This window comes from Arvicola amphibius, chromosome 6 (genome assembly GCF_903992535.2).
Source record: "Arvicola amphibius chromosome 6, mArvAmp1.2, whole genome shotgun sequence".
In the NCBI taxonomy this organism is placed as follows: domain Eukaryota; kingdom Metazoa; phylum Chordata; class Mammalia; order Rodentia; family Cricetidae; genus Arvicola; species Arvicola amphibius.
In genome coordinates this window covers 29,374,918-29,439,960 of record NC_052052.2, presented here as the reverse complement: position 1 = coordinate 29,439,960, position 65,043 = coordinate 29,374,918, and the positions used below count along the sequence as shown (strand labels likewise).

Here is a 65,043-nt window from a genome sequence, read left to right as displayed (position 1 = left end):
CTTTAAATTCAAGCCAAAGTCCAATGCACTGAACTTAAGTTCCCACCCTTGAAAACACCTCTGTAACACCTCCCAGGTCTATGAGAAGGACATCAGATTTACTAAATCCAGAGATGGGTGTGCCATCACATACCTGTAATCCCAACACTTGCCCCACAACTTGGAAAGAATAAGCAGGATCAGAAGTTCAAGGTTACCTCCAGGACCCCGGCCTTTCAACTGTAGGATTCCCAACTGTAATTCTAACACTCAAAAGGTTGAGGCTAGGGTATCACTGGGGATTTGAGGCTAACCTGGACTACATAGTGATCTCCAAGACAGCCTTGGAAACAAAGTAAGACCCTGTCTTTAAATAAAATATAAAACATAGGAAACAAAGAGAAAGAAAAGCATAAAGGCCAACTTTGGATACATATCAAGATCAAGGACATCCTGGGCTACATTAGACACTCTCGCCAAAAATCAAATTAGCCAGGCATAGTAGCACATGCATGTATCCCTGCACTTGAAAGGTAGAAAAAAGAGGAACAGGATATCAAGGCTATCCTTGGCTCCATCAAAAATTCTGTTACCATGGTCTATATGGGATTAAAGAAGCCAATAGGCAAGGCTGGCATGGGGCACGGTGCTACATTGGGCATAGACACCTGCTACCAAGCACAATGGCCTGAACTTGATCCCTGGGACCCACACAGGAGAAGATTCCCAAAAATTGTCCTCAGACCTCCAAGTGTGCTGACCTGGGCATTCATGCATAAGAGGTCATGTGCACACACACATGCACGTGCTCACGTGCACATAGACAAACACACACACACACACACACACACACACACACACACACACACATGAAGTACTCCTCAGATGTTCTCATCCTATAAGCTACTCCATCTTGGTAAACTTCACTTTCTGATTGTCCTAGTTCAATTCCGGGTCCTTACACTAGTCTTGAGAGCCCCAATGGATGTGCCCACCCTCTCTTCCCTTGCTCTTCTGCCCCTGTCCTCTGATCTGGACGCTTCCAGGCTCAGCTCTGGGCCTTTGTCTCTGCTGCTCCTCTGACCACACATCCATATGGCGTCTCCCCTCATCCACTTCCGATCTGCTCAGTTGTCACTCTCTGGATGTGTCCTCTCCTAACACTGTCCCCTGCAAGAGCACCCTCGCTCCTCCAGCTCTGTCTGAGCGCTCACCAAAGACACGTGGCTCCCTTTCCTCCAGTGCTCAGGGGTCCTCAAATCCCAAAACCTCAGACCAGGCAGGGGCTGTGTATCACCGTCCTCACCCATCCGGCTCTGACTTCGCAGGTGGGAACCCAGGTTGGGGAAGGCAGAGGGCACCTGCCCTGCGCCCATCTTCACTCACCTCTCTCATACCAGAGCACCAGGGGTAATGATGATTCTGCCTGTGGGTCCAGACGCCCCAACTCCCAGGTGTCGTAACACCAGGACAGAAGACAGACAGCCAGGAGCCACCAGGAACTACGCAACACCATCTTAGCTCAGTGACACCAACAGGTTCTTATGTCCCTGGGTGGCAATCAGGGTGCCTGCAGGGACCTAGGTGGCCACGCCCCTGCCAGGTGCCACAGCCTGAGCAGTCCCTGAACAAGACCATTGCTGACGTATATTTATTCAGAGCTTAGCACAGCCCAGAAGCTGCTCTTCTGCCCTTCAACTGATCTTACGCAGTGATCCCTTCTTATATGTAAGGGCATGGAGGTGACAGACAGTTTTAGTGCCATCCAGAAAGTGAACAGTGCCTCCTCTCTCATCTGTGTTTTTTAGAGAAGAGTTGACCATTCTTTTTTTTTTTTTTGAGACAGGGTTTCTCTGCAGCTTTAGAGCCTGTCCTGGAGCTAGCTCTTGTAGACCAGGCTGGTCTCGAACTCACAGAGATCCGCCTGCCTCTGCCTCCCGAGTGCTGGGATTAAAGGCATGCGCCACCACTGCCCAAGTTGACCATTCTTTGACAACTGTCTCACTTTCTTTGAAATGGTTTTGCTCCTGTTTACCTTGTACCCCCTCCAAATAGCAGAACTAAAATGTTGTCCTCTGGCCCCTGACCCCTTTCATCCAAAGTCATCCTTGCCATCAGGGCTGTGACATTGGCATCATTTGGAGCCTTCCTCCAGACAATCTGTCCTTCATTACCCTGTACACCGACACATCCTAGGTCTCACATATTCCAGAAACTTCAGTTGACCAAGAGGTGACTAAATGTTCCACAATGTGAAGCCTAATCTCAACATTCCCCCTGCCCTTCCTCTCTCCCTCTCCCTTATCCCCCCCCACCTCTCTCTCTGTGTGTGTAGCCCTGACTGACCTGAAACTGGCCGTGTAGACAGGCTGGGATCAAACTCACAGACATCCACTTGCCTCAGACTCCTGAGTGCTTGGACCACCACCACACCTGGTTTCTAAACTGACCCCTTAAAACTCCTTTTATTCTGGCCACTCCTCAGCACAAGACCTGGGCTTCTTATCTTTATCCTCACAGTGACTTGTGCATCTTTCCCACAGCTGGGAACCATGTGCCTTGCCCATCTACCTCTGATAAGCAACCCACACCTCCTCCTAGACTCCACCAGCTGGACTCCCCAGCACCCAGCTGTGTACTGCCTGTTTCTCATTGTCTCTCCAGGGGCTCAGATGCGCTCTTCTGACCTCAGCAGACATTGCACTCATATACACAACCCACCCCACACAGATACACGTAATAAAAAAATTCTTTCTCTCTTTAATATTTTTATATTTTGAGACAATGGCTCACTATATAGTTTTGGTTGTCCTGGAACTCACTCTACACTGCCACACCCAGCAACATGAAATCTTAAAAAAAAATGAGAGTGTTAGTATAAACCTTTAATCCAAGTATTTGGGAGGCAAAGGAAGAAGGATCTTTGTGAGTTCAAGGCCAGTCTGGCCTACAGAGAGAGTTCTAGGCTAACCAAGGCTGCACAGGGAGACCTTACCTCAAAAATAAACAAGCAAATAAAATGAGTTCAAGAGAAAACTGAATGGAGGGGCAGTAGAAACACCAAGAGCACACCATGGTTTAAGAATTTCTTTTCTCTAATGAGGTGCTGTTAAATAGAATCATTAGCAAAGGAAAGTCGACATTCTAGAATTCAGTATGTTTTCCCCACTGTGCCAAATATATATAATATATAATTAATTATCTTGCTACATTAAAAAAAATTTTCAGGCAGGGCAATGGTAGTACATACCTTTAATCCCAGTACTAGGGAGGCAGAGGCTGGGGGGTCTCTATGAGTTTGAGAACCGCCTGGTCTACAAATTGAATTCCAGGACAACCAGGACTGTTATACAGAGAAACCAATCTCAGAAAACCAAAAAAGAAAATCCTTTTTTTTAATGTTTCTGGTTATATTGCTTGCAAGTATGTCTGCACACTGATGTGGGATTGCCCTCTGTGTACTGTGAATACCATTGGTTAATAAGGGATTGCTTTGAGCCTATAGCAGAGCAGGGCAGAAAGAGCTAGGTGGGGGGAAGACTAAAGTGAATGATGGGAGAAAGAAGGGTGGAGTCAGGGAGAAACCATGGAGCCACCAGAGACAGATGCTGGGAGCTTTACCCGGTAAGCCACTACCACATGGCGATACACAGATTAATGGAAATGTGTTAAATTAAGATGTAAGAGTTAGCCAATAAAAAGTTAAAGCTAATGGGTTAAGCAGTGATTTAAATAATATGATTTCTGTGTAATTATTTTGGGGCTTAGTGGCCACGAACCAACAAGCAGCCTCCTACAACAGCACACCTCATGTGTCCCTCTGCCAGGAGGAGACCAGATGAAGAAGATGGATCTCTGGAACTGAAGTTGCATTCATGTGGGTGTTGAGAATTTGAGAATTTAACCTGTGTTGTCTGGAAGAGTGGTCAGTGCTCTTAACTACTAAGGCCCTGAACTTTTCTTTTTAGACTGGTCTGGTATAAATTGGCCTGAAACTTACAAAAATCATCTTGTTTCTGCCTCCTCCCGAGTGCTGGGATTACAAACCAAAGATGTGTGTGTGTGTGTGTGTGTGTGTGTGTGTGTGTGAGAGAGAGAGAGAGAGAGAGAGAGAGACTTTTGTGTGTGACTGTGTATAGTGTATGTGCACATGTGTGTAGGTGTGCATGCATGTGTGCATGCAGAGGCCAGAGGACAATGCCAGGTGTCCCATGCTACCACACTCCACCTGATTCCCCTGAATCTGGAGCAGGGCTGAGGGCCAGCAAGCCCCAGCAACCCTCCAAAACTGTGATTATAGGTGTGTGTAGACTCCATCCAGTTTTTTATCTGGGGTCTTCAGGTCCTTGTGCTAGCGTAGTAATCACTCTTAACTGATGAGCCATCTTCCGAGATCCTATCTTATTTTTTTTTTTCGAGACAGGGTTTCTCTGTGTAGCCCTGACTGTCCTGGAACTCACTTGTAGATCAGGCTGGCCTCAGAGATCTGCCTGCCTCTGCCTCCCAAGTGCTGGGATTAAAGGTGTCCACTACCACCCAGCCCCAGCCCCTATCTTAATATTTGTTAGTGTATTATTTAAAGACATTGAGTCCATGTCATTGTTGTAAGATTTATTTTTATTATTTTTTTTGTACTATGTAGTTCTGTGTGGCTTGTGTGGTGTGCAAACATGTGTCTAGATGTCCACAGAGACCAGAGTGTCTGATCTCCTAGAGCAGGAGTTACAGAAGGCTGTGAGCCACCTAACGTGAGTTCTGGGAACTGAACTCAGGGCCTCTGGATGAGCAACAGGTGCTCTTAACTACCGAGCCATCTCCTCAGCTCTTGAGTCCATATTGTACAGCTGTCACCACCATCCATCTCCAGAGGCTTTTTCATTTTCAAAACTCAAACTCAGCGCCCACTTGTGATGGTTAGTTTTATGTCAGCTTGACACAGTCAGAGACATCTATCTGAGAGGCAACCTCAACTGAAAGAAAAAAATCTCCATCAGATCAGGCTGTAAGCAAGAGTGTAGGGCATTTTCTTAATTAGGGATTGATATTGGAGGCCCTGCCCATTATGAGTGGTGCCTACCCTGGGCTGGTCATTCTGTGCTCTATGTGAAAACAGATTGAGCTAGCCATGGAGAGCAAGTCAGTAAGCAGCTCCCCTCCATAGCCTCTCCATCAGGTCCTGCCTCCCGGTTCCTGCCCTGTTTGAGTTCCTGCCTTCACTTTCTTTAGTTATAGACTCTGATGGGGAAGTGTAAGCAAGATATACCCTTTCTTCCCTGAGTTGCTTTTGGTCATCACAGCACTAAGCAATGACTCTTTATTCCCTGTGGTGGCTAATATTGATTGTTAACTTGTCGGAATCCACAATTGGCTAGGAGGCAAACCTCTTGGCATGCCTGTGAGACAGTTTTTAGATTGAGAATACTGAGGTTGGAAGATTTGCCTTAAATGTTGGTGGCACCATTTCATAGGCTTGGATTTCACGCACCTCTGAGCTATTGTGAAGAAAAAGGAGAAAGGAATCTGCGCAGCAGCCTTCATCCCTCTTTGCCTCCTGGCTGTGGGTGCAATGTAACCAACTAACTCAATCTCCTACCACCGTGCCTTCCCTGCTATAATAGACTGTGTGCCTTCAAACTGTGAGCAAGGGGCCAAGTGTGGTGGTGCACATCTCAAATCCCAACACCCAGAAGGCAGAGGCAGGCAGATCTCTGTGAGTTCAAGTCAGCTTGATCTACATAGTGAGTTCTAGGTCAATCCGAGCTTTGTAGTGAGACTGTCTCAATGATAGATAGATAGATAGATAGATAGATAGATAGATAGATAGATAGATAGATAGATAGATAGATAGATAGATAGATAGATGATACATGGATGGATGGATGGATGGATGGACGGACACACAGATGTTGGGGAAAGGATCACTTGTTCTGACCGGTTGCTCAGCCATGAAATAACCACTCAAAAAAAAAACCATATCATTTAAAATACTGTTTGGCCAATAGCTTAAGCATATTTCTTGCCAAACTCATATCCTAAACTAACCCATCTCTATTATTCTGTATATTGCCATGTGGCTGTGGTTTACCAGCTAAAGTTCCCAGCGTCTATCTCCGGCGGCTCCATGGCTTCTCCTTGACTCCACCTTCCTCCTCCCATGCTCTAGGCCAAGTCAGTTTCTTTATTCATTAACCAATAAAAGTAACACATAGATAGAAGGACCTCCCACACCACACAGATAGACAGATAGAAGCTATGAGTCAAAATAAACCCTTCTTCCTTAAGTTGGTTTTCTCAGACTTTTTTCTTTCTCCTTTGAAGGGTGAGGGAAGATTCAAGGCAGATTTTCTCTGTGCAGCCCTGGCTGTCCTGGAGTTCATTCTGTAGACCAGGCTGGCCTCAAACTCAGAAATCCTCCTGCCTTCTGAGTGCTGGGATTAAAGGCCCATGCCACCACTTCCCGACTTTCTCAGGTGTTTTTTCAAACAATGAGAAAAGTAACTAATGCACACCTCTTTCCCTGCTCCCTGGCAACCATCATTCTACTCCTGGTCTCTATGATTTTGATTTCTGCAAATGCCTCATATAAATGAAATATTAAATTATCTGTGACTGGCTTATTTCATTTCGCATATCCTCAAGATCTGTCCATGTTGTAGTGTGAGTCAGAATTCCTTCCTGCCTGGGAATGAGAGATCTTCCTCTATGTGTCTACACCACATCATGTTCGTTCACTCATATATTCTTTAGGAGACCTTGGATTGCACACACCTCTGAACTATTGTGAATAAAGCTGCTACAAGTCTGTGTTTCTGGGTACTTCCTCAATCTCTGCTTCCCACGCCTTTGAACCCACACCCAGAAGTCGAAGTGCTGAGTCATATAGTAATTCTATTTTTACATTCTTTTACATTTAACTTTTACTTTATATGTATGGGTGCTTTGCCTGCTTTGTCTATGTCTACCATGCAGGTGTCTGGTGCTCATAGAGGCCAGAATAGGAAGACGGATCCCCTGGACCTTGATCTGTCATTATGTCACAAGTCCAACTGCACACTCCTGCTGCCACGGTCAGGAGCTGCTCTTGGCTCCACCACCACCATACCTTCCATCATGACGGGCTGAAGGACTCCCTCTCTCTCCCTTACCTCCTCCTCTTCCTCACCTCCTATTCTTCTTTTCTTCCTTTTCTATAAGCCATTGAGTCCAATTAGTGCTGCCTGGGTAAACATGGGTAACTAGCAACAACCACACCCCCAAAGAAGAGAAGGGACTCCTTCTCAGCTCCGCAGCTATCAGCTGCCAATAGCTCCTCAGCTAATGGGTTCCTATACTAGCAAGAGAGTTCATTAGAATGTTTAAACTCTAAAATGCTTTCGTTTCTTTGGATGCTTCTCAGTTCCCATAGTTTCTTGCATGATACAAATTATTTGGGGAACTGGCAGAGAGCTTAGTCTCTTTCAGTACTCTTTGAAGTTAACATGGAAATTCGGGCTTTGCGATTTACAGAGGCTCCTTATTAAAATCACAACTAAAATTGAGAGAACTGCACTTATCTCTCACTAAATGTTTCCTCCTAAAACCAAATTCAGAGGAAGTAAGAACTCCATCGCTTCTCCTCTAGACAAGTTTAACTGTTTGTCTAAAATATTTGGACATGGGACAATCAGTAGACGAGATGGCCAAAGAGAACAAGACCCGCTGTGACCGTTATGAGGAGATTTTAGCATGTTTTCCCCAAACTCAAAAATGAAGAATACAAATGATACATGGAAAATCTGAGAAACAGAAGCAACTGACCTCATGGGCATGTGTGGAAACCTCAATCCACCATACACATACACAAAAATTACCTTCTTCCCCTCCCTCCCTTTCTCCAACCCAGGCTGCAGATCCAAGCACTCTACTATTGAGCTGCACCACCATTCCAAGAATATACTTCTCAAACAGAGAACACAGACAAACCTAAGTACTTGGTCCAGCAAGATGGCTCAGCAGGGAAAGGCACCTGCCACCATTTGGCAACCTGAGACCCATCTCTGGGACTCACATGGAGGAAGGAGAAAACTGACTCCCAAAAGTTGTCCTCTGACTTCCACGTGTGCACTATAGTGTATGTGTGTTCATACACACAGACAAATACATAGATACACACACATATAAAAATAGACATACAGACAGATACACACACATGCAAATAAACCAGTTTTATTTAGAAAAGTAAGTACCTGATTTTAAACATGGTTCTTAAATTATTTCATTTTCTTAACTAATAATTGTTTTTCCTCCTGTTACATAGGATTCTGCCTTTGGATTATTGATGTGGGATTCCCCTCCATATGTTATGAATTATGTTTTATTAGCAATGACTATTAAAGAAGCTGTTTCAGCCAGTGGCTTAGTAGAGTAAAGCCAGATGGGAAATATAAACAGAGATTATAGAGAGAAAGTAGGCAGAGTAGAAAAAACACCATGTAGCTGCCAAAGGAGATACACACAGGAAAACCTTACAGGTAAACCATGAGCCTCATAGAGATACATAGATTAATAGAAATGGGTTAATTCAAGATGTAAGAGTTAGCTAATTGGCATGCAGAGGCACAATTCCTTTAAGAGAAGGCTTCCTGACTCAGTGGTAGCAGCAAACTCCATGGCTCCTTTAAGATGGCTTCCTGGTTTGTGCTAGTTGCATAAACAGCTCTGGCTCTTTCAGGAGGCTGATCACTTGAATGGACTTTGTGGGCAGTGTGCTGCAAGTTACTTGGTGGAAGCATGGACCAACTGCTTCCCAGAGTTGAGGTACAAAAATGCATAAAGTAAAAAAAAAAAATGAGCAGGGTATGGTGGCCCAGGCCTGTAATCCCAGGTCTTTCAAGGCAGAGGCAGGAGGACTAAGGTCACCTTAGTCCTTGTGTAGCAAGGTCACCCCCAGCTACACAGCCTAGGCTACATGAGAGAGATGGATCAGGTTTCTTCCTCAGTCCCTCTCACCTTACTTTTGAGAGACAGTTTCCCACCAACCCTGAAAGATGGTGACATAGTCAGACTGTCTGGCCAGCACACCCCAGAGATCCCCTTGTCCTTACTCCTCAGTACAGGGATCACAGGTGCACATGCCTACACCTGTGGATGTGGGCTCTGACTTGGGTTCTCAGGCTTCTACAGCAAGCTCTTCACTGCCTGTTGGGGAATATTATTTTAAGGTGTGTGACTTTTGTTTTTGCTGCACTTGTTTAACTCTGTGAAGCTGTGATTCTTTGCCTGTCTAAAACACCTGATGGTCTAATAAAGAGCTGAACGGGAGAGGGTTGAAGGGGAGGGGAGAGGCAGGGAGGGGAGCAAAGAAAAATGTAGAGCTCAATAAAAAATCAATAAAAAAAAATCATCACACACACACACAAAAGAACTGAACAGCCAAGAGTGAGGTGGGATCAAAAAAAGAAGAAGAGAGGACACTAGGGGCCAGCCGCCCAGCCACCCGGCCACCAAGCCACACAGCCACACAGCCACCAAGCCACACAGCTACCCAGCCACCCAGCCACCCAGCCACCCAGCCACCAAGCCACCCAGCCTCCCAGCTACACAGCCACACAGCCACCAAGCCACACAGCCACCAAGCCACCCAGCTTCCCAGCTACACAGCCACACAGCCACCCGGCCACCAAGCCACACAGCCACCAAGCCACCCAGCCACCCAGCCACCCGGCCACCAAGCCACACAGCCACACAGCCACCAAGCCACCCGGCCACCAAGCCACACAGCCACACAGCCACCAAGCCACACAACCCCCAACCACACAGCCACCCGGTCACTCAGCTACACAGCCACATAGCTGCCCAGCCACACAGTAAGAACGAAAGTAAGCTATACAGAAGTAAGAAAAGGAAAAATCCCAGAGGCAAAAGGTAGATGGAATAATTTAAGTTAATAAAAGCTAGCTAGAAATAAGTCAAACTCAGGCTGGGCATTTATAAGTAAGAATAAGCCTCTGCATGAGTGTCTTATTTGAGAACTGGGTGGCAGCCCCCCCCCAAAAAAAAAAACCTAAGAAGCAGAGAGTAATTAATGAGAGTAAGAGACAAACACATCTCCCTAGCCCCAAGGCTATTTTCCTTTCCTTTGTATTATGGTTTGTTTACTGTGTGTGTTTATGTGGGGAGGAACACAGTCACTGTGGGTCTGCAGAGGTCAGAGGTCAACTTGCACAACTTGCTTCTCCCCTCAAGCTATCATAGCCCCATGAGGAATGGGTCAGGTCACCAAGCTTAGTGGCCAGTGTTTCATCCAGCTGAATCACCTTGCTGGACCGAAGCCTATCAAACTGTGCACTGTATAATGCTTCCTAATCCTGTATTTAATTGGCTCCTCAACTACCTAGTAACTACTAGTTTCAACGGTGTGGAACAGAAGGGTTTCATGTGGGTGTGCGACCGGTTTTTCTTCCAGATTTTTCATGTCACTCTCTGTAAGAGGACTTCATCCTCTATAAAGCCAGTGCCAAAGAGCCCACTGTACCCTGGGTACATCCTACTTGACAGGTTCATTTAAACGTTTTCATTGTTTTTCTAGGGGGGAAATGTTTGACCCCATAATTGAAATGCTGGGGCTGGACTGAGAGAAGCTAGAAAAGAGGTGGGGGCAGAGAGGGCAAGAGCCTCTGGCTATAAACCAGGGTGCAGCACAGAGAGGAAGTGGCCATGTTTCCCCATCTTCCTGCTTCACCCCTCACCTGACAGTCCACGCCAATCTGGAAGCCCTGACTGGATCCCTGGGATCTTCCTTCCTCCCCGCAGGAGCTAAAACTTCTTCCTCCCTAATTACATCTTTGCCCGTTGAAATCCTGTATTTCCTTCAAGACCCAGAACAAAACCCACCATGATCTAACTAGCCATGGACAAAAATCAAGTCTCCCTTCTCCAGTTCCAAGACACAGCTTTTCTCCCAAGGGCAGTGGGTACAACACAGTGCTGAATAGTTTGCTGCCTCTGTGGGCCTCCTTTCTTACACGGATGCACACGTGCTAAAATAAAATAATCTCAGGGAAAAGCTCCTGCAGCCAAGCCTGGATCTGAGTTCTGAGTTCAAATCCCAGGACTGACAGAGTGAAAGGAGAGAACCCACTCCTGCAAGCTGCCCTCTGACCTCCACACGCACGCTGTGGCACGCGTGCCACACACCTATAAACACCCACACACAGAATAAAAATAAATTAAAGCAAAAATGAGACCGTTGTTAGAGAATAGACATGTTTTCAAATCCGTGGGGAGAAATAGTCACCTGGATATCCTTGGGTGCAAAATGAGAGCAGTGCACAGACCAATCAAAAGATGGAAAGCCGTTGGACAATAGCTTCTGGTCCGTGGTAGACACTGCCCGGCGGGGGCGTGGTCACCTGGGACCCTGAAAGCCTTGGTCCCGGGCGCGCGCGCGGTCATGTGACTGGGCTAAGATGGCGTCCCCCGGTTCATGGTGGCTCCTGGCTGCGGCTCTTCTGCCCTGGTGCTGCGCCGCCTGGTCGCTGGGGTATCTGAATCCGCCTTCGCCGCCACCGCTGGTGATCTGGCATGGGATGGGTGAGTGAGTGTGGAGAAGGGCATCCTTTCCCCTCCTGGGTTCACATCGCAGAGGTGGAAGGGCGAGGACCGTGATTCCACGGCACCCGCCTGATCTAGGTTTTGGGATTTGGGGGCTCTCTGCACTGGAAGGAAGGGAACCAGGTGTCTTTGGTGAGCGCTCAGGGAGAGCTGTCCACTGCTAGGGTTTTATGATGTCCTTATTAAAATCCTAGCAGCAATGGCATTAGCTATCAGCAACTGACATCGGACCATCGGTCCCTGCAGAGCTGGGCGGCACACTCATGCCTTCACTCTTTGAATGGAGATCTACTAGGCACCTGCGTCACCTTTTCACAGTTACCATACAGCACGACTACATCTGAGCGTGAAACAAACTGAACTCTTCATCCTTCTGGAACTTACTTTCCAGTGGGGGAAACATACTATAAAGAAATAAGGGCCGGGCGGTTGTGGCGCACGCCTTTAATCCCAGCACTCGGGAGGCGGAGGCAGGCGGATCTCTGTGAGTTCGAGGCCAGCCTGGTCTACAAGAGCTAGTTCCAGGACAGGCTCCAAAGCTACAGAGAAACCCTGTCTTGAAAAACCAAAAAAAAAAAGAAAGAAGGGAGACATGGCGATTGGTCGTGAGTGCAGTGTAGACAGACAGCCTAGAAGACAGAGCTGGAGGTGTGAGCATGCGCTTGTAGAGAGCACTGTTAGGAAAGGAGTCATCCAGAGAGTGGCAACCCAACTGGTCTAAAGTGGATAAAGGAAGATGCCTATATGGGTGTGTGGGCAAAGGCCCTGAGCTGAACATGGGAGTGTCCAAATCAGGGTAGCAGGAGCAGAGGGAGCAAGAGAAGAGGAATGTGAACCACCATTCTTGCACTGGGACATACCCTGCAAGCCCTCTCTCCAGCCCCCGACTTACAGTTTTAAAAGATTGTTCAAACACAGTGCGGTGGGAGCCTGTAATTCCAGCACTCGGGAGGCAGGCAGGAGGATTTCTGCAAGTTTGAGGCCTGTCCTATATGGCAAGTTCCAGGTCAGTCAGAGTTACATGGGGAGACCCATAAATAATAATATATATATTTAGCTAAAGTTAAAAATGAAAACAAAAGCTTGTTCTATTGGTGACATTAGATGGTCATGCGGACCCTTCTAGTGGTCACTGACACAAGCAATGTGGCTCAGAGTCCTGGGGAAAAGCTGGCATTAGAAAGAAAGGGGCAGAAGAAAAGGGTTAGCTGTGACCACAGGGAATCCAGGCTGCTTGTCCACAGAGGTGACAACAGGCGATTCCCAGGGTCTTTGGGGATGTGGATTTATTAGCTGTGAAGATGACTTTCTTGAAGACTCCTCTTAAGGAGAGTCCCCGTGTAAGATTCAGCTCAGTGGCCTTTTGTCCTGGAGGCTCCCCTGACTCTGTCCTGTAGCTAGTCAGCTGTTCTTTTCCTCCTGTGACAAGGTGAACAGGGATCAGGGTCAGGACAATTCCACGGACTGTAGAAAAGGAGAAGAGAGACTCCGTGGGTCAAACCTTATGGATTCAAGACATGACAACCTGTCTGCCTTGTCCCACTGTGTCCTTATTTCTGGTTTAGTTTCTGTGCTGAGAAGAGATTGTAGGTGTCACAGAGCTCTGCAAGGGGACACTGCAGTCCCTTAAACCCTGGAGATGGCTGTGGCTCAGAGCCGTGTCGCGACAGATGTTTGGTAACAAGAAGTATAGGGAAGGCTGGAACTTTGACACACTTGAGGGAGGCATCATGGGATTTAGATACGGTGTGAAAGACCAAGGGGACAAAGATGACGCCATCGTTTCTGGCTTGAACAACTTGAAAGTGAAGTTGTTTTACCAAGAAGGGGTAGCTTGGAGGGGAGCACACTTGGGGTGTATATACGTAGACAGAATTCTTTTTTTTTTTTTTTTTTTTTTGGTTTTTCGAGACAGGGTTTCTCTGTAGCTTTAGAGCCTGTCCTGGAACTAGCTCTTGTAGACCAGGCTGGTCTCGAACTCACAGAGATTCACCTGCCTCTGCCTCCCGAGTGCTGGGATTAAAGGCGTGCGCCACCGCCGCCCGGCTGACAGAATTCTTTTAAACCTAATAAAGTAACGCACACTGGTACTTGGAGCCCCCAGGAAGCTGAAAGAGTAGAGTCTTAGCTCCAGGCCAGCTGAGGTACATAGCCAGACCCTGTCTCGAAAGAAAACAAAAGAAAAAGATTTTTCTTCTTTAATGTAGGAATTTGAAGGGTGTGTTGTTATTGTTTTGGTGTATTGTAGTTTCATAGTTTCATATGGGGCCTTTTTGTTAAAGTGGTTTTTTTTTTATTGTGAGGAGTACCACCTATACACCATTGCACACACGTGGAGGTCAGAGAACAGCTTGCAGCAGTCAGCTCTCTCTCCCACCGAGTGGGTCCCAGAAATCAAACTCCAGTTGCTCGGCAGTGGGCATCTCTACCCAAAAGACAGACATCCAGACCTAGTTTTTGACTGAGACAAGGTTTCCTGTAGCACAGGCTAGCTCAGAATTTGCATTTGTTGTCTAGACAAGAATGACTTTGAACTTCTGATCTTACCCTACCCCTCCCAAGCGCTAGGATTACAGGCATTTGCAAACAGGCTGGGCTTGTTTGGTATTTTGAGACAGTATCTTTTGTAGGCCAAGCTGTCATTGAACTAGACATGTACCCAAGACCCCTTTTTGTCCCTACTCATTACAACGTGGTGGATGTTGTTAGGAAAGAAAGAAGTTTCTCTGGGGTGGGTGTGTTCTCCTTACACTTCCCGTCCAGCTGAGATGCTTTAAGTGTAAAGCGGACATGTCTCTACTCGGTGGTCAGTTGGCTTCCTGTTCTTAGGTCTGATTCTTTGAGGGAAAGGAAACAATTCCTGGGCTAGGTTGAGGCGCTGAGGTTCTCGCTCTTGATTTGTACAGTGGGAGGTCAACCTTTTCTCAAAGCTTGTAGATGGATCTTCTTTGGGCTTCCAGTGCGTGCACACACACAAATGACCTGGATACTTAATTAGGAAAGCTCAGCCTACAGCTTAGGCTTGTCCCGCTAACTCTTGTAACTTAAATGAGCCCATTTATATTAATCCTATGTTTTGCCTCATGGCTTTTTGCCTCTCTTCCATCTGTACCTCCTGTTCCCTCTCCACGTCCTCTGGCATCTCCCCTGCACCTCCTCTTCACCTCCTCTTCTTCTCTCTGCCTGGAAGTCCCACCTAACCTCTTCCTGCCTAGCTACTGGCACTTCAGATGTTTATTAAAACCAATCCGAAGGTGCCTTGTCAAAGACACATCTTCACAGTGTACGAAAAGATTCTTCCACCACAGAAGCTCACAGGGCGTATTTCATTGAATTTTGTGCCTCAAGTATTTCATTGACCTCCATCATGGTCCCTGGGGTTACAAATGTGTGGCACCATACCTGGCTTTTGATTTTTTTTCTATTTCTTTCTTTCGCTTTAAGACAGGGATTCATGCTGCTCAGACTAGTTTCAAATGTCTCTAAGAAGCCAAAGAATAACCTTGAAGTTCTAATCCTCCTCCCTCTGCCTTCCAAGTGCTGGGACCATGTGTGCTCCCCTTGTCCGGTTTCCACAGTCATTTATCCTGTCTGGGGCCTGGTGCATGCTGGGCAAGCACTCTACCAGAGGGGTGACTTCTCCAGCCCCATGTGATCTAGGCAGCTTGTCAGCACCTGACAGACAGAGCCATGTAGGAAGTGTTCTTTTATCTGTCCCCGCTTAGGGGACATTCCTGTGATATCAGCTTCACCGTTTTCAGTGCACAATTCTGCGGAGTGGAGCCTGGTCACAGCTGAGGCAACCACAGCTTCCCTGTAGTTTCAGGACTGTCAGCCCAGGCAAACCTCCGCATGGTTAAGTCCTTGTTTCCTCCCCCTCCTCTCTCTCCTGATAACCTTCTGCCTGTTCTCTCCGCTGTTGTTCCTTATTCTGACAGAACAGGTGTCTACTCTGTAGGGTTAGTGCACGGAACATGCTCTGAGGGTCATCCAGGTTGTAGCATGCTTCAGCGCTTCATGCCTGTTCATGGGTGAACATTATCCCATTGTGTGATCACACCACAGGTGGTTCCTCCAGTAATGGACATTTGCCCAGTTTCTACCCTTGCTATGACCACAATGCTGCTGTAAGCATTTGTGTAAGGTTTATCTGGATGTATGTTTTCACTTTTCTTGGGTATAAAGGTATAAAGGTATAAAGCAGGGGAATTGGGGGGTCATTTTATAGTTACATGCTTATTTTTTTTAAGTCATTGCCATACTTTTCAACAGGGATTGCATCAGTACAGCTCCACCAACAGGGTACAAGCGTACCTATTTCCCAGGTCCTTGCCAACGCTTACTTTCTAATTTTAAAAATGTTACTTTTTGCCAGGTGTGATAGTACACACCTTTAATCCCAGCACTAGGGAGGCAGAGGTAGACAGATATCTCTGAGTTCGAGGCGAGCTTGATCTGTGTAGGGAGCTCTAGGCCGTTCAGGGTCTGCCTCAAGAACAATAACAATAAATAAAAGTTACTGTTAAGCCGTCCAGGTGGGTATGAGGTGACACTGTTTAAACCACATCTAAACTGCAGTGATGCTGCTGGACTCTTCCTGTCTTTGCATCCTTTCCCAATTTATGTTTAAGATTTAAAAAAAAATTCAGCCGGGCGGTGGTGGCGCACGCATTTAATCCCAGCACTTGGGAGGCAGAGGCAGGCAGATCTCTGTGAGTTCGAAGCCAGCCTGGTCTACAAGAGCTAGTTCCAGGACAGGCTCCAAAGCTACAGAGAAACTCTGTCTGGGGGTGGAGGGAGAAAAGAAAGAAAGAAGGAAAAAAATATTTTTTAAAAAATCATGTGTGGGGCTGGAGAGATGGCTCAGTGGTTAAGAGCATTGCCTGCTCTTTCAAAGGTCCTGAGTTCAATTCCCGGCAACCACATGGTGGCTCACAACCATCTGTAATGAGATGCCCTCTTCTGGCCTGCAGACATACACACAGCAGAATATTGTATATATAATAAATAAATAAATATTAAAAAGAAATCATGTGATTGTGTTTGACAACATATGTGTATGTGTGCCCATGGAGACCCAAAGAGGCCTTCACTGGCTCCCTGGAGTTAGAGTTGGCTGTGAGGTCCCAACATGGGTTCTAAGAACTGAGTTCAGAAACTCTGGAAGTGCTCTCAACTACAGATCCTTCTCTCTAGCCTCTTCTTTCATTTTAAAAATATTTATTTTTACTTTTATGTATATGTGCGTGCCTGTGTAAGTGTATGTCAAGTATGTGTAGATGCCCAAGGAGGCTAGATGATGGATTTCCTGGATCTGGAGTTACATGTGGTTGTGAGCCATCCAACATGAGTGCTTGGAACCGAACCTGGGTCCTCTGATGGAGCAATATCTTGGTCAGTGTTCTGTTGCTGTGAAGAGACACCATGACCAAGGCAACTCTTATAAAAGAAAACATTTAACTGGGGCTGGCTTACAGTTTCAGAGGTTCAGTCCATTATCATCATGGCGGGGAACATGGTGCATGCATGGTACTGGAGTAGTAGCTGAGAGCTGCTACATCCGGATCCACAACCAGAGACAGACAGACAGATAGGAGAGAGAGAGAGAAAGAGAGAGAGAGAGAGAGAGAGAGAGAGAGAGAGAGAGAGAGAGAGAGACTGCACCTGGTATAGACTTTTGAAACCCTCAGAGTCCACCTCCAATGACACACTTCCTCCAACAAGGCCACGCCCCGTAATCCTAATCCTATCAAAGAGTTTCACAGCTTGACTAAGCATTCAAATATATGAGCCTGTGGGGCCTTTCTTATGCAACCCACCACAAGCAGCGAGCATTCTCAACAGTTGAACCCTCTCTCCAGACCGTCCCCATTTCATAATTATATTATTCGCCTTGTTGAATTGTAAGAATGACTTGTGTATCTGGACATTGAACTCAGATATATGTTCACAAGTATTTTCTCTCCTTCTGGAGTCTGACGTCTCAACTTTTGCTTCTAACTTCTTACATGGTGGGCCAGAGACCCACATGGGATTATGCCACTAGATGTGGGATCTCAAAAATTGTGGCAACAGTATTCTGAACCCTCAATGAGCAAAAATTCATTCAACATCAAGGATGAAATTAATCAAGTTATTTCTGGCCGTGTTTGCATCTCCCTCTCCACTGGGGCCTGGTTCTGAGCACAGAACACTTGCACTTGGCATTGTGCATGCCGTCCTGCCATGAACACCAACAAAATACGGCCTCAGACACTCTGCTCAGACCCCAGGCTGCTGGTGTCATGAACCCCAGTGCTCTACCGTGCACACGTCCTATGCTCTTATAGTGTGGTTCTATTGCCAGAAATGAAGACCTAATATTTCCTTCAGCGTGTAAGTACCAAATCAGCTTATCTTTCTGTTATATTGTGTTCCAATAATTCCTTTTAAAATTGCCATTGGAGAGGTCTGGAGAGATGACTTAGTGGTTAAGAGAACTTCTGATCTTCAACGGACTCCAGTTTGGTTCCCAGCACTCGCATGGTAGCTTACAGTTGCCTGCAACTCTGCTTTCAAGGCCTCTGATGCCCTCCTCTGGTCTCCACAAGCACCAGGCACACATGTGATGCACTAACATACATGCAAGCAAACCTCATTAACATGAGTTAAAATAACTAAAAATTTAAAAGTTGCTGTTTGAGTTGCTGACTTGAGTTTCATCTAAAAGCAAAAAAATCAGTAAGTGAATTTTGTTTGGGGATTGGGACACACTTCCAACAGTTTCTGAAACAAGCATGCTTCTGATATTTGTGCTATATATTTGTGTCAGCAGTGTTTCAGTATTAATGGTTATAAAATCAATATATTGGTTAACTATGAAAAACACCAAGGATGCTCTGTGTCTTTCATTTTTTTTTTTTTTTTTTTTTTTTTTTTTTGGTTTTTTCGAGACAGGGTTTCTCTGTAGCTTTGGAGCCTGTCCTGGAACTAGCTCTTGTAGACCAGGCTGGTCTCGAACTCACAGAGATCCGCCTGCCTCTGCCTCCCGAGTGCTGGGATTAAAGGCGTGCGCCACCACCGCCCGGCTTGTGTCTTTCATTATTAACTATTCAGCCAGAGCTCAATTCCTGTTTGTTTAAGATAGAGTCTCTCTGAGTAGCTCTAGCTGTCCTGGAACTCACTCTTTAGACCAAGCTGGTCTCCACTTCTGAGATCCACCTGCCTCTGTCTCTGAAGTGCTGGGGTTAAAGGCATGTACAACTACAGATAGGGTCTTACTATGTAGCTCTGGCTAGACTGAAACTCAGCATGTAGACCAGCCTGGCCTCAAACTTACGGAGATCTGACTGTTTTTGCCTCCTGAGTGCTGGGTTTAGAGGGTGATCCACTATGCCCAGATTAAAATGTAATTCTCTATGGAAAAATAAGCAAGTACATCTATTTTATCATTTTGTAAAATTAATTTCTCCCTTAATAAATAGTCAAATTTGTGCCAAAGAATTGCCTTATAATAAACTTCTTTATGATTTATTATCAGTAAATATTTGATTCGTATACATACTTCATGCACCCACATAGCCGAGGTCTCGTAAGCGTTTCTCGGCTGAGAAGGGCGCCCGCCGCATGGGCACAGCTGGAGAAGCCGCAGCAACCGTCGTGCCCAGGCCTCTCCACTCCTGTACGCCGCCCTTTCACATCCTTGACTTCGCCCTTTGATGTATAAAATGTTTTTGTTCCTTGAACCATGTTTTGATTCACGAATTTCCGCCATCATTTTCCTTGGCCAGGAGACAGCTGTTGCAACCCCATTAGCATGGGTGCCATTAAAAAGATGGTTGAAAAGGAGCTGCCTGGAATTTATGTCCTGTCTCTAGAGATCGGGGAGAACATGATGGAGGTAAGGTGGCAGCTCCTTCCCTGGGAGGTTTGCTGCCGGGCTTCATAAAATGTGCTGTTTGAATGTTTCATCTTGCAGTTTTAGCAGCAAGCCATAGCCCCACTGGTTCAGTTTCATTTTGTTTGGGCATGGAGGGTTTGGCCATGTAGCCTAGGCTGGCCTGGAACGTGATCTTCCTGCCTCATCCTCCCAGGTGCTTCCCTGCAGGACTGTTCCCGCGTGCTCAGCTAACACTTGAACTCCAGAGGCCAGATGAGGGCATGGATCTGGGTCAGCCCCTGCCTTAGAGAAGACGCTGTCTGCATTCCGTTCCTTCCTTTTACCTCCCTGCTCCTTTTTTAGGATGTGGAAAACAGTTTCTTCTTAAATGTCAATTCCCAAGTGAAGATAGTGTGCCAGATTCTGGAGAAGGATCCAAAGTTGCAGCAGGGGTACAATGCTATGGGCTTCTCCCAGGGAGGCCAGTTTCTGTAAGTACCCTTCTGTGCCGTGCTACTCCTCACAGGGAACTGATTTTTCTCCTGTTTGGATTAATTGGCTGCACTTATTTGGGGTCCCCCGTCTCACAGAAAGGAAGTCAGTCTTAAATTGTCACTGTGTAAGCAGCTGTGTGGAACTTAGTTTCTCTTCTTTCTCTGCGTGTGCACATGTGTGAGCATGTGTGTGGAGGCCAAAGGTCAATGTGAAGTGTGTTCCTCAATTACTCTCAACCTTACGTTTTTAGAAAAAAAATGTTAAGGATTTTATTTTGGTATTAATTATGTGTGTGCTGGGGTATGTGAACATGTGACTGCAGTGCCCTTAGTGGCCACAAGGGGCATCCGATCACCTCCCACCTAGAGTTAGACATTATTGTGAGCCACCCCGTGTAGGTGGTGGGAGCTAAGCCTGGATCCTTTGCAAGAGCAGCAAGAGCTCCGCCACTGAGCCATCTCTCCAGTCCTCTATTTTAACTCAAAAATGTCAAAACTACATTTACTCTGTGCAGGTGTGCCTGTGTTTGTGTATGTGTATGTGCACACGTGCCCACACATGTATGCATGCCTTGGTGCTGTGTGTGTAGGTCAACAGACAACTTTGAGGAATTAGTTCTCCCCTTCCAACACATGGGGCCCAGGGACCAAGTCTGGTCATCAAGCGTGGTAGTGAGTGTTTAGCCCCTCTCACTGGACAGCACTGCTGCTGCTGCTGAGGTCTCTCTGTGAACCTGGAGTTCAGGATTGAGCTAGCCTGGCTGATTGACAAGCCTCAAGGACCCTTTGTCTCTACCTCCCCCATGCTGATATTCCCGGAACTGCTGTACCAGGCTTTTTCTTTGCTCTCCTTTTTTTTGTAAGGGGGAGCATGCAGTCCAGACTCAGGTCCTTATGGCTTCACTGAGCCATCTTCTCAGCCCCTCTTGCTGTGTTTTCTGTGAAGTAAGATTTATATACAGCCAGGAGGAAAACCCGGGAACTCTATGGTTTGGGGACCCATGGTGTAGTAAATAACTTAATCTGTGAAGTGACTGTTGATAATTCCAACCTGACCATCAGAGCTGACAGCCACCTTTGACTTCTGCAGGAGGGCAGTGGCCCAGAGATGCCCGTCACCTCCCATGATCAACCTGATCTCAGTTGGGGGACAACATCAAGGTAATGTTCACCCCCTTGTCCCCAAGGTTCTCTTCCCCTTTTCAAACCTATATTTGGCTGATGTTTTCTATTTCTTTTTTTCTTGCTTTTTCTTTCATTTTTTTTCTTTCCTTCTTGTCTGTCTATCTCTCTTCTTTTCACCTCCTCTTCCTCTTCCTTTTTAGATAAGGTCTTGTTTGGTAGCCTAGGCTACCCTTGAACTCTTAGCAGTTCTTCAGCCACCTGGGTGATGAGATCATAGGCACCACCACATCGTGTGTGTGTGTGTTTGTGTGTGTGTGTGTGTGTGTGTGTGCGCGCGCGCGCGTGTGTGTGAACTAGTGAGTTCATTTAGTGCTGCTTATATGTATATGATCACTTGGGACTGGGTGACCCACCAGGGACTCATTCCTGAAGACTTTTTCTCCTTCCCTCTGCCATCATTAACTGCTTCTGGTTCTTCATCTAGGGGTGGGGCCCTGTGTGGCTTCTCCCACCTGCGCTGGCACGTCAACCAGTGTTGTCATTACGCAAGTCTTGTGTAGGTGACCATATTGCTGAGATTCCATGTACAGATAACACTCTAAACAGCAGCCGTACTGGTCCTCTGGCCCTTACACTCTCTCTGCCCCCTTCTTCCCTGTGTCCTGGTTGTGTAGGGCTGGAGATGTGTCCATTGCAGTTGGGCACCTCACAATCAATTGTGCTCTGCATTTTGACCAATAGAAATGGAGATTGCTACAGAAAGAAGTCCCTGTGATGAAGGGTGAGAGCTGCCCTTACCAAGAGAAGCAGGCGCTAAAGTCTCATCTCCAGAATAGGGCCTGGGCACGCAGAGATCTAGGCGCAAATGCGTGTGCAGGCATGTGTGTGTGTGTGTGTGTGTGTGTGTGTGTGTGTGTGTGTGTGTGTGTGTTTGTGTGCGTGCATGTGTGTGTGTCTCCACATGTAAGGCAAGAACTCTACCTCGGGGTTGTACCCCAGCATACATTTGGCTTTCTGAATCCATGCATGAGTTCCCTGTCTGTTGATGCAAAGATCCACAGATGAGAACTCTTCAGGGAAAGGCTTTGGTGGTTGTGTGTGCCTAGAATCCCAGCATTTAGGGAGTGGAGGCAGTAGGATCATCCTCAGAGAGCTTGAGTTCAACCTGGGCTCTATTAGACCCTGCCTGTCTTCATAGAGAGGGACGGAGTGGGGAGGGAGGATATGGGAACTATTGCATCTGCACTGAACATGTAAAGACTTTGCTCACTCCCCAGACAACACGGTGTAATGACAATCCACGAAGCGCTTACGTTGTTTTAGGTGTCAAAGTAATCTACACAGGATTTAAAGGAAGGGAGGTGCATGGATGAAAGTATGACCTGGGAGGGGGATGGGAACAGGGAGTCAGAAGATTCCCAAGAAAGAGGATGAGGCAGTCACGCGCTGTGTGTAGCAGCCACATGTGGGTGGGGCTGAGGCAGAGGTCCCTGGGGGAGTGCCAAGAGGAAGTTGGTGGTGGTGTTAGTTCTCAGTACTTGGACTTTTTTTTTTTTTTTTTTTTTTGTAAATGAATGAATTCAGATTCAAGCTCTTTGTCCTTTTGTTTCTGTTTTCATGGTGCCTGGTACAGTGGGCATTCAGTACACAATTATTGGAGTAATGCATGGTTATCTTTTACCTACACAGGTGTCTTTGGCCTCCCTCGATGCCCAGGAGAGAGTTCGCACATCTGTGACTTCATCAGGAAAACGATTAATGCTGGTGCTTATTCCAAAGTTGTCCAAGAACGGTGAGTGCGGCTAGCTGTCCAGTCCAGACTGGGGGAGTGCCTTGCTGACATTCACACTCGGTGACCCTAGGAGTAATGCTAATGATGTCACAACTGTGTATAACTCTAGTCTCAGGGGATCTCATGCCCTCTTACGGCCCCTGGGGGCACTGCCTACGTGTGGTGCACAGACATGCATGCCGGTAAAACATCCATATGCATAAAAATATAAATATAAAAAAAAATTGACCTTAAAACATGAGACCTAATGTGATGACACATGCCTTTAACCAGAACTCAGGAGGCAGAGGCAGGTGGATCCCTCTAAGTTTGAGACTGCGTGGTCTACAAAGCCAGTTCCAGGCCAGTAAGATTGACAGACACAGTGAGACTTTGTCTTAAAAAAAAAAAAGTAAAAATAATAGAAAAATAAAATAAAATAAATAAAATAAAAAATAATAAAGGACTTTTAAGTCTTGGTCACAGGGCCAAGAGAACAAGAGAGGAAATAAGAACCAGTCCAGGTTTTTGAGAGAGCGAACAGGAGGGTGTAAGGACCGTGGGAGTGCAGGAGAAAGACTGAAGGCTTTACCTCTGCAGAAGGCACACTGCTGTGGCCCGTGCTCGAGCCCCAGGAAGGCTTGGGAACTGGGGGTGTATAGTACGTGTGTGGGGCCCAAACCAGGGCATTTTCATTGAAAGCCTAAGGCAGGAGCCGTCTGACTCCCCAGTTCCCTGTCGTGCACATCCAGGGAACTACTTTTCCTCCATCATAGCAAGAGAAGCAAAATCTACTCCCTGCAATGTAACTGGGAGACCTGGACTCAGAGCTAACCTTGTTACGTGCGAGGCAGGCTTTGCAGGGTCTCTCCCTGGAGGAAATGACTAACAAGGCTCCTCCTAACTGGCTTCTATTCCATGTGTTTATGGAGCCTGTGACCTTGGTCTCTTGCTTAGTTGGGGAGAGGAAACAGGCACATCAGATAGGATCTGCAGGCAAGAAGGTGGTTCCTACACTGTACCTCTAATCTGGGTGTGAAGGAGGAGATGAAAGGAACCTGGGATAAGCCAAGCAAAGAATGGTCCGCACAAAGGCAGGGACAAGTCGGGCTTGTTCTGGGCCAGGATGACTAGAGATCTGTGGGAAGGTTGAGTAAACAAGCCGGGGCTGCACCACGCAAGAACGCGGCCTGGAGGGAACTGGGACTCTGGGTCGGCGTGCGGAGCTGTCGGAGTTTGAAGTTGAAGACCTTACTGCTGTGTGGAAAGAGGATTCTGAGAGGGCTAGAAAAACAAGAGACGAGCTCATTAGGGCCTGTCGCAGTAGTCTAGCTGAGAGACAGTGGTGACCGAGACTCTAAGGTGGTGACAACTAGACGGAAAGGTGGCTTGAGGAGTGTTTTGTGACACTAGCTGAGCAACACAGGCCAGCACTTCCGGCACAGCCTGCCCAGGCTGTGCGCTCTGAGCGCTCAAGAGCTCGGGTTGTTTGCTTTTTCTTTTAAAACTGTGTTTATATAAGCAAAGCCTCATTTGCACAGATGGCCTAGTGGGAGACATACAACATGCAAGCAGAACATACAACATGGTGGGGGGCGGAGGGAAGAGCGCGAAAGGAACGTTTCTTCCTGTCACCTCGTCAGGTTTCCTCGCATGTGAGAGAGGATTCTGATGACCAGAAAGAAACCAACTCAAGCCGCAATAAACTTAAAAGGACTTTCCTCGGGGCTGGGAGATGGCTGAGTGGATAGCATGCCTGCTGTGCAAACGTGAGGGCCTGGGTGCACATAGCCAGCAGCTACACACAAAGCTGGGCGCGATGGCATGCGTCTGCAACCCCCATACTGTGGGCAGACAGGCCGACCCTGGGGACTTGCCTATCAGAGCGGTAAACTTCAGGTTTAGTGAGGGCCCTGGCTCAAAGAATATGGTGCAGAGAGAGAGGAGGACACCCACTGTCAACCCCACAAGAACAGGGGTCATCCTCATACCTACCCATATGAACATATATGTATACTCACACATACGAACTAGAATAGATTAATAGAATTTTGATTCCCAGCACCTCAGAGAGCATGGTGCCTCACACCTGGAATGCAGTTTGAGGCTGGTATTGGCTCCATATTGAAGGACCAAGCCAGTCAGGGTTACATACATAGCAAGGCCTTCCATGATAAAAACAAACTGAAACAGTCCGATTGTGGTGGCGCATATCTGTAATCCTAGCACTGGGAAGGTGGAGGCAGGAGGATGGTTCAGTTGGGTCTATCCTGGGCTACATAGTGAAACCCTGTCTCTGAACACCAACCGAAGTGCGCAGACTTTCTCTACTGCTGTGGTACAGCTTAGCCTTTTCCATTCTACCCCCCAGTGTCACAAGTTGACAGTGAGAGGCACAGTTTCTCTTCCATCTGTTCATGAGCCTCCTCCTTCCAGGCCCTCCACTTCATCCTCGGGCCTCCTCTGCCGATATCTCGGTGGAGACCTCCAATTGCCGCGCTCCGCGCCCCGTGTCTGCATTCAGTACACTTGAACCCTGTTACCGAGCTTCGGGTAAGGGGCTGGAGGTTAAAAAACACAGACACACACAGACAGAGAGACAGCGACACGGGTCATCCTTGAATTCCCCAAGAATGCCTCCTTTATTGTGTTCAGGGGCAGATTATATAGAGATAGCCACGCCCCAGCCAAACCCACCAGAAACCACTCTCCTGCCATCAGGAACTCCTGAAGGTCTCCTGCTCAGAGCAGCTGTAGGCACTCAGATCAGGGGATTACAAGAAATTCAGGATCTGGGGTCTCACTGCTCCCAACACTCCTCTGGGCTGTGCCGCTGGCATTGAGCCCCTCACAGTGGAATGTCCCTGGAGTCTTGCGCCATCTCCTTTAGCTGTCTCCTCTTGACGGCAAACGCGTCATGGCGATGGTTGCCCTCACTCCACCCTTAGCCACTGGTCTCCTGGAAGTCAGGCCACCAGGAAACTGGCTTGACTGGGTCCAAAGACCTTCCTCATCATCCCTGTGTTGGTGAGCCAGGATCGGTCACCTCTGAAAGATGTCCCCCCACATTTGAAGCTGTGCCCCACCTGTAGTATTCTCACTACTACGGCCTCCCTTCTCCTTACACCCCAAATCCAGGGGAAGCTTGCCTCACGCCCTGTGTGACCCATCATTTAGCAGACACTTAGGACAGAACGTCTACTGTCTGTCAAGGGCCTTCTGGCCCTGTAGGGAACAACAGTGAGCAGTGATACTCAAGCATGACGAGTCAGTCAGTACTGATGGCACTACTTAATAAATTGTCTGTTGAACTTTTCTTTATCTAATTATTTTTGCACTGCTGGGGATCAAACCCAAAGCCATTGCAGGTCAGACAGATACTATTATCTCTTAACAATACCTTTAGCCATGAAGTTTTTATTTATTTATATATTATTTTTATTTTATGTGTCTGGGTATTTTGCTTGTGTATATGTCATGTACCATGTATGTGCCTGGTGCCCAGAGAGGCCAAAAGAAGGCATTGGATCCTGGGGACTGGAGTTATAGACAGCTATGAACCACCATGTGGGTAGGGGGAGTCAAGCCCAGGTCCTCTGGAAAAGCAGTCAGTGCTCTTAACCACTGAGCCATTTCTTTAGCTCATAACTCTGAATTTTGAAGTATCAGTGAAATTAAACTTTTTAGAACTTCCAGGTACATTTTTTTGAGACAGGGTCTCATGTTAGCCTAGGCTGGCCTCAAATTTACTACATAGCTGAAGATAACCTTGAACTTCCAATCCCTACCTCCCAGGTGTTGGTATTTCAGGTGGGTACCACCACCTCTGACTCCAAATACATTTATGAACAGATTAGAGAGTGTCGTTCTGATTCCTGATAGTCGCACTGGGATGGCTAAATCTCCTTGCCTGGCTGAGGAAGGATTGGGGTAATAATGGGGAGGAAGGGGCGTCTTTACAGGATGACTAGGAAGCAAAGGAGAGTAGGGAGGTGGGGCTGTGGGAGGGACAGCCTGGGCCACTGTGATTAGAAGGAAGCCAAGTGTTGATGAATCTCTATCAAAAGCCAAAATCTTTGGAATTTGGTCCTTGATAGACGGAGAATCCCAAATATTTGGACTTTATCTTCCACATGGCCTGTCCCCCTCTCAGTAAGATAGATGTCTTGTTGACATGTCTCCAAAGTCATCCCTATGAGAAGGCAAGGTTTGGGACATAGGGGCTTTGATACTTTATCTTTTGAAGTCTCTTGGTTGCCTAGGCACTGGAGCATGCCCTGGGCATGCTGACAGAGAAGCACCTTCGTTCCTTCTCTTCCTCAGCCTGGTGCAAGCACAATACTGGCATGACCCCATCAAGGAGGATGTGTACCGCAACCACAGCATCTTCCTGGCAGACATAAATCAAGAAAGGGTAAGCACCTAAACTGCTCCCATTTTTAGGCGTTTCTTTATGGCCACCAGAAAGAAATCAACCAGTGCCCATTTATGAAAAATACCCCCAAGCAGAAGCCAAAAACCAAGGGTTTTGAATGTGAGAGGCAGTACTCATGAGTTCCATCTGGCCCTCTTTCTCCCTGAAGCTCTCCGCTTTCTTCATGTTGAAGCAGCAGGATGAGGTGACAGTAGGTGGCCTGCTGGGCAAAGTGGGAATTCACAGCTGCTGTCTGCTCAAAGGACTTTTTTGTTTTGGGTTTGGTTTGGTTTTTCAAGACAGGGATTCTCTGTGTAACAGCCCTGGCTGTCCTGGAACTCGCTCTATAGACCAGGCTGGCCTTGAACGCACAAAGATCCACCTGCCTCTGCCTCCAAGTGCTGGGATTAAAGGTGTGCCACCACCGCCCGGCTTAGATGAGACTTAAAGAGACTCTAGAAAAGGCAGAGACTGGACCCAAGCTCTAGCACGGTTTGGGACATTCTGGCCCATTGAATGGTTCATTTCATATGATGGCTAAGTAGAGGGCATTGTTGTTTGAAAGCAAAAAGTTGAAGAGGACAATAAACGAAAACAAAGTCAGGAAACAATGCTGAATCAGGTAACAGGACAACCCAGAATTCTGTTTGTTTGCCTCGGTTTGAAGCCTGTGACCTAAGTGACTGATGTATATAGAGTACGTGGGCAGAACTCATGGGAGAATCCAGCCTGGCTGATAACACGCCAGTCAGACAGCTTTTAAGGGAAGGCTGAACTCTGAATCGCTGCCTGAACTTGACAGCAGTAGCCCTGCAATACTGCTCTTCTTCCAGAGTGTCAACGAGTCCTACAAGAAGAACCTGATGGCCCTCAAGAAGTTCGTGATGGTGAAATTCCTCAACGATTCCATTGTGGACCCGGTAGACTCTGAGGTGAGCCGCGCGGCCACAGTGTGCCGAGAGACTGTAGGGAGTCAAACACTGGCGGCAGCTGCTTCCTGGGCAAACCTGTCCTCCCACCAAATTTGCACCCAGGAAATCAGCTGCAATCTCCAAGTTGCACCCAGAATTTTAAGTAAATGTGGTACACTTTAGTTTTAATCAGGTTCTCCAAAATATGTCCCTAAAGGGATTCAGAATGACTAGCCCCATATTTATGAACCCCTAAGCTTGATGTCCAGGTCTGCCTTGATTTAGAGGTAACAATCTTTACAGCTTCGTCTCCCATATTTTTGTTTTCGAAATGTCCCGAACCTGTTCGGAGGCTTCTTTCATGAGCCTTTGTCTTTTGAATGCTTTCCCCTGGCTTCTCCACCTGACAAACTCCTGTTCTTTTGCTAAGGCTCAATACAATGTCACTTCCTCTAGAGCACCGTCCCTACTCCCAGAATTCGGCTCTCATTTTAGTGGAGCCCTTACTCTGTAGCCCGGGCTGACCTCGTACTGATCCTTCTCCCTCTCCTTTTGAGTCCGGGAAAGACGGAGGGAGGAACCACCAGCTGCCTCAACTGAAGCTCTGCTCACAGTCAGATCACAGCTGGGAGGGGAAGGCAGCTTGAGAGCCAAATCTCACCGTATTTTTGAGTGGCCTATGAGCTCAGAATTTTTACATATATAAATGGAGAAAAAAAATCAAGATATTTTATGCTATGAAAACTAGATGAATGCAGATTTTCAAATGCATCCCTTTAGAAATCCTTGCTTATTCTCATACTGTTGCTCCCTTTGCATCACAGTGGCAAGTAAGAAGCCACAACCACATGATTCTCTATCTGACCCAGTGCTGAGCAACGAATTGATTCTGTGCCTGCTAGACTGGGAGTTTGGGGAAAGGGCTTATGTATTTATCCTCAAATGACTGGGGCAGCACGGGGCTTTCATCTGCCGTCAGTGAAGGAAGAAGTGGCAGGGAAATAGAAAACCGGAGAAAGTCATCCCTCAGGATTGGCCGTTAAAATAAGATGACAAGATATACCCGTATGTTACGTATGCTGGCGCATGCCTCCTGGGCAAACCTGTTCTCCCACCAACTTTGCACCCAGAAAATCAGCTGCAATCCCCTAGTTGCACCCAGAATTTTAGCTGGTTCTAACATTCAGAAGGCTCAGATGGATAGCTTGCCATGTTAAGATCAACCTAGGCTACACAAGGGAGTTCCAGGTCACCAAAACCAAGGCCCCACTCCCATTCTTCCTTCTTGCTTGCTATGTTGAATATATTAACAATGTTCATTTTGCTGGTCGTTTCAGGTACTAGCTAGCATCAAATCTGACCTTTTCTTTTTCCTTCTCTCCTAAGTGGTTTGGATTTTACAGAAGTGGCCAAGCTAAGGAAACCATTCCTCTCCAGGAGAGCACTATATACAAAGAGGTAAGAGAGGGAGCGATCGGCCTTGGGAGGTTGACACTGTTTCTGTCATCAGCCCTGGCTCCTGGAGCTGCTGGGCCCTCTTTGAGGGCAGGCCCTTGCCTTGTTTGTCCTAGAACACGCATGAGCTGTCTGACTTGGGCCTTACTGAGCTGTTGCTTGTCACACTAACTTCCTAGGTGCTGGTTTATAGATATTTATTGTATCTCATGGTTTTTAGACACAAAAAGAGAAGCTGCATCTCTGTTTTACTTTTGAAGATAAGGTTTGGAGCTGGCTTCCTGTGCAGAGTTTACTACAAATTCCAGAAGCCTCTAAGTAAATGCAGACAAGGGTGAGGTGTCAGGCTACTTTAAGATCTGGACCGGGGCTGTTTCTCAAGCAGATGTTAGTGTTTCACCTCATCCGGTGTGGCTTGCCACACACTGAAGAGTTCATACTTCATACTGGAGATGGACTCACAAGCGCCCAAGAACCACACCTGACTCGCTTCAGTGTGTCCCCGCAATTTCAGAGGCATGGTTTCCTCTGCTTTTCTCATATACGTGGTGTGCCCATGGGTGAGGTAGAAAGAAAGGGAAGCTAGTTTCTGGCAGCCTTGAAAATTACAGCCAAGGTCTTCCTTATCATGAAACTCAAACCTGGGGTAGGCAGACAAGCAGCAGCTTGTTCTACGACTAGTCTCTTCCCAGCAAGAGACTGACAGCCTGGCTATCAGGGGATGGTACTGTAACTGCAAGCCACTAACAGGTCCCAAGTTCATGATCCTAAGAATTGGATATGCTGTGTCTTAGAACATCTGATCGGTTTTCTCCTTGGCTCAGCCCCACTTCACAATAGATGTTCTGTGCGCCGGGTTTGCCTGTGCCTTGTCCAGCTGCTTTTCAGAAAGCTGACTACAGGCACGGGGGTGCAGCTCAGGTCCAGGGGTTATTTCTGGCACCTTACAGGGGTTAGGAGTGCAGCAGAATCAGAACAATCTCAGCTGCATATTTATTTAAAAAAAAAAAAAAAAGACAGCATCTGTCTCTATGTAGTCTTGGCTATCCTAGAACTCTTTATATAAACCCAGCGACCCACCTGTCTCTGGCTCCTGAATGGTAAAATTCAGGGAATGGGTCACTTTGCTGGCTTACCCCACCCCTTTTTTCCCCAATGCATATGGTGCTTTATCTGCAAGTACACCTGCATGCCAGAAGAGGGCATCAAATCACATTATAGAAGCTGTGTGAGCCATTATGCAGTTGATGGGAACTGAATTCAGGACCTCTGGAAAAGCTGCCCATGCTCTTAACCACTGAGCCATCTCTCCAGCTGCCATATTTTTAATGCTTAGAGGCAGCTGAAGGAACCAGGCATAATAGCAAAACAGTAAAATCCCCCTTGCCACTCAGGAGGCTGAGACAGGATTGCTGCAAGTTCGAGGCCAGCCTGGGCTAGAAATATAAAGCAAGACCTTATCTCAAAAAAACCAAAACAAAATCCTGAAAGGAAGCATCCTTCCCCCTCCCCACAACAATACAGCTCTATTTTAATACTGAAGGGAAAATGTACTTTGAGACGAATGCTGTATACATTATTGTTAGTCTAAAACTTTCCTTTAAGCCCGAGTTCATTATGGCCTTTCTCTCTACAGGACCGCCTGGGACTAAAGCAAATGGACAAAGCAGGAAAGCTAGTGTTTCTGGCTAAGGAGGGGGACCATCTTCAACTGTCTAAAGAGTGGTTTCATGCCCACATCATACCTTTTCTTAAGTGAAGCCCTTGCGCTTTGCAGCAGAGCTCAGGAAAGCCCAGCTCTCCATGGCTGACCCTGATCTCTAACCTAGCTTGCAATCAGCCCTCCTCTCCTGTTATCTAACATGCCCTACTTGGAAAGATCTAAGATCTGAATCTTATCCTTTGTCGCCTCCTAGAACCATATGGTGTTGAATTCAAATTTAATTAGCTAATAACCATGGCGATTGTTTTACGACCTTGTGATATGGTCAAGCTTCCTCTTAAGAAGGGAGTCTGCTGTTGCAGACCAATGATTGTGCCCAAAGGAGACAAAAAAATGAAGCTGGGAGGCAGGCTGAGGGCATAAACCCACACAAATTTGGAACAAATAAGAGCCTGGTAGTACCCGTCCTGAGGTGCTCACACAGCACTTTCTCGGCACTGCTGCTGGTGTGGGCGGTGCTCGGGCAGCATCGCCTGCACGTTTCTGCATCGTTTCCTGAGGCTGTCTTCCTATCTAAGGGTTGCCTTCTAGTGGATCCTAGCAGTCGCTCCACAGGCCTGCCTTGTGTCCCCACAGAACTCACCTTGAACCTTCAGTGACAGAATTAGTCACAAAAGGAGGGAACAGCTAGCAGGATGGATTAAGAGAAGAAATGCACTTTTTTTTGAGACAGAGTCTCACTCACTTTGTAGCCCTAGCTGGCTGGAACTCACACTGGAGCGGACTGACCTTGAACTCACAGAGCTCCTCTGCCTGAGTGCTGGGATCAAAGGCCTGCACCCACAATGTGTGTCTTATTTACCATGACACAGTGGGGAAGTAGAAGTGGACGCCAAGTGGTGACTGTTCTTGTCACTCTGTTCTTACAAAGGGCCCTCCATAGCTCTAGCGGCATAAGTGTCCAAACAGGAGGAAGTCTGAAAAGGTGGGACTTTGACACTTCTACCCCAAATCCTATTTACCAGCATACTCCAAGCTGCTGCTAACTGGGTTCAAGAAAACGACTGAAGAGTATTATAGGCTTCCTTTTCCCTCTGGAGACCAACCCACACTAGTATCAGGCGATGACTCTGCTGGTTAAAGAGAGACACTGCCCCCACCTCACGTGCCATCTGAGCTTGGACCCTTTAGCACTCAGGCTGAGGCCGTAGCACTTTCTGGATGATTCCTATCTAGATTGGAGAAATGATTCTTTTCATGAAGGTACCCTATTAGCACTGCAGAATCCACCCCTTGCCAGTTTTTCCTTTTCTCAAATCTACTCTTCAATAACAAGATACGGGGTAAGGGCAGGCAGTGGGAGGGTGTGACGCTCACTTTACAGGCTGTCTGAAATAAAGAGTAGTTTCTTACCGTTGTGTCGTTTCCAGTGTTTTCACATCTCAGTACAGATGAGGTGAATAACTGAACAAGTTTGGTATTAACTTTATTCTATTTTCTGTATAACTTTAAGTACATAAAGGTTTATTTCCACAGGCCTCAGGAAACGGGCAGAAGTCACAGGACAATCTCTCTTCCCACCAAAAACAAAACAAAACAAAAAACGTTGCATATTTTGGTCAGTGTGTCCTAGAGGGAGAGCTGGAATTTACAATAGCAATGCTATGAAAGATTCGTAGGGAAATCAAGACCCGGACAACCTGCAATGGAAGTCTCAGTCCTGCTCAGGGCCCGCAATGCGGCGCTAAGCTGCCGAGCATGACAGGCATGGGCAGGGAAGAGGACCGCCAGACTCCTTGGAATGGTGTGCTGCTTTGCTTTGCTTTGCTTTTTAAGCTGGCCCCATGAGAACCAAGGTGGTCATCCCAGAGGAAGGAAAAGGGTTGAGGCTTTTTTTTTCCCCTCAAAAATGGTACTGCTACTGCAGCTGAGAGCAGAAAGCCTGCTACTTTGTGGTTGAGGCTGACCCAGAATGGAATGCAAAATGAAGGAATGCTTTTAGGAAACAAGTCTGCTTGGAATGCTGAGTGGCAAGCCTTAGCCTTTGGTCCAGTGCAACCCTGGCCTCACTTTTCAACGATGAACAATTAGATTGGTTAGAACCTTACGGAGTCACACTGGCTCCTGCTACCGCCATGCTTGCTGTTTGATTAGAACATATTCTGATCTGTTTGTTTCCAGGATGTTTCCCCCCAAGGACTGTTTGTTGGTAGAATGACCCCCAAAGCTGAAAGCTCCAGCCTGGGTCTGCAGCTCTTAAGCACGGACTGTGGTGCAGCTGCGCTGGTGCGGAGCCATGCACCTTCCCGCCAGAGATCCACTGACCTGCTGTCCCGCCCATTCTCAGCCTGAGGTATATTCAGTGAAGGCAGGTAGCTGGGCTTCTCAGAGCAGAGAAGCAGTTTAAGAGCAGAAAGGTAGAGGAAATCTAGAAAAGAACCGTCTCCATACAGATGTATCCCATGGTGTGAAAGGGGAGGGCGCAGGACCCACAGGCATTTGCTTATCCAGCGATCTCTGTCACTGTGGTGACCAACTTCTGCCCATTCCACAAGGTCTTGAACTGCTCAGGGACTGGAAACTCGCTCTGTAAAAAAGAGGTAACAAGTCGATGGAGGTAGAGATGGCTCAGCAGTTAGGAGCCCTGGCTGCTCTTGGAGAAGACCTGGGTTTGATTCCTGGCACCCACAGAGTGGCTCCCAACAATCTGTAATTCTGGTTCCAGGTGATCCGACGCCCTCTTCTGACCTTAGGCACCAATCACACATATGGTGCAAATACATAATGCAGACAAAACACTCAGACACAAAATAAATCCGAAAATCAACCAATTTAGGAGGTAACATGTTGGAATCCTGCCTATAGAATGAGCTGGGTGGTTTCTGGTTCACACTTCTGCAATGCCCGGCTTCTACTTAACCTTGAGAGCAGTGTGGGGTGGTGTGCGACAAACCTCACCAGGAGCCATGCTGCACTGTGCTGCTAGCTCTCTGGTGATCTATGACCCTGACAGGCTTAGCCCTAGACACCAGCTTGATGGGGGAGGGGACTCTGACTCTCAGTGAGCTAAGAAAGGCAGGAATGACCCTCCCCTTGGAGTCCCCTTCACAGAACTACCTGGCTTCTGTGTGCATTGTTTTGGATTTACCTACAGAATGCCAAATGTCCATCAAATAGTTTACTCTAATTCAAGTCTTTGGTTTCAAGAGACAGTCCTACTACATAACCCAGGCTGGCCTCAAACTCAAACTCCTCCAAGCTCAGCCTCCTGAATGTAGGGAATACATGGGTACACGGAGAGGCTCAGCTCGTTTCTTCCGGTTTTAATGTCATGTTCCTCCGGGATTAACTTAATTGGTAGAGTGCTTGCCTAGCATGCAACAAAGCCCTAGGTTCAATCTTCAGCAGCAAATAGTCGGCCCTGTGCTACATTGCTATATCCCAGCACGTGGGAGGCAGAGGAGGGAGGATCACCAAAGAGCTCCAGGCCAGCCTGGAGTACAAGAGGCTGAAGAAGAGGCACTGCTAGAAAGAAAGAGGACTTACAAAATCTCCGCCTTCTGTAGGAATGAGGACGTTCATCTCAGAAGACTTGGCACTGACTATCTCGCAGTCCAGGGAGCTCTTGCTCAGGTAAGCATGGCAGCCATCTGTTTTGTTAATGGAAATGGTTGGCACTTTTCCCATCACCTGTAGAGAAAACAAAGACAACTGAGTTCCAGCAGAGAAGGGTAGACGAAGCTGTGGAGACAATGTTCACTGTTTCAAGTGACTGCACTACTTGACAAAAGCCCCCCAGTGCACAACAGCTATTAGAAACGGATGGGCCGGGCTAAGTCCTGGAAAGAGCTCCCTTAAAGAGCCAACTTCTGCCACATGCAAACCAGCTCAGCTTACAGACTTTGGAGAATCGGATTCCTGCCCAAGGAGCATCTGTGAGTCTGCTGTATCTATCAATTAATTCCTCAGGGACCAAAAGGAGGAGCCAAGATATCATTTACCTGAACTTTGACATCTCTACTATTGATTATCTCCACAATGCCCACCACGTCATCAAACACCAGGCCAAGCTTCTTACAGTTATCTAGGAGAAGAAAGGAAGCAGATCAACAGTGTAACTGCAAAGGACAGAGTGTAAGGATTTCCAAAGAGGTGGAAATGACTCTAGCCCTCTCAGGCTCTAGGTCAGAACCTGCCTAGGGCAGCAAGGACTCACCTACTGTAATGGAGTTAATTTTGCCCTTGATTTGCAATGTCGTGTTGACACACTTGTATATGTAAGCCACCTGTTTCAGCTCAGTGTCCTCAATCAACAGGTTAGAAACATTCTCCTGGTTTTCCTATGAAGACACACCCCAGGATTCTTAGCACAAAGCACACATCCACAAAACCAACACCTCATCCCAAACCTTTGTTCCTCACTATAAGCCATCCCCTGCACACTTCAGCTGAATTCTGGGTAAAGCACCACCGCTCTGCCCCTCCCGAGAGTCCAGCCCCTTTAACTCACCACTCGCCACTTCTTGCCTTCCAGTTCCAGCAGAGCTGGCTCCTTCTTTGGGGCTGGTTTGGGGGAGGGGCTGGTTTGAGGTTTAGGTGCAGAGAAGGGTTTGGGGCCACTCCGAACTGGCCCACTCTGAGCTTTCAGGGCAGGGTTCTTGTGAGTCTTCATGTCATCAGATACATGTTTCAGGGCTGTAAGAACACACAACAGATACCTTGTTCCTAGTCTTCATACTAGAGCTTGGGCCGAGGCAATGAACAAGGCCTGCTATCACTAGTCCTTAGCAGAAACTTAAAGAACCCAAACTCGCGAGAGGCCATCTTGCAAACAGTTTTGGAGAAGTGCTTTTATGGTTTCCCTTGTCCTCTCGGTTATATGGTTTTATTAAAAAGCAAAACAAAGACAGCTGTGTGTGTCAAAGGTGAAGGAACAAGAATATGCAAATGCATAAAAACAAATCTAGAAAGGTATGTGTCAAATACATACACATAGAATATATATGTATGTCATAATAAATAGAGGAAATTATGTCACAGTGAAGAAAATCTAGGAAAAGAAAAGGCCTCCTATATAGAAACCCCTCCTAATCAAGTGTGGGCATTTGTTCTTCTTCTCTCTCTCTCTCTTTTTTTTTTTTTTTGGTTTTTTGAGATAGGTTTTCTCTGTGGCTTTGGAGCCTGTCCTGGAACTAGCTCTTGTAGACCATGTTGGCCTCGAACTCACAGAGATCCGCCTGCCTCTGCCTCCTGAGTGCTGGGATTAAAGGTGCCACCCACCACCCATTGGGCATTTTGTTACTATGTATTAGTTACACATAATAACCAGTTTCACTGAGATTTTCATACATGTATAAATGTTTGATCCTATTCACCCCATTACCTTCTGCTGTCCCCCTCCACTCCTGCTGCTTCCCCTTCTACCTTCACGTCCCTATGTGTGACACATGAGCTTCAAGCTTCATCAGGCTTGCTTATAGGAGCATGGGTAAGAGTTTATCAGCTCTTTTCTGTGATCTAGTCTTTTTCTACTCATACTCTTGTATTTGGTTACAGCCAAACAAATTGGTAATATTCAATTAAAAAAACTCATGTTTTTAACTTTTTTTTTTTTTTTTTTTTTTTTTTTTTTTTTTTTTTTTTTTTTTTTTAGTAAGCAGGCTGGCAAAAGTATGCTGACTACATAAACCGAAAGTGAGTGCCAGTTTTAGCTCTACCACCGCTTGTGGTTGTAATATATTCATTTTTGGAGGTAGAAGCCGTTTTATGAGGGCCTTACAGCTGGTGGGAGGACCGTGCAATCTACCTTCCTCAGCGGGGCTGGATCTATGCATTCCCCATAGCTGCTCCAAGGGGTAGTAGTTACATACTAGATTGTTTGCTCCTTAAACATTACACAGTTCCTTTGGTGGAAAAGTGTAGCATGGCTGCACAGTATGCAATCAAGAGGCTACACCTCAGTTAACAGCCATTTCCCCTAATGCTGTGTTTCCCTAACTACATCACTAGTGGCTTCTATAAATAACAGTCTAAGATTGTTTCATATATTGTTACGAGTACATTCTTAGTCAAGGGTTGTACAATTTAGAATTTCCACCAGCTAGGTAGAGAAGTGTTCACTTTCTCTGTAACAGTAGTCCTTTGTATGCGAATTTCCTATGTGGCAAGTATAGATTCTCTGAGATGTTAGCATCCCGACACAATGACTTCAGAGACCATGTGGTACTTACTATGTGGCATAGGCTTCAGGAAACCTGCTAGCACTGAGCTGGCTAAGAAGGTGCCCTGAACATGCTGCTCAGTGACTCACTGTCATTACCCATGTTGAATTTCTACTCTTTAAAATTAAGTATTCACTTTTGCATTTATTATAGGAAGGGAGAGGGAGTCAGAGGACAACTTTCAGGAGTCAGATCTCTTCTTCCACCAAGTGGGTCTTGGGGGTCACACACAAACCATTAATCAGGCTTGGGGGTGAGCTCCTTTACCCCTGAGCCAGCTGGTCTGTCATTAAGAATTATTTTTGTAGGAGGGACTCATGCATTGTGTGCCTGTGAGGGTGAGCAGACGACCTGACACTTCTCTTCACTCTGTGAGCTCCAGAGATTGATTACCACACTGTGCTGCAAGCACCTCTACCTCCTGAGCCATCTCACTGGCCCTTCAATCACAACTCAATTCAAGTCTGATGTCCCTTTGGGTAACTTGAAGGCAAGTGACACCCCAAATGAATGTTCCCACATACAAGCCAGAGTTCTGGTTTAGAACAGCTGTTGTGTCTGGTTGGTGGAGTCTAATCCAAACAATTTGCTTTAACAACTGCTCCTGCCAAAGTACTCACCATGTGTGATGCTCTCCCCCTGATTAATCTGTGCAAACAGTGCTGAGCGGGAAGCAGAGTCATCGGAACTGGAACTGGTAGGGACTGGAGGAGGAGGTGGGCCTGGTGGGGGTGGAGGGGGACCTGATCCAACAGAGGGTCCGGATGGCAATCCACTCAGTTCTTTTGCCACAGGCCCCTGAATAGGAAATGCAGGGAATACAGTCATCCTTCTTTATTTGTTGTGCTCTGGGTATTTATTATAGCATTCAGCTTAGTAATTTATAATAGGGGTCTGTCTTTGTACTTTTGAAATTTATTTTTAACTTACTTTTTGGTTTTATTATTTTATGTACATGGGTATCTTGCCTCATGCATGTCTGTGTACCACATGTGTGCCTGGTGCCCAGGGAGGACAGAGAAGGTGATGGAATTACAGACAAAGTTGCCCTATGGGCCTAGAGAATCAAAACCAAGTCCTCCAACACATCAGCCAATGATCTTTACTGCTGGGCCATCATCTATCCAGCCCCATCTCTCCATTTTTTTTTTTTAAATAGATTCTGACTATGATATGGGCTGATACACTTATTTACTCATTTTTTCTTTTCTGAGACAAGGTCTCATGTATCCCAGGCTGTTCTGGAAGTTACTATGGAGCAGAGGCATAGCCTTGAAATCCTGATCCTCAGATCGCTATCCCCTGGGATAACATATGTGTGACGTCATGACTTGGGAATTAAGCCCAGAGCTCCTTGCATGCTAGGCTATCACTCTACCAACTCCCAGAGCCTTGTATTTGTAGTGTGTGTGTCTTGCGAGTGCATGCGCACGCAAGGGAGCAGATGTACCTTTATTATCTGTATTTTTTAATTCCTTGAAAGCTAGGATAGCATGACTCATTCATCTGTATCTGTCCTCCAGCACCAGCCATTGTCCCTGATCAGTATTTAGCATCCAGGCCTGGGGATGGACTTCAGCTGGATGCTTGCCTAGTGTACATAAAACACTGGGTTCAACCCCCAGCACTCTTTAAAAGCTGTTGTGGTGGGATGTACCTGTCATCTTAGCACTTGGCAAAGGGAAACATGAGGATCAGAAGTTCAAAGGTTATCCTGGAGAGAAAGAGAAAGGAAGAGAACTAACTAACCGTCTTGCTCCAGGCCAGGCTAGTGGTGTGGAACTCCTTAATATAAGCCTGCAGTTCTGTCCATATACTCAAGTAAGCTTTGACCCAGTCGACATGCTTCTTATCCCTGGGGAAATTGAAAAAGAATTTCAGAGAATGATAGTAACTCCAGACCCCTCCCGTCCATGAGTTCACATCTTCCTGCTGGGGCATCTCTTAGGCTCTGCTCAATGGCAGCTTCCCATTCATCAATAATAGTTTTGTTTTTAATTATTTTATGTGTATGAGTATTTTGCCTATATCTGTATACCACGTGTATGCCTGATGCCAGAGGAGGCCAGAATACGGTGTGGGATTCCCTGACTGGAGATATGGATGGTTGTGACCCTCCAGGTGGGTATTGGGAATCAAAGCAAGAGTCCTCCCCAAAAGCAGTCAGTGCTCATAACTGCTGAGCCATCTCTTTAGCCTCTTATCAATGATGTTTATCTTAAAACAAAACAAAACAAACAAACAAACAAAAAACTGGGCATAGTGGTGCACACCTTAATCCCAGCACTTGGGAGGTAGAGGAAGTGGATTTTTTAATTCAATGCCAGCCTGATCTACAGATCAAATTCCAGGTAAGCCAGGGTTACACAGAAAAATGTTGTCTCGAAACAAAACAAAACAAAACAAAAGAACCAAAATCAAACCTTACCCTCTTATTCTAATTAGAATAAACTCAAGGAGAACAGAGACACTGGGTTTATTTCTATCTTTGGCGGCAGTGTTCAATCAATGTCTTTTTAGGACCAGAAATGTGTTTCTCAAAATAGACCACAGGCAGAACCGAGTAGCAAAGTGGTAAAGGCAGACATTTGTGCAGGAAGTCACAGTGAAGCCAAGATCACTCAACTGTTGCCATGGAATTGAGAGACTGCATGAGCCCAGTGCTTCTGTCAAAATGTGCTCCCAGCTGGGTGATGGTGGCACATGCCTTTAACCCCAACACTCAGGAGGCAGAGGTAGACAGATCTCTGTGCCTTCGAGGCTAGCCTGGTCTACAGAGTGAGTTCCAGGACAGCCAGGACTACACAGAGAAACCCTGTCTCAAAAACAAGAACAAAAACAAAAACAAAAAAGGAACAGTCAGTGTTTATTATAGAAGACACTGTGTCCAGAATGATCCCTTCTCTTTCTAAATGTTAGCTGGAAGACTGTGTGAGTACTTAGCCCAAGACCTACTTTCATCAACTATAAAATGACAGGGTAAATTCCAGGCAGAGCAGAGGTAATTCCAGGCTGCTAGAAATATTAAAGAAAGTTGTGGTGTTGTGGGATACACTTCACACAAATGAAGGCTTATTTCTTACACAGCTAGTCTACAAATGTCTAGTGACTGATCGTGGTCTAGATAGTTATAGAGCTAGTAATTGTAGTCACTCCAGCTCAAAATTAGCAATGGAGAAGTCACTTAGGACTAGCATAACTATGTGGTTAGAACACAATAACTCCTTTCTTCTTAATACTGATGTTGGCTAGGCAGCCTTACCTTAATATGTGAATATGCAAGATAATTTTCTAGTTAAGTCCTACTGACCCCTTTGCCACAATACCACTACTAAGACACAGCGACAGAAGAACAAAATCTGATTCAAACAAGCAACTCCTAGGCCTGGAGAGATGGCTCAGTGGTTAAGAGCAATGGCTGCTGCCCACAGAGGACCCAGAGTCAGTTCCTAGCACCCACAAGGCAGCTCACAAGGTCTGCAACTCCAGCTCCAGGGGATCTGAAGCTCTCTTCTGGCCTCTGAAGGTACCAGGCACATACAAAGTGCAGACTTACATACAGGTAAAACACCAAATCAGAATAATAATTAAAGAGGGGGCGACTTAAAAGGCATTAATCCATGTTATCTCCAGCACAACCCCTAAACCGCTAAGACTAGAAGCTGAAGTGTGTCTGCTATTCAGGGCAGCAAAGAAATGGAAGCAGAAATAGCCCTGCCTGCAAATGTACTTTCTATGAGCTGGGGTCCACCTAGCTTCCCACAGAACAGCCCTGAAGTGGGAGAAGCAGCATGGAAGCCTCCGCAGGAGCCACCTGGGCAGAGGCTAGACTCACACATCTTTGTACTCCTTGAGGACGCGGTTTGTGTAAAACATAGCAGCGTCGGTCATCTCTTTCACAAAGGGGCCGGGCTTTGCAGCCTGTGGAGAAAGAAGCAGTCGGTGACCGGGGAGCCCCGCAGCTGTAACTCCCTGCCCTTAGTTCCTCCCTTCCCTCTTACCAGAGCCACCCAGCCCAGGGCCTGGATGCTTTCACTGACAGCTGACAGGTGGTTGAAGAACTTGCTGCCTCGGTTCTTCTCCCGGAAGGTTATGACTTCTTGGATCTGCTCTGAGATGGGTGCCAACAAATCAGAAAGCTTATTCTAAGAGAGACGAGGAAAGACTGGTTAGTATTTCTATAAAAGCTATATATGCTCATCAACTCTTGATTCTGAAGGCAAGCTCTCTCCCTCTTTATAGAGACTATTCTACATAGCCTAGACTCCAGGATACTCCTGCCTGGAATTATAACCATGTGCCAAAATACCTGATGATGCAAGAATTTGTTCCAGTCTACAATGAGCACACAGGTAAGCTCAGTATCCCTCCTGCCTTGAGTCACATCACTAAGATATTGCTCACACCCTTCCTCTGCATAAAGTTTCAAGTCCTCAGGAGGGACTTTGTGCTCAGGATCCATATTCTCTACCAGGAAAGCCCACCATTCCAGCCACTTGTCTCTTCTGACCCGCTAATAGAAGATGCCACTTTATTTTTGTCTTTTTTCTCTTTTTCCACCTATCCAAATGCTTCACGTGCAGCCACTGCAAGCGTCGATATTATGTGTTCCTATAACCAATCTTGGCACCTTACCATACACAGCACTGCAAACTGTCACTGGACCCATGAATGTTCTTCCTTTCCTTTGTTTCTCTGTAGGATAGGGTCTTATGAAGCCCAGGCTACTCTTTACGTAACAAAGGATGTCCTTGAACTCCTCCTGATCTGTCTCTATCTCCCAAATGCTAGAATTAACGGTACAATACCAAGCATGGTGCAAATATGCTTTTCTTTTTCTGTGGCTTTGTTTGGGTTCTCCTTTGTCCCCAAGGCACCCTGTGCCACACAGCAGCTGCTGAATAGAGATCTGGTGTCAAATGCCATCAGTGATGCTGCCACTCCAAGCTGCTTAGCAAAATGGATGAACCTCATGTTTCCATTTTTTGATCCTCCCTTCAAAACTAAGTTTCCTAACCACGTCAGTTCTCAGCTCCTACATGCACACAGCCTAACAGAAGCATGAGAACATCTTCTCTACAGGACTAGTCAGTAAATATCTGTTCCCAGAAAACTTCACTTCCAGCCAAGCAGTAGTGGCCCAGGCCCTTTAATTCCAGCACTTGGAGGCAGAGGCAGGCAGATCTCTTGTGAGTTTGATTCAGCCTGGTCTACAGATCAAGTTCCAGGACAGCCGGGCCTGTTTCACAGAGAAACCCTGTCTCAAAAAAAAAAAAAAAAAAAAGAAACGAAACGAAACGAAACTTCTTTCCATTTATGGGGAGCAAGTCAGACTGACTTCCAACCTGTGGCTTTGCTAATCCTTGGTCTAAAACATTACAATTGTCTTGGCTGCTTTATTTATTTAAGAAAGAATGAGTTTGGAGAAAAGACTTAGATAAAACACTCGTCACTGAAGACAGATATTTAAATTACCCTGCATTATTTTCACATCACTTAGGCATGGCATGGATCAAGCGTTTTACTCTAGCTTTAGCAAGAAGGTTTGTTTTATAAGCTTCTATGACTCGGAAAGCCTAGGACAGAAGAATCTTTCCTTCTGAGAAAACCCTCCTTTCTCTAACTCGACTTTCCACATCTGATAGCACAAAATGCTGAAGTAAGAGTCGAGTTAAAGGGAGACTCCGAGAGCAGTAAAGGAGAAAGGGAGAAAGCAGTAAAGAAAGTTCCAGAGGCTTGGGTGCTCCACCACAGCCTTGCCCACCCATCATAAAACCAGAACCACCTCTGTTTGATGACAGAAGCAGCAACGTCCCAGGGGCAACTCAAGTTATGAACAAAATGGCAGAAAACAAAAGTCAGCAGGGACCAGTAACTACCCAAGGCACCTCCCCTCGAGGGCACTCGATGCAGAATGACTGGGTATTACTACAAGTATGATAGGTCTATTAGAGCATGTTGTGACAGCCACTTGGAGATTTCTCAGTTTGCCTTGAGCCTAGAACAAACTAAACCACCTTGTAATGAACTTACACCGGCTGGCTGCTGGCACTGAGAAGCTGTAACCAGGAGAGCTCGCTCCAACTTCAGGCCTGTGTGGACCATCTCTGCCTGCAGGAGAAAACAATCAGCTAATCATGACACATGACAACTAGAGAGGTCCTGCTAAGTATAACCTGAAACTCCAAGCCTAGCATGCTGTCTGCCTCGTGGATTCTAGGGTCTAGGGACTGATACCAGAATCACATTTACTACTGTTCTTGTTGGAACTGTCAAGGTCAGATCGCCAGGGCTGGAAATGAGGATAATCATGACGCTTAGGTGAAGGCAGGTCAGTGAGTTCATATGAGGTGCTTTGGGATTTGTTTGGTGAGGAGCCTGGCATAGAACCCAGGGCCTGTGAGTGCTAGGCAAATGCTCTACCACCGAGCTAATAATATCCCAGGCCCATGGGAATGTGTTTAAATTTGTTTTTATTTTTATCCATGTGTCTCTGTGTGCATACACTTCCTTGTGTGCAGATCCCAATGCAGGCCATAAGAAGACATCAGACCCCCTGGACTGGAGCCATAAATGGCTGTGAACCACCTGATGTGGACACTGGGGAGAAAGCTCGGGCCATCTGCAAGAGCAGCATCTCCAGCTCCTTACTTTACTTTTGATGTTTTGAGATGGGGTCTTACTTTCTAGCCTACCTAAGGAAACATTAAGACTGTGGCATCCTCCTGCCTTAGTCTCCCAAGACTAGGATGACAGGCAGGAGCTACTACATACATCTGGATTTGTACTTTCAAAGATAAAAAATGACATGCTTTGAAATTTTGTTCAAGGGGCTAGAGAGGACTCAGCTGTTAAGAGCAGCAGCTGTTCTTCCAAGAGACCGACCCACAGTTAATTCCCAGAACCCACCGGGGCTCACGCCATCCCTAACTCCCACTTCCAAGGGATCTGATGCCTTCTAGACTGCGGACACCATTCACACAAGAGGTATATAGACATGCATGCAGGCAAAACACCTGCATGCATAAAAAAAATTTAATTTCTTAAATTCTTTCCCAAATGTTACAGAACTGTCCGAAGTCCCCCACCACGGGAAAGTCCCAGCACTGCCCCACAGAGCTGAGAGTTCTATACACTGCCAACAGCTAGTGTACAAGGGGCTTAGGGCCAGCTAGAAAGGTCCTCATATGGTTACTGTTCCCAAATGATCATTCAGTGCCCCAGCAGAAAGGTGCTGGCCCAAAGAGAGGCAGAATGTATATGTGAGCGTGGGATGCTGGTGGTGGTGACAATGCAGGAGGCGGTGCATGAAGGGGCGTGGGAGGACAGGCATCTGCCACTGCCTACTCTGTTTCTCACAGGGGACTATGAAAGTGTGAAAGTAACCCATATTAGCATTAGCTAATAACCATCAAGCATGGCTTCATAAGTGCTAAATCAGGATAATGAGCCTACTGAATAAGCCACCCTCCGCTTGGTTATATAACATGAAGCTAAGACCGCAAATGCGCTCTTCACCGCAAAGATGAACATGGCTGCATTTATGAACAAACAAGCTTTCTCAAGAAACACACAGACTATATAATAAAAACAGGAGCCTAGAAAAATTAAATTGTTTCTGTGCCCGGACCAAAGAAGGTAGCGAAAAGGAGTCAGGAGGCTCCAGAGGGCTCGTAAGCTGACGGTGAAGGAGATGCAAGGAAAGCAGCCAGTCCTTACACAGGAAGGAAAAGAAAGGCCCGCATCCTTACGTGTTTCTGCACGTCTCCCCCAATCTCCTTACTCATCTTCAAGTACTCTGCCACGGGATTGGCAAGCAGCGAGTCAAAGGCTTGCACATATGGAACTGCTCCTGGGGAGGCAGACACACAACAGGAACCATCAGTCACGCAACAGAAGGCTTAAAAACTTCCGTGGGTGGTGTGTGCTGGCACATACGTGGACATCAGGACAACTTCAGGTCTTTGTCCTTGCCATCTGCTTTGACACAGCAACCCTTCTTGCTCAGGACTGCACACACCTGGCTGACAAGCCCATGAGCTCCCAGGGGGGCAAGTTCCTGTCTCTGCTGCCCATCTCAACACGGGAGCCCTGGGATCACAGAAACATGCTCCTGTGCCCAGCACTAAGTGGGGTCTGAGGATCTGAACTCGGGTTCTCAAGCTTGTTTGGTAAGCATTTAACCTGCTGAGCTATCTCCCCAGACAGGAGATGGTTCTTAAAAAGGGGAAAGTCAAGGAGACACAGTGCAGAAAAAACTAGAGCAGCAGTCGGGCAGCGGAGCTCTGTCTCTACCGCCATCACTAACGGCCTCTGTGACATCCTTCCTCTCTAGGCTAATGTTCTTCATCTATAAAGTGAAAAGAAACATAATAACCCCCCCCCCCCCCGCCAGGATTCCTTCAGCTCTAGCGTTCTGTGTCCATTACTGTATTGGCAAATGATTAATCGGCCAAATCATTTAGAAATAAGAAACTTTAATATTTATCATTTGACAGAATGACTAAGGTCATTCTGCTAAAGGACAGGAAACATCACATAAGCAGCAAGTTCTTATGTTAAAACTACTTAACCACAGACCTCCCTGTGCCAAGTCACTTCCTTCCTGTTCTGTTCACAGGAGATGAACTACCTACGTTAAGTCTGGGAGGTGGGCTCTAAAGAAGAGAGTTCACCAGGACAGAAACTGAGGCAAGGACAACACAAGCACCCCGACTGGTCTGGCTTACCTTTTGAAGAGCTGTCTCCATAGCCACAGTGCATGTCAGAGGAGTGTGACACTGCCTCCAGGCGGCCCACTGCCCTCTCCAATCTTTCTACAAGATTTTGCATGTCGGCCATAATGTTCCACCTGCTGGAACAGATCAGATGTTCTGTGTTATTTTAATATTATACCCACATGGGGTGAGAAGGATGCCAGTTCTGCGGAACAGGATAATTTAGTAATAAAATACAGTGGGAAAGTCATCTAGAAAATTTGTAAAACCAAGCAGACTTCATTACATAAGAAAACTACTCAGGAAAAAGTGTCCACTAATGCAAATCTTATTCAAATACTTATTGAGTACTTAGCATATACTAACAAATATTTGTGTGGGAATTTAGAATTTACAAAGTATGGTCATACAAATTTTCTCAGGTTAAGCCTCCCCTACAACTATTTGGGATAATAACAATACTCCTTTAGGGTGGGGGAAGCCCAGGTCTTCAATGCTAGGCAAGCACTCTCCCACTTAGTCATACCCCCAACCCATTACTGAATTCTTGTCTATTGAAGTTTAGTTTTTAGTGACAGTCAATGACATGTCTCCAGTCACTGATCACCACAGAAGCCAACATTCATATCTCCTGTTATATGTTTGTACCCCACCCCCAACTTTCCGCTGTCTGCAGTGGGACGTCACAGACCAAGATAAATAGCATCCTTGCTGACTTGAAGGTTGAGAGAGGGTATTTAACGTATACACTAACAACTACCCAGCAAATGGGAAAAGCTGAAGATGACAAAAGCTGCAGACAGGGTGGCATGGGGTTTCAGAGAAGGGCGAATGTATCAGCTGGGAGATCAGATAAGGCTATCATGAAGCTGCCATCTGAGCCAGGCTCCAAAGAGAATGGGTAGGGTCTAGATATGCAGCCAGGAAGAAGAGGACAGACCTGACGGTTTGTTGTAGACTTGTCCCTTCCTGAACTAGCCTCGTTCACTGTCTAAGATCCTAAAGAAAGGAGAAAGTTGCTGATCTAATTGGCCTCTTACTCTACGCTCCCATCCAGATCACTCTCCCTGGCAGGTTGGGCTGGAGGTGTGCAGTCCGTCTTTATGAACCATACACACTGTGCAACCACAGAGGGACAAGAGCCCTGACTACACACCCAGGTGTGAAGCATTTCCTATCTGCACCTGTAGAAGGTAGCTGGGAGTGCAGAATTTCAGCTAAAGCCTTGACTTAAATTCCAATTAATCAAAACATTAGGTAGAGCCGGGCGGTGGTGGCGCACGCCTTTAATCCCAGCACTCGGGAGGCAGAGGCAGGTGGATCTCTGTGAGTTCGAGGCCAGCCTGGTCTACAAGAGCTAGTTCCAGGACAGGCTCTAAAAAAGCTTCAGAGAAACCCTGTCTCGAAAAAACAAAAAAAAAAAAAAAAACATTAGGTAGTTCAAATAAATGAAGCTGACCCGACTCAGTGACTCCCACAACAATTGTGATTCTTCCACAAAATAAGAGTTAGCACACCAGGTATCTCCTCGTCCACACTGGCCTCCTGTGCAGGAGATAAGCAGCTTACCAGACAATACAGCCCCTGTCTGGTCTCCTCTGTTTGCAGGTCCTATCTCTCTGGACCCAGGCACTTGTTAACAAACGTTATTTAAGAGTGTTAGTGAGAAAAAAAAATAAGCATGAGAAATCAATGCAGCCTTTCCATTTCCTGATCTGAAGAAACGGATAAACCTCTAGGTCTAACCCTACTCACAAGCAGAGACCAGGGACAGCAGACACTCGCTCTCCCTCGTGTTAGCAAAAGCATCAAGCAATAGCCGTCCTGCTTCCCTGCTCCATTCTGGGCAGGGCACTCACATATAATCCACACTATAAATCTAGGAGAAGAAACTAAATCCCGAAGCTCAGCGCTCAATTGTACAATGTGTTCTGTCACACACAAAGGCAACCAGTGAGGCCAGCGCTAATACAGAAAATACAATACAAACTGTGTAGGACTGTACATGCTACCACAGCTCTGAAAACTAGTATCAATTTATTTTAAGATTGGTTTTTATTTTACATGAATGGGTGTTTTGTTTACAAGTACATTATGTATGTAGATGGCCCACAGAGGCCACAACAGGAAGTCAGATCTCCTAGAACTGAAGTTACAGGTAGCTGTGAGCTGTTGTGTGGGTGGATAATTGAACCCAGGTCCTCAGGAAGTGCAGCCAGTGCTCCTAACCACTGAGCCATCTCTCCAGCCCTGAACACTCATTTTAAAAGTTCAATAATAACTCTTCAGGAGCCAGAAAGATGCTCCATGGTTAAAAGTGTGCACTTCTCTTTCATAGGACCTGAGTTGTGTCGCTAGCACCGCTCAGACAGCTCCTAATCCCCTGGAATTCCAACTCCAGGGGATCCAGTGACTTCCGGCCCCTGGGACACATACTCATACAAATACACATAATTAAAGAAAAAAAGAAATCATTTTTCCTTCAACTCCCAAATTGCTAATGACGACTCTAAACTCCAGGTCCTCCTGCCTGCACCTCCCACATGCTAAGATTACAGGCACGAACCACCTACCTGGCTAAGGCTACTATTTATAGCTAATCTCTTCCCACTAACCAAACACAGAACCCCAGGGCTTCGGGGTTGTTTCTGTTTGTTTTGTGGGAATAGGGTGAGATTTGGTATGTTGTGGGAAGGAATGTCCAGAAGCAAAGGGACTGAAAGACAAACCAAATGATACAACTCTCTCCTCCCAAGAGCTCAGATTACAGGTGAGCCACCACTTCCGGCAAGACACACTTCTCACCCTATACACTCCCTTCAGGGTGGCCATGACCACTTGTCCTTCGCCTTCAACTGCTGTCACTGTAGAAGCACACTCGCAAGCACCATCCGTTAAAACTTCAGAGCAGCATATCCAAGCCATTCTTCTGGGACTCAGTTAACTTAGAGCCACCTTCCACTTAGACATCTATACCTGACTGTCCCTAAGGCACCTCAAACTGAAATACAACTCCTCATCTTTCCCAGCAATCCCTGTCCACACTGTCTCAGTGATCCAGCAGTCACATAACTGCCCAAGCTATAACCTGGAAACCGTCAGCCACAGATTAGTCAACAAGAGCGGTCTTTCTGGGTTTTCGTTTTTTGTAGAGACAGGGTCTCACGTAGGGCAAGATCCTCAAACTCCTAATTCTCCTGCCTGCGTCTCCCAAATGCTTCATGAGATATTGTCTGAAATAAACACATTACAGCCTTTATTTTGTACATCTCGAGAACAGATAGATGTCGCTTGCCTTCATCCTGACTAGAAGAAACCACTGAGGTTTTGCCGCGACTGCTGCCGTCTCCCTGGATTCAGCACCATGCACTTCGCCTTCCATCTCAGGCAAATGTCATTAGGACGTAGTTTTTATTTTGTGTAGACGTGTGTGGATATGGGGGCGGGGCGCAGAGGACAATTTTCGGGTGTTGATTCTCTCCTTCTAGGTAGAAGGTTTTGAGGCAGGGTCTCTCAGTGTTTCTTGCTTTTGCATCATGTATGTGATCTTTGGTTGACTCTCTTTGCCTCCGCCTCCCACCTTGCTGTAAGAATGCCTAGATTACAAATGTGAGCTCCAGCATCCAGCATCTGGGTTTTTTCCCAACAATCCAGGAATCAAACTCAAGCAACAGGTTTGAGCAGCGTGAGTGTTTACTCACGAACTACTGCCCTGGGCCATAACATGTTTTTATTTGATACCATTTAGCATTTCCCTCGGCATCAGGCTGATGTCCAAATGAGCCTTTCATTCTCACCTGTGCTCACCTGGTTTCATCTCTCACTCCACCTATGTCAACCACACTACAGCAACCAGGACTGACTTGTATCTCCATAAAAAACCATGTCTTCTTTCATTTATTAGCCTGGTTGCACTTTGCCCTATCTCAGGAACTCTTATTATCCTTTAAGTCTCAGGTAAGATATCACCTACCTAAAAAGCATGTCCATGTATGTACGTTCATGATACTGTGCATTTATCTCTGCCACCACACAGAGGTTTAAAACCATTTCTTCTTTATTTTTATGTGTGTGTGTGTATGTGTGTGTGTGTACTGGTTTTTCGAGACAGGGTTTCTCTGTAGCTTTTGGAGCCTGTCCTAGAACTAGCTCTTATAGACCAGGCTGGCCTCAAGCTCACAGAGGATCCGCCTGCCTCTGCCTCCCGAGTGCTGGGATTAAAGGCGTGAGCTACCACCACCTGGCTTTAAAAATATTTTTAAGTGTTTATTTACTTATTTATTACATATACACCATTCTGCTGCCTGTATGCCAGAAGCAAGCACCAGATCTCATTATGAATGGTTGTGAGTCACCATGTGGTTGCTGGGAATTGAACTCAGGACCTCGGGAAGAGCAGCCAGGCTCTTAACCTCTGAGCCATCTCTCCAGTCCCCTAAAATCATTTCTTAATAACCAAAGGCAGGAGCTGATGAGATGGCTCACCAAATAAGGGCACTTGCCACCAAGCCTAATGCCCTGAGTTAGATCCCCAGAACTCACATAAAGGGGAAAAACACTCCTGCAAGTTGTCCTTTCACCTCCATGCTTCTGCGCACATGGACAGGGACATACACAGACAGACATGTGGACAAATGGATGAACACACACACACAATAGCTAGCTAGATGGATAAAAGAAACAAAATATGAACTGACGGATGGACAAAGACAAACACAAGAAAGGAAGAAAGGAAGGAAGGGAGGGAGGGAGGGAGGGAGGGAGGGAGGGAGGGAGGGAGGGAGGGAGGGAGGAAAATGAACCAACAGGCAGTTTGTCATCCTGGGGCCAGGATCATAGCTTGTCTTTGTATCCAGCATTAGAAAATGACAGGAGCTAAAAATACAGTAGGCTATCCAAAATCAGACCTCTGGATTGATAAACAATTAGAGTGGCACCCTACTTACTAATACCTAAACACAAGCCTGGCCTCTCTCCTTCCTTCATCTCTGTGGGGAAGTGGTTTTCTCCTTCTTATAATTCCTTGCTTGTTTTTACAAAACCTCACAAAAAAATAATGCTCACCTAAAAATAAGTCCTGCCTTCTCAGGCACAAATCACATTAATATAGAGATATCTTAAAAGTAAGTACCACTTAAAAGTGAAATAATTTCTTATATAATATGTAATTTTAGGACCAGAAGATGGCACAGAAGGTAAAAGTAACTGCCACCAAGGCTGACAGCCTAAGCTCAATACCCAGGACCCACAAGTCAAAAAAAGAAGACACCACAGCTGTCCTCCTCCAACACACACCCACACCATGAATAGTTTCCTTCAATTAAAAATTTGTACGTGCATGTGTGTGTTTTGCCTGCACGTATGTCTGTGTACATGTATACCTGGTGCCCAAAAAAGCCTAAAGAGGGCATCAGATCCCCTAGGACTTGAGTTACAGACAGTTATGCGCTGCTATGTGAGTTCTGGGAGTCAAACCCAGGTCCTCTGGAAGAACGGCTAGTGTCCTTAACCACTGAGCCATCTCTCTAGCCCCCTAAATTTGTTTGGTTTTTTTGGGGGGGCATAGGAATAAATTGAGCCATCTCTCCAAGCCTACTGGCAAGCCCATTTATTTTTTAAGGGATCCATGTGAGGCTAGCCTGGTCTATACAATGAGTTCCAGGCCAGCAAGGGCTACATGATGAGACTTTTTCTTAAAAATAATAAATAAAATTAAAAATGAATCCTTTTAAAAAGTGATAGAAATAGGCTATGTTTAAAAAAAAAAAAAAAAGGCTAGCCGGGCGGTGGTGCCACACGCCATTAATCCCAGCACTCGGGTGGCAGAGGCAGGCGGATCTCTGAGTTCAAGGCCAGCCTGGTCTACAAGAGCTAGTTCCAGGACAGGCTCTAGAAACTACAGGGAAACCCTGTCTCAAAAAAAAAAAAAAAAGGCTAGAATGCATAGGGTATGGCATATGGAAATAAGGCTGCTAAGCAAGCTAGGTCAGATATCCAGGGAAAGTCAGATAGTGTCTAGCTTGATATATAATAATGAAATGAAAAAAGATAAAAGAAAGAAAAGTATTTCTAGGTATTATGTGGTAAATGGAACAGGATTTGAATGAAAGAAAAAAAAGGGTTCGTAAGACTATTCATCTTTTAGCTGTTCAGGAAAAACAAGTTACTACAAAAAATTTCTTTTTTTCTTTTCTTTTTTCGAGACAGGGTCTTATTATGTAGCGTTGGTTGACCTGGAATTCACTATGTAGACTAAGCTGGCCACAAACTTACAGAGATCCACCTGCCTCTGCCTGGAGTGCTGGGATTAAAGACATGCCAACATGCCCAACTCATCATAAATGATATTTCAATGTAAAAAAAAAAAAGCCTACAGTAATTGGTGCCTGGGCATTCAAACTAAGTGAAAACCATCAATTAGCCTACAAACTCTAGGCAACTGGGTAACTAGCACCTAAATTAAGGGCTGGGATATTTTTCTTTAAGGTTAAAATAGTTTCCCTGCCCAAAGGGGAGAGGCAAAGCTACCTTACATAGAATCAGCTCCTCTTGATTAAAAGTCACTGTAGAAATCACCTTAGATGCCAGAACAGTCCTTTCAATGTTCTTAGCAATTAGCCGGGCAGCCTCTAACCAAGCACCTTCAGCGATGGAGAGCCTAGACTTCTGAGACAGCCATTCTATTTAACAGCTCAAAGTATTCCTTATATGGAGGCAATCTTGCCTCCCTGCAGCTTCCACCCACTGCTCTCAGCTCTGCCCTTGGAGGGCACACACGACAAGAGGAACCAGACAGAGAACAAGTGTGACCGTGGGGCCTGACTGAAAGCACAACAGCATTCAGAGGAGGGAGAGAAAGGCAGTCTGGAGTTACAGGTATGGGGGGCTCAGAATGATGAGGCTAAGGCAAGAGCAGGTTCTATCCGATTCTAGTGAGGGCCAGAAGATGATGTCCACTTTGGATGTATGGAGTCTAAAGAGAAGATGAGCTTCTGAATAAAAATGTCGGGTAAGTATTTAGAAAGAGGGCCTGGGAAAGGATCAAGACTGGAGATAATGTTTACAAGTCACTGGCAAGAAGACCTTCATGACATCACCATGCAGAGCAGAAGGAAACGATGAGCTTGATTCTCCAGCAATTTCTTTTGCGGCCTGAAGCCAAGGAAACTAGAAATGGCTGGAGATTCTTGCAGAAGTTGCGTCTTTTTCCTCATTCTGCATTTTGTAGTACTGGGAACAGAAGCCAGACCTGGCCTCGCACATGCTACACAAACACTGCTCCTGAGCTTCGTGCGAAAACTCTCAACCTCTTCATCCCAACAACTTCCTGCTGCTCATGAACCCACATAGAAGGCAACAGGCTGGGCTACTCCAGCAGCTCTGCTCACAACTCCAGAGGCCACTGAGCCAGGCCTAAGAAATGGTTTCTACTTTGTCCCATGGGAGTTCTCAGTCATCAACTCAAATAAAACGGAAATGAAAGCAACTGTCCAAGTCAGCCTCTATTCCTAATAACCCAGCTGTCCTTGGGACTTTCCTTTGTAAGCCTGCTGAGACTTAAGAAAGGAACTTTCACGATGCAGTGGAAGTGGCAGCACCAAAAGGTTCGCTCAGTGTTACCTATTTATTTATTTATTTACCCATGGACAATGACTGCGCCCGAGGCTCCTGGTTATGGGGAGCAGCTGAGCACACTGAGGGGGAAAACAAAGATTTACAGTGGCTATCACATTAAGGTGAGGGACTTTTCAGCAAATTCTCCTTTTTACCCAAACTTTTTTTTGTAAAGTATCACTTTTTAGAATGAAAAAAAGAGGGAAAACATCTTTAATCCCAGCACCAAGAAGCTGAGGCAGGCTGATATCCAAGTTTGAGGCCAGATGGTCTACAGAGTGAGATGCTGTTTCAAAAAGGGGTTAAGGGATGAGGGAAAACATTATCACTCAGGACATCTCTTTCAAGCTACCACAAAGCTATATTACTTTCTTTTATCCCTAACAGTACAGAAATCCTTGGGACTAGACTCTAGACATGCTAACAGGAGATACCCACATACAGGCTGGTGTGCTGGTTGATTTTATGTCGACCTGACACAAGCTAGAGTCATCTAAGGAGGATTTCAATTAAGAAAAATGCCTCCATAAGATCCATCGTGATTGATGGAGGAGGGCTCAACCTATGGTGGGGGGCACCATCCCTGGGCTGGTGGTACTGGGTTCTCTAAGAAAGCAGGCTGAGCAAGCAGCTCCCCTCAATGACCTCTGCACCAGCTCCTGCCTCCAGGATCCTGCCATTGGAATTTCTGTCCTGACTTCCTTCAATGATAGACTATGATCTGGAAGTATTAAACAGAATAAACCCTTTCCTCTCAAACTTGCTTTTTGGTCATGGAGTTTCATCACAGCAATAGACACCCTGACTAAGCCAAATGACTTAACCCAGAAACCAAAGAATCGACTCTGCAGAGTAAAGATGTCATCTAAATCTAACCCAAATGAGGAGCCACTGTTCTTCCCTAAGATTTTGGTTTCACTGATGATACCAATGACATTTAGTGCCCAAGTCACTGCCACCTGAGGATTAGATTAAAAGAGAAAAGAAAGGCCTATCTTCTAGGGAGGGAAGGGGATCCAACCCAATATCAGGGCTTGTCTCCTATTCCCTCCTGCCATGGTCCTCTGAGACTTCAGGAGTGTTAGGTGAAACGGGTAATATTGCTGAGAGCCACAGTCAGACTGGGGAACCAGCTGTTTCAGTGGTTTGGGGCTAACAGACAACTCTGTGTGGCTGTGGGGCCCTCTCGCCCTCACCCTGAGAAGAGTATTATGAACATTCAGCAGGCCCTTGTTACCTCCTTGTTTATACTGCTCAGCAAACAACCACACTGCTGATTTCTGCCTGGATGGTTGCTTTAATAGGACAGCATTCCCTGTTCACAAATATAAAGATAGATTCAAAAATGAAATCCATCCTTAGCCATGATTCAGCTACAACTAGAGATATGAAAAGATCTGCAATTTTAAGTCTATAATTAACTTAAATATAGGAATTGTAATGGCCTCTGGAGGAAAAAAGAACTGAAACACTCTCCCCTCAAAAAAGAACCTCAAACAAAAATAGCAAGGCTGCTTATTCCTTCCATTAAACATTTCAACTATTTTCCAGCCAAATGGAAAAGTTTGGCACATGTCTGGTAATAGAAGGCAAACAAAGCTGCACTGTAGCAGAGGAATATTTTCAGAGCTTTGGCTGTTTTTTTTTTTTTTAAATGGGCTTATATAATGGTATATCAAGAAGAAATAACTGAAGTTATACTAATTTAAAAACAGAGGAACTACAAGCCTATCAACTCTATAATCCCCATCCTCTAGACCGAGCAAGCTAGCAGTATGAACACGAACAAAGCAGGAGTTTACACAGCCACAACACTGGGAGAGGCAAATCTGCTAACCTGCAGGTTAAGTAACACAAACTTTGCTGCTAGCACCTGCCAATCGTTGACCTTTCTCTATGAAAAGATGCAACTGGGGTGCTGGAGAGATGGCTCAGCAGTTATGAGCACTTGCTGCTCTCAGAAAGGACCCTGAGGTTGCCAGCCCCACATCAGGCGGTTCACAACTGTTCGTAACCACCTCCAGGGGATCCAATGCTGCCTTCTGGCCTCTACAAGCAGCAAGACTGTGATTAACATACATCACTTGGGCACACATCCACATAAAATAAATAAATGTTAAAAAAAAATAATGACTGGAGCCGGGCGGTGGTGGCGCACGCCTTTAATCCCAGCACTAGGGAGGCAGAGGCAGGCGGATCTCTGTGCGTTCGAGGCCAGCCTGGTCTACAAGAGCTAGTTCCAGGACAGGCTCTAAAAAAGCTGCAGAGAAACCCTGTCTCGAAAAAAAAAAAATAATGACTGAAACAGAGGAATGCCCAGGAGGGCGGCAAGTTCTTTGAAGACAACCAAGGACTTTCTTGAAAGCACAATAACTTCCTGGTGCCTCAATGAAAACAAACGATTCCTTCGTTCCAGAGTATGAATGCTTATAATATGCTCAATGCAGCCACAGAGCCTCCTCAGATCCCTAAGCGGGGAAGAAGTCCCTGAAGAAAGCACAGCTATGTGTTGTATGTGGATGCGCACATGCTACAGTGCACGTATAGAGGTCAGAGGACAGCTTGCAGGAGTCGGTTCTCTCCCATCACGTGAGTCCCAGGAATACACCTCAGGTGGCCCTGCTTAGCAGTAAGGGCCTTTGCATCACGAGCATCTCACCAGCGCCTAAGGAGTTGTCTTCAGCAGTTCTCCACCAGGAGAAATTCCTTCCTCCATACAACATTTAGCAATGTCTGAAGACATTTTTGGTTGTCACAATTGAGGAAGTGCTACCAGCATGCAATTGATAGAAGCCAAGGATGCTGCCAAACATCTTTATAGGATGGCCCCGAGTGTCAACTGTGCCAAGGCTGAAAAAAACTGTTCTAATATAAGAAGCATAAGGGGAGTACAAATGACTCACATAAAATGCTAATCTGCGCTAGAAAGTCAAGTGTGCATATTAATTTAGGTAAGTGTCTGAGTGGGGCCGCTACAGCTCAGTGGTAGTCAAGCAAGTGCAAGGCCCGGACTAATACCCAGAACTTCAAAAACAAAACAAAACAAGGCACAGCACAATACAACTTGTGAGAGTCTAGTCGTGGAGACACCATAAATTGGAAAAGGAATTTAGACTTGATTCTTTGGGATGTGAAGTTTTCAATAATAACGCGAATAATGGACAGAGGCTGAAAAAAACTATTCGTTTTAAAGAATTTTCAAAGATTCACTCTGGTGCAGAAAGTGGAATGGCAGGCACAGAAGACAGGCTAGTGGTAGATAAACTGACGATGATATCTAAGGACTATCACAACCACTGGGTGAGATAAAGAATATGGCCCTCAGATTTCAAACCTCGGCATTAAATTTCAAACCAAAGGGTTTAACTTCCAGTAACACTCTGTAGTTGCTTTTCTAAGCACAATGAATCTTGTCTCACAGAAAACTGAAAAGAAGAAGTCATACTTTTAAAGGCTCAGTCTCTGTTTTTTTTTGTTTGTTTGTTTGTTTTTTGTTTTTCAAAATAGTTTCTCTGTAGCTTTGGAGCCTGTCCTGGAACTAGCTCTTGTAGACCAGACTGGCCATGAACTCAGAGATCCGCCTGCCTCTGCCTCCCTCCTGAGTGCTAGGATTAAAGGTGTGCCCCACCACCGCCCGTGTTTTTTTTTAAATCAGCTAAAAATTGCATGCACTACCAAGAACGTGGATGAAGAGGTCCCAGTCAGGAAGAAAACATTTCACAAACACTGCCTCCTCAGAGCTGGATGACCTAAGGGAGTCTACTGTGCTAGCTACCTCTTGGCCTGAAGGCTAGGCGATACTTTAAAGTATTTTATTGCTATGATTTTTATTAAACTTCTGAGTCATCAGTTATACTCAGGTGACCTCTGAAGTATTTCCGGAAGACTAGGAAATACTTTACTACAGAAAGCTCTTCACGCTGGCCCACCCAACCAGCAAACTGACAGCCACAAACTAAAACCCAAACCCATTCGGATTGGACACTGAAAGCCCCTAACAACCTGGCAGATCCCCTAGCCCCAGTTTCTGCCAAACTCCAGATCTGAGTACTTCTCTAAGCAGTACAGACCAGCCCCGCTGCTGCCCCGCTGCTGTCCGCTGCTGCCCACTGCTGCCCACTGCTGCCCCCACACCTGTGCTCCTGCAGCATGTTCTGCCTGGACCACCATACGAGACATCTGGGCCTGGCTGGCTGAACTACAAATACCTGGAAGGCCCTGGATTTTGTTCTGCTTGGTCACTCCACAACTTCAGTCCTCCTTCCAACGTGCCTTTTGCATTCCTGGTCTGAATGGTACCACCCGGTTCCTTAGGCCAGAATACCAGCAATTTCTAGACTACAACTACTTCACGCCTAGAAATAACAAGCCTCCAGTTCTCTGGATTCCAGCCTTGATATTTGACCCTAGCTGGCCTTCAACTCGTGACTCTCCTGCCTCAAACTGCAGGTGCTGACATTACAGTTGTGCACTACTACATATGGCTGAGACTCCAGTTTGAAACTGCTCAAACACAACCCCTCCTGGCCATTTCCACTTCCCCTCTCTAGTTCAAGTCCCTGACATGGCAGCATCTTTTACATATTGGTCTACTCCAGTGTCTGGTCACTTCCCATTCTGTCAAGTGAGAAAACCCTTCAAACCCCTCAAAACCTCCAGCCTAAAATCCAGTTCTTGAGCATGCTTCCAAGAGCCTCCATAATGTGATCAGCACCTCTCATTCTCTCCGCTTCTCTAAGTAACACTGGAACTGAGCAAGGCTGACTGGTCACTGTCTTCCACAGGCTCAGGTCTCTATGTCCTTCCACCCATAGTACTCTTTGCCTAGAGATGTGTTTTCTAGGTTCTTTATATGCCTAAGGAACTCTTGAAAGACTTAAGTCTTCCACTTCTGCCTAGAAGTGTGGCCTGGATATTTCTCCTCTATGCTGTCAGCAGCTCTGTGCTCACGCAGTGCACACACTCAGTCATCCTCGATTTGTTGGCCCCTTCCCATGTAAACCCCACAAGTGCATTCCTAGCTACAAGGGCTAAGTGCCTCAACTAATGTGTTTCACACATAGTAAGGTCCAATAAATACTTAGCAAATGATGAATGTGCTGTCTGGCCTCACCCTGGAGCTTCCCTTCAAGGGGAACAGTACAAAGAGCTACAGCAGGCAGTTCTGATACTAACCTCTGTCTAAAATATCCTCAGCCCCATCTGATCTTCCACAATGTTTCTGACTCTCCTGCTACGTCCTTCCACAGCACCCTCAACACGTCTATAACTACTTCTTAACCGGCTTTGCCCTGCTAACTACACGGGGGCAAGGACTAGACTTCCCAAAGCTGTATTTGACAAAACTTCCGCATTGCTGACACAGAATAAACTCAATTTTGAAACCCGTTGAATTTAGTCTTGTGAGGAGATCAAACACCTCCACGTGAAAGATGAACGAAACAAGGCATTAAAAAAAGTTAAGTAAGGAAACCGGACGACTGAGCCGGACCCAACCTGAACCATCTGACTTCGGATCCAGAAGTGGACAGCACCTCCCATAAAGTTAAGCTTGGCTTCCTATTAATAGCGGCAGTCTAAGAGCAAGGGGAGCTCTCTGAAAGTAAACACTGGGCTTACTATTTTAAACAGGCATTCCAAAAATTTATTTATTTATTTTTTTAGCTCCACAAAGCAGGTAGCCTTTAACCTGCAGCTGCCCAGATCGAAAGACTACCCCAAGTTAGAGCGGTTCCAAAGAAATGAACGGAGGAAGGACCCGAAACTAGAAATCTCTAAAACCAGACTCTTTTCTTCTCTGAGATCAATTTACCCATCTGTGCAATGGGAATGAGACCCGATCAGAATAAAATGCTAAGGTCTCGCAGAGTCCAGCCTCAGCCGAGGCTGTAGGCAGAGCTGCGAAATCGAGAGGAAAGTGGCTTCCTCTGGATCTCCCGGCTCATTCTGATACCCCGGCCCCACCTCAAGAGACCGCACCCAGGAACCCGAGATCGCCGAAGAACCACGGTCCCCTCAACAGGGTTCCCCATACACGAGTAGGCTAACAAGGCCATTACCAACACCAGGAACCGGTGGGCCCCAAAGACCACCCCAATCCTTAACCAAACACCAACCCTCACCTTAAGAGTTCCGCCTCACCTCCGGACTGCGATCAGCCGCTCTCCACTTCCGGCAAGAACCGCCCAGCGGTCTTCGCGCGACCCACTTCCGGGCCCTCACTGGGCGCGGCACCCCCACCGGAAATGAAGCGCCGGCTGAAACGCTAGCCCGGGAGAGAGGAAGAAGTTTGGCCGCCCGGCTCGTGACTCCGCCCTCATTCCCCGCCACCGGAGAGAGATTCCGGCCCAGGAGCGCTTGGGGAAAGGGCTCCGCCTCCAAGGCGGGGGCGACTAGGAGAAGGGGCGGGTTTGCAGATTGGGCACGCCCCGAGGTCCGGACCAATGAGAATCAGAAGTCCCTGGACAAGCCCCGCCTCCAAAAAGGAGGACAGATGAGTGGCTGAGTCTCCTGTCAGTTTGTGCTCGGTGACTGAGGCTGGTCCATTTTGTGCCCTCACTCCGGAAGCGACTCAGGGAACAACAGTAACGCTGAAGGCTCTGAGAGCCAGAGCCTCTGGTGGTGGGGCTCGTAGCCAAACTCCACCCTTCGCTGGGCGTACGAACTTTGGTTTCCCCGTCGGTGGTGCGGAAAAGCACTGGACTCCCAGAGGCTGAGCGTAGCAGGCTCGGCTTTGAGCGTCTGGGCATGCCCACCCTTGCTCGACTCTGTGGCTACGGCTGGGAAGGTGGAGAAAACCTTCCACTCGCGCCCCCACTTCCTGTTTGCTCTGTGCGCTTTGTGACCATAGATGGTCAGGTCTGTGGCCGCTTGAAAGCTTCCGCCCCAGGCTTTGGAGTCCTTCCTCCCATCCAGCGGGGTGTGGTCCCTGAGAATGAAATGAGCAGAATTAGAGGAGATCTGTCCCATACCTCAAAAATCTTGCTTTTGAGGCTTCCAGGCTACGTAGTCTCAGGTGCCTGCTAATGAATTCACGTGCGACTGAGAACTGTAACCTGCTGGGCAGTCTTCGCCTCCCTGCTTCTTAGACAGGATATCACGTCTTTGTTTTCTCCGGACTTAACACTTCCCAACCGGTCATTATCCTCCCACAAAGATTTATTTCTAGAAAGAAAAAAAAAATGGTGAGCACTGTGCTAGGGTTCTTACCCCTTAGACTGAGTGACTGACAGCTCCATGTTCAAGTTGAATGCAGGTGTTATATGCCGGAGTCAATCACTCAATAAACACCGTTCTTGTAATAATAGCTACCATTTACTGCGCACTGACTACATGCCAGGCTTGTGCTGAGTGCTCCAACCATTTTCATTTAATCCTAATAGCAATTCTCTGCGGTAGGTACCATTACATCCTCGGAATTTCAAAGAACGAAGCTGAATAACTTGCCAAGGTCACAAAGTAGATGTTGGAACTTTGAACGGAAGACAGAACTGATTCTTAAAACCTGTGAGTTTAATTAACCCCAGTGATAGATCGATCTGGAATCATTTGAGGCATTGGATGCCTCTGGCTCTAGATACACATGGGTTCCATTCCTGACTTGAGCCCTTTACTAGGGGCCTGAATTCGGACACCTTACTGGCCTTTCCCAATTCTATGATCCTAATACGTTTAAAAGAAAAATGACAACATAGCAAACTGACAAAAAGTATGTATTTAAAATACGTACATTTTGGAAGGCAGGCGTAGTGACTCACCTTTAGTTTCAGCACTCAGGAAGGAGAGGCAGATAGATCTTTGTGAGTTCAAGGCCAGCCTAATGTACATCCTGAGTTCCAACCCAGGAAGGGATTCGCAGTGAGACCCTACCTCAAACAAACAAATACATTTAGACTGGAAAAATTATTCAGTGGGGTGAAGACACCTGCCACAAAGTCTGATGACTTAAATCATGTGCCCTCAGTTCCCACACACAAATAAAATTTTTGTTTTGTTTGAGACATCTTCTCATACCCTTGGCTGGCCTGGAGCTTACCATGTAAACCAGACTGGCCTCGAACTCACAGAGATATGCCTGCTTCTGCCTCCTGAGTACTAGAATTAAAAGGTGTACTGGCCAATAAATATTTTTAATTTAAAAGTATATATGTATATTTAACCAAAATTACTCTTTTTTTTGAGGCAGTGTTTTCAGGCTGCCCTTTAACTCTCAGAGATCCACCTGCTTTTGCCTCCCAAGTGCTGGGATTAAAAGCATGCATCACCACCACCTGATCAGAAATACTGTCTTGGCGTCAGAAGATTAGGCAGGTGTGGTTCACACCTATGATCTTAGCTCTTGGGAGGCTGAGATAGGATTCTGAGTTTGAGGCCAGCTTGGGCTACACAGCAACAACCTATCTGAAAACAAAACAAAAGAAATTAAAAGGTTAAACTTAAGTGTATATGAAGCTCAGAACCAACACCCTCTCCCCTCAATCTATTTCACCTTCCTAAATCCCTTTCTTGAATAGGGGCAAGAAATGTGCAGATCATACATCTAAGAGCAATAGGAGAAAGAGGAAGAAAAAGGGATGAAAGGGGCCAGTGAGACAGCTCATGGGCTAAAAGTGCTTATGCACGCCTGAATATCCCTGTAACCCACATAAAGGTGGAAGGAGAAAAACCACCTCCCAAAGTTGTTCCCTGACTTCCACACACTTGAAATGGCACGTATGCCCACATACACACATGCATAATGCATACATAAGTGAAAGACCGTTTCCTTACCTAAGCTGGAATGATAATTCATGAGGTTGCAATGAGAAATAGAAACAAGGACCTTTTTGAAGTCATTTTCTAAGATGATTATAGAAAATGAACACACGACTTACAGCCCATACCCTAAGAAACTGCTTGTTTTGAATGCATGCATAGATGCATGCACTTGTAAGTCCAGTCACAGAATAAAAACATTACCCATTGCATGTTTGTCTAGATATTGAAGGAAACATATTCAGCTCTTCCTATGTACCACACACTATGGTTTTTTTTTCTTCAAGTTCCACAGCTGCGATAGAACAGTGGCTTCCAGGTTTCTTTTCCCTCACTGATGCTGTTCTGTGCCCAGGCCACCATGTCTGGTCCATAGCCGGCTCACATCTAGCACATATTTAGTAAGTGCCTTAGATGATGCAGAATTGTCATTTCCTGAGCTAAGACGGAGGGGTAAAACAGTGGAGATGGGAATTAGGCCAAGATGAGGTGAGTAGTTCCTGAAGACGACGACTTCGACACATGGCTGGACGAAGAGGCTAAACCAGAGTTGAACGTGCAGACCTTGCTGCAGTCCAATGCAGTCCTGGGCTGTGCCCCTACTGGCGAGATGGACTTTAATGGGAGAGCTATTCGGTTGCATTTTAGCAATGTGCTGTAGAGCACGGACTCGAGTGAGCAAGACAGAGAGACAAGGGCAGAAAGAGGGCCAGCACAGTGACTTGGTGAGTAAGAGTACTTGCTGCAGAGACCTGGTGACCTGAGTCCTATCCCTGGAACCTCCAGAAGGGTGGGAGGAGAGAAACGCCACAAAACTGTTGAACCTCCGCATGACTCTGTGGCATGCATGCAAATAGGCATATGCATCACACATACACAAAACAATGATAATAACCTGATAATTTATATTCTTTTAAAGAGGACAGGCACTGGAGAGGTGGTTCAGCAGTTAAGAGTGTGGATTGCGCTTGTGGAGGGACCTAAATTTGGTTTCTAGCACCCATGTCTGGTGACTCACAACTGCCTATAACTCCAGCTCCAGGAGTATCTGACATCCCTGGCCCCCGTGAACACATGCATTCATATGCACATACCCACCCAGAGATATACATGCATGCACACAATTTTTAAAATACATAAATAAAATTTGGGGGGGTTGAGACAGGGTTTCTCTGTAGCTTTGGGGCCTGTCCCAGAGCTAGCTCTTGTAGACCACGCTGGCCTCGAACTCACAGAGATCCACCTGCCTCTGCCTCCCGAGTGCTGGGATTAAAGGCGTGCACCACCACCACCCAGCCTGATATACTATTCTTATTAAAGGAATATTGATCGTGAGAATAGAAAGAGGACAGATGAATATGATCCTTTAGAGTACATTTGGTCCCCCAGGACTACCACAGGAAATCTAAAACTCACATAGAAACAATCCTCATCCATAGCAAGTGATGGGCCTCTTAGGATAAGATTAGGCTCTGAGAACTGTGCCCTTATGGATGGCACTAATGCCTTTGAAAGGCCTAAAACCTCTGCATACGCTGCCCTCCTACCCTGTAAAGACTTGGCAACAAGAAACCATCTCAGAAGCCCAGAGCAGGACCTTATCAGACAGCTTGAGGACTTCCAACCTCCAAAACTATTAGAAATAAATTTCTTAGTCTCGGACATTTTTCTATAGTAGCTGGAAGAACTGACATTGGGTTATATTTCTACTTAATATTGCATTTCCTCCTCATTGAGCACTATAATCCTAATTGTGGTGGGGTGGGTTGCTTGCTTGTTTGTTTTGAGACAGAGTCTCACTATGTAGCACAGCCTAGCCTGAAAAATCACTATATAAACCAGGCTGGCCTCAAACTCACAGAGATCCACCTGCCGCTGCTTCCCAAATGCTGGGCGCAAGCAATTATCTTTAAATGGCTTTCTCCCCACTGTTGGTTTCTTTCTCCTTGCAATTCTTTGTGTGTCTGGCACAGAATTGATAATAAATATTTATGGGAAAAATTTGACTGAATGAAAAGGGTAGGAAGGTGGCCCTGCGACTTGGGGTGCTGGTGATGGCAAGTGAGAGCAGAACAGGATTTGGGGGTTTGGAGGATTTGAGTTTGAGACCTTACACTCTAGTCTGGGGGGGTGGAGGGAGGAAAGACTTGTGGTGGATCAGTTTACAAAGAGGAATTGCCCTCTCTCTTTGCATACATTATTACCTCTTTCTTTCTTTCTTTCTTTCTTTCTTTCTTTCTTTCTTTCTTTCTTTTTTGCTGGGGTGGGGGCTGGGGTTCAGCACATTCTAGATCTGCAGAATTGCTTTGTCTGGGAAGGGCTGGGTACCCAAGTCTCCTCCTTATCTCTCAGGGTTTCAGACCCAGAATTCTGACAGTTCATCTGGAGCGCTTCCCAGCCTGGCTCACGGGACAGTGTGGATCCCTGCAGCCTGGCTCAGAGGACTGGGTGCATCTGTGATCTGTGTAGCCTGGC

At 46.3% G+C, this 65,043-nt stretch overlaps 2 protein-coding genes across 5 annotated transcripts; one reads left to right on the top strand and one right to left on the bottom strand.

Annotated features, from left to right (window-relative positions):
- The first annotated feature begins 11,422 nt into the window (after nucleotides 1-11,422).
- Nucleotides 11,423-32,674, top strand: Ppt1 (palmitoyl-protein thioesterase 1). The gene is made up of 9 exons (XM_038333958.1): nucleotides 11,423-11,550; nucleotides 19,341-19,450; nucleotides 19,793-19,920; nucleotides 21,014-21,084; nucleotides 22,738-22,840; nucleotides 27,143-27,233; nucleotides 28,067-28,165; nucleotides 29,531-29,602; nucleotides 31,236-32,674. The coding sequence occupies exons 1-9, from the start codon at nucleotides 11,427-11,429 to the stop codon at nucleotides 31,356-31,358; spliced, it is 921 nt and encodes a 306-aa protein (XP_038189886.1). The 5' UTR covers nucleotides 11,423-11,426; the 3' UTR covers nucleotides 31,359-32,674.
- A 57-nt stretch (nucleotides 32,675-32,731) lies between these two features.
- On the bottom strand, nucleotides 32,732-60,083 carry Cap1 (cyclase associated actin cytoskeleton regulatory protein 1). 4 transcript variants are annotated; one of them, XM_038333954.2, is made up of 13 exons: nucleotides 59,937-60,083; nucleotides 46,213-46,337; nucleotides 45,235-45,335; nucleotides 43,517-43,594; nucleotides 41,485-41,628; nucleotides 41,319-41,404; nucleotides 39,233-39,338; nucleotides 38,104-38,281; nucleotides 35,773-35,957; nucleotides 35,479-35,602; nucleotides 35,264-35,346; nucleotides 34,809-34,952; nucleotides 32,732-33,849 (listed from the first exon to the last, which is right to left on the bottom strand). In XM_038333954.2, the coding sequence occupies exons 2-13, from the start codon at nucleotides 46,322-46,324 to the stop codon at nucleotides 33,766-33,768; spliced, it is 1,425 nt and encodes a 474-aa protein (XP_038189882.1). In that variant the 5' UTR covers nucleotides 46,325-46,337; nucleotides 59,937-60,083; the 3' UTR covers nucleotides 32,732-33,765. The 4 variants fall into 4 exon arrangements, with proteins under 4 accessions (XP_038189882.1, XP_038189885.1, XP_038189884.1 ...); XM_038333957.2 differs by having other exon boundaries at nucleotides 59,956-60,074; XM_038333956.2 differs by having other exon boundaries at nucleotides 46,213-46,334; nucleotides 59,956-60,071.
- Between the last annotated feature and the right edge of the window lie 4,960 nt (nucleotides 60,084-65,043).

What these genes read in the sequence shown, in the direction of transcription:
- Ppt1 (XM_038333958.1), top strand. Translation starts at nt 11,427, where the DNA reads ATGGCGTCCCCCGGTTCATGGTGGCTCCTGGCTGCGGCTCTTCTGCCC. An exon ending in TCCCAGGGAGGCCAGTTTCT is followed by an intron (nt 19,921 to 21,013) that starts GTAAGTACCCTT and finishes TGACTTCTGCAG; the next exon opens with GAGGGCAGTGGCCCAGAGAT. An exon ending in TCCAAAGTTGTCCAAGAACG is followed by an intron (nt 22,841 to 27,142) that starts GTGAGTGCGGCT and finishes TCTCTTCCTCAG; the next exon opens with CCTGGTGCAAGCACAATACT.
- Cap1 (XM_038333954.2), bottom strand. Translation starts at nt 46,324, where the DNA reads ATGGCCGACATGCAAAATCTTGTAGAAAGATTGGAGAGGGCAGTGGGC. An exon ending in TGGAGACAGCTCTTCAAAAG is followed by an intron (nt 45,336 to 46,212) that starts GTAAGCCAGACC and finishes CTGCCTCCCCAG; the next exon opens with GAGCAGTTCCATATGTGCAA. An exon ending in AATTAACTCCATTACAGTAG is followed by an intron (nt 35,347 to 35,478) that starts GTGAGTCCTTGC and finishes TTCTTCTCCTAG; the next exon opens with ATAACTGTAAGAAGCTTGGC.